The 72,089-nt window shown below is 41.7% G+C and overlaps 1 protein-coding gene across 1 annotated transcript; it reads right to left on the bottom strand.

Moving 5' to 3' along the window:
* Positions 1 to 37,910: 37,910 nt before the first annotated feature.
* On the bottom strand, positions 37,911 to 68,565 carry LOC311150751 (CREB-regulated transcription coactivator 1-like). The gene is made up of 13 exons (XM_084188275.1): positions 68,415 to 68,565; positions 63,647 to 63,763; positions 62,140 to 62,268; positions 61,786 to 61,847; positions 61,570 to 61,658; positions 51,717 to 51,802; positions 51,580 to 51,614; positions 47,556 to 47,767; positions 47,122 to 47,234; positions 46,643 to 46,837; positions 41,801 to 41,884; positions 41,304 to 41,472; positions 37,911 to 39,661 (listed from the first exon to the last, which is right to left on the bottom strand). Exons 1-13 carry the CDS (start codon positions 68,538 to 68,540, stop codon positions 39,453 to 39,455), a joined length of 1,626 nt encoding a protein of 541 aa, XP_084044401.1. The 5' UTR covers positions 68,541 to 68,565; the 3' UTR covers positions 37,911 to 39,452.
* Between the last annotated feature and the right edge of the window lie 3,524 nt (positions 68,566 to 72,089).

Below are 72,089 nucleotides of genomic sequence, written 5' to 3'. Positions count from 1 at the left end.
GAAAATCAAGTGCACTATAGGCCTACCGCTGGCCAATCGGATGGCTCAGATGACCGTGTCTGCAGTAACGTAGAAGGCATAAAAGAAAGCTACAGCAAAGTTGATACTGTGAGATTTCAAAACGTTTAAAACCATGACTAGAGAAAGAGACTGTCAACGAATACAGCAAAGAGATGCTGTTTTTATGTGTGAGTTCATGTTTAAGTTCTTACTCAGCACTGTCAACACTTTTATAAGCCATAAAATGCGAGTTCTTCCTATTTCGAATGAATGAGTAGGACAGTGTATCGATAGGCTTGTGTTGTTGTTATTATTAGCGGCTTGGGTCTTTTTGAATGTCGAGGAATATTTCACTTTCTCTGTTCATAGGAGTAACAACATATTTGTGCATGAGGCAGAAATAATGCGGTGCGACTCGAGTTTCGCCATCAGCTGGAAGACGGTGTCCCTTTTTGGTCAGTGTCAGTGGAGGAAAGGGAGAATGGAGTGATGTTGAGAGACGGACCCTCAGTCTGCTGAGACTGACCATCAGATGCAGGCACCATCAGCCCAGTAATATAAAAATAAAAAGCAAATTATTGAAATGTATGCTCACTCAGCTGTGCTTCACAAGTAATACAACAACGGATCTATTACCGGAGTGATCATATAACCTACCTCAAATTTTGAAATATATATATATTTTGAAATGGCCTGAACAACAGTGCATTAATTGTCAGGGCAATTCTAGCAAAGCCAATATGCGGTGATCATGTATTGGGTTTATAGCTTACTGCACAAACCTCATTGCTAAAGTACTGTTTTTAATTGGTTAATGTTCCATAGGCTTTTAAGTCATGTAAAAAAAAAAAAAATCTGAGTGGTAGATCTCGGCTTGCATTTTGACTCAAAGTGATCTTGACTCAGAAAAGGTTGGTGACCCTGTTAGCAGTATCAACGTTTCCCTTTACTGTGGCAATTGTGATCGAATCAATGCAATATAAGCCACTTTCAATGCAACATACCGAAACAAAATGAAATATGCAAGAGATTTTGTTGTAGGCAGAACGCATAGGAGTAATATTCTATTGCATTGATGTGCACTACTCAGCTCGTACCGGTGTGACATAAACAAATCAGAGCTGCAGTAGGCCTATATGCAAATAGACCATTGCCTTATATGCATCTGTGCCATTTACTTTGAACAGGACTGTGTTTACAGCATGAGCGGTCGTGACTAGATGCGCTTGTTTTGAGATTAAAGCAAGAGCTGCACGTAGCCACGTGTGCACATTTTGTTCATATCCTTTGCTAGTTAGTGAGTTATTAACCCAGTTATAGATCATTTGTAGTCATCAATATGGGAGTGATTGCTTCCTACAAGAGCACAAAACGTGTACATCTTTGAAAAGCAAGTCAGGTAAAGAGCTTTTTTTGTTGTCTTAAAGGGGCAATGTTGTATTTTGAGACAGGCTTGAATAAGCTAAGTAGCCAATTGGCAGAGGGTAGCATAATTTGTCTGATTACCTGTAATAAATGTATGGGACTAATAATACATTTTATAAAGGGGTTTCTTGCATCAAACAACACAACCACATTTTCAGTCACCTCCTTGTCTGAAGGACAAGTGGATAAACAGGTTAATGTCAAGACATGCATGTTTTTTTCTCAAAAGTCTCATGGAATGTACACTACTGTTCAAAAGTTTGGGGTCACTTAGAAATATCCTTGTTTTCGAAAGAAACACAATTTTGTTGTCCATTAAAATAACATCAAATTGATCAGAAATACAGTGTAGACATTGTTAATGTTGTAAATGGCTATTGTAGCTGGAAACGGCTGATTTTTAATGGAATATCTACATAGGCATACAGAGGCCCATTATCAGCAACCATCAGTCATGTGTTCCAATAGCACGTTGTGTTTGCTAATCCAATTTTATCATTTTAAAAGGCTAATTGATAATTAGAAATCCCTTTTGCAAATATGTTAGCACAGCTGAAAACTGTTGTGCTGATTAAAGAAGCAATAAAACTGGCCTTCTTGAGACTAGTTGAGTATCTGGAGCATCAGCAATTGTGGGTTTGATTACAGGTTCAAAATGGCCAGAAACAAATAACTTTCTTCTGAAACTCGTCAGTCTATTCTTGTTCTGAGAAATGAAGGCTATTCCATGCGAGAAATTGCCAAGAAACTGAGGATCTCGTGCAACACTGTGTACTACTCCCTTCACAGAACAGTGCAAACTGTCTCTAACCAGAATAGAAAAGGAGTGGGAGGCCCCGGTGCACAACTGAGCAAGAGGACAAATACATTAGAGTGTCTAGTTTGAGAAACAGACGCCTCAAAGGTCCTCAACTGGCAGCTTCATTAAATAGTACCCGCAAAACACCAGTCTCAACGTCAACAGTGAAGAGGTGACTCCGGGATGCTGACCTTCTAGGCAGAGTTGCAAAGAAAAAGACATATCTCAGACTGGCCAATAAAAATAAAAGATTAAGATGGGCAGTCTGACACAGAATTCTCACAACTTTCAAGTTTGCACTCAGCAGACCTGAAATCTGCTCTGTGCCGAAAAAAATTAGAGGGAACATTGATGGGCATTCATAAAATTCAATTTAAGGCTACACCTCAGTAAGCACGGACCAATGCCTTTTGGACATCTTTTTTTGGTGCAGTCCAGACCGGCCTTGATTTCCACATCCACGGACATTGGTTTTTGGTCCGTTCCGGACAAAATCTGAACCAATCATTTACGTCTATGTTTGGCTCAGATTTGGTGCGGTCCAGACCGGCCTTGATTTCAACATACACTGACATTGATTTTTGGTCCGGTCGGTGCCGTTTAAGATGAGGGAGGATGATTCTTTTTTTTATGAACATGGCCTTATTTCTATTACAGCATATTGGATGACTGTCATTCATATTCCATTCACCCAGCTCAATGTAACATCGGTAGGTTTAGGCTACTACATGATACTAACTAACTAATAATTATTAATTATTATTATTATTATACTAACATTTTCCCTGTACCCATCATGAGGTTGCTTCAACCTACCCTATGAATGCATTTTTAGTAATCAAGGTGACAGACAGGGACACATTTAGTACAAAGTTGCACACTTTTGCCTGCATCTAGCTGATGTAGGGTGTAATCATTAGTCCAACAGTTGCAAACGAGAGTTTCTGTTGGACATATTCAGGTATGTTTATCCTCGTTCCGCTTGCTTCCGTTTAAGAAATGTTTTTCAACAGAATCAGCGCAATGAATACACCCCTGTGACCAGGCTTTTATTTTTTATTTTTAAGCCAACCTTCATATCATGACTGCTAACCGCTATACACAGCCTACATCATTGTCACGTCATAGTCAACATAGTTACTAGAACTAACGTGTTAGTAAACCAGCTACAATCATGCAGTACAGTCAGTAGCAAGTAGTTTAGTAGTTACACCGGTGGACCCCGGTGGCAATAAATGTATGAAGCCAAAAGCTTATGTAACCGGTGTGAAATGGCTAGCTAGTTAGCGGTGCGCACTAGTAGCGTTTCAATTGGTGACGTCACTCGCTCTGAGACCTTGAAGTAGTTGTTTCCCTTGCTCTACAAGGGCCGCCACTTTTGTGGAGCGACGGGTAACGGTGCTTCGAGGGTGACTGTTGTCGATGTGTGCAGAGAGTCCCTGGTTCAAGCCCAGGTAGGGGCGAGGAGAGGGACGGAAGCAACACTGTTACATTGATGCTGTTGACCCGGATCACTGGTTGCTGCGGAAAAGGAGGAGGTCAAAAGGGGGGTGAGTGTAACCGGTGTGAAATGGTTAGCGGTGCGCACTAGTAGCGTTTCAATCGGTGACGTCACTCGCCCTGAGACCTTGAAGTAGTTGTTTCCCTTGCTCTGCAAGGGCCGCGGCTTTTGAGGAGCGACGGGTAACGGTGCTTCAAGGGTGACTGTTGTCGATGTGTGCAGAGGGTCCCTGGTTCAAGCCCAGGTAGGGGCGAGGAGAGGGACGGAAGCAACACTGTTACAATTACCTTGACTTGGAAGAGTTCCAGTGTTGGATAGCCATAGTCAGCTACTTCCCCTTACTCTCTGTTTGAGCCAGGTGTTTGAGTAGGCTAAACTAGCTAGCTGCATTAGATGCTAGCTAAGTAAGTGAAAAAAAAAATAGATATATATATCACGAAATATAGCTAGCTCTCTCTCTATCTGTTTCTCTCTCGCTTCTCCTTCATTTTGGAAGAAATTAATTTGTTCAAAACTATTTAACTATTATCTTTCTCTCTCTTTGAGTCAACTACTCACCACATGTTATGCACTACAGTGCTAGCTAGCTGTAGCTTATGCTTTCAGTACTAGATCCTTTGATTTGGTGGACAACATGTCAGTTCATGCTGCAAGAGCTCTGATAGGTTGGAGGACGTCCTCCAGAAGTTGTAATAATTACTGTGTAAGTCTATGGAAGGGGGTGAGAACCATGAGCCTCCTAGGTTTTGTATTGAAGTCAGTGTACCCAGAGGAGGACAGAAGCTAGCTGTCCTCCGGTTACACCATGGTGCTACCCTACAGAGATCTGCTGAGGCTACTGTAGACCTTCATAGAAAAATAGTGTGTTCTAATCAATTACTTGGTGACGTGAATATATTTAGTATAGTTTTATCTAAAAGGGATCACTTTTGTAATGTTTCACTATTTGAATTTTCCTCTGAGGAGCCTCCACTGTCATAGACGTCTATGTTTGGTTCAGATTTTGTCCGGTCTGGACCAGCCTTGATTTGGCCCAAACATAGACGTCTATAAATTAAGTATTTTCAACTTTAATTCAAAACCAAAAATGAGCCTGATTTCAACATCAGGAAAATACAGATTTTCAACGTCTGGAAAATACGTATTTTCAACATCCGGAAAATAAGTGCACGTTTTTTGGTCTCGCCTAGGGCGGCAGAACAGCAAGGACCAGCCCTGCCTTTGCTGTCCACTAGCTAGCTACCTTGATCCAAAATATATATATATATATATATATATAACATTCTAATCTACTGTTCCATATTTTAACTAATGTTTGTCTTATTTATGCATTTGGTTTCGTCTTGTACAGAATACTGACCTAGTAGCAGTCATATATTTCTAATGTGCCATTAATACCTGGCTATTTATTTTGCAAAGAAGCTATATAGCTGGCTACCTACTCACCTACCTAACTAGATGATATTAGCAACATACCCTTATTTTACCAGATACTGTTCTCCTTCAGCCGGTGGAGGTCTTTATTTAATCCCCTATAATTTCTATATGAACAAGGTGAAATATTTCAATTCATGGTGTCAGAATGGACTGCTGTATTAAAGCAATTCAGAACTAACTTGTTGACATGTTCTGTTCCAGAGTCAAAGCCAGATTAAAACATTGCAGAATGTATATCCATAATCATTAATAAGCATATTTATTTGACAAGAATGCACCTAGTCACCTAACAATCATGTCAAACACCTGAGCTCCAACAATTACACTGTTTTAAAGAAATCTAAATACACTGAACAAAAATATGAAACGCAACATGCAACAATTTCAAGGATTTTATTGAGTTACAGTTCATGTAAGGAAATCAATCAATTGAAATAAATCCATTAAGCCCTAATCTATGGCTTTCATGACTGGGAATACAGATATGCATCTGTTGGTCACAGATACCTTTAAAAGAAAAGTAGGTGTGTGGATCAGAAAACAAGTCAGTATCTGGTGTGACCACCATTTGCCTCATGCAGCGTGACACATCTCCTTCGCATAGAGTTGATCAGGCTGTTGATTGTGGCCTCTGGAATGTTGTCCCACTCCTCTTCAGTGTGAAGTTGCTGAATATTGGTGGGAACTGGAACATGCTGTCGTACATGTCGATCCAGAGCATCCCAAACATGCTCAATGGGTGACATGTCTGGTGATTATGCAGGCCATGGAAGAACAGGGACATTTTCAGCTTCCAGGAATTGTGTACAGATCCTTGCGACATGGGGCCGTGCATTATCATGCTGAAACATGAGGTGATGGCAGCGGATGAATGGCACGACAATGGGCCTCAGGATCTCGTCACGGTATGTCTGTGCATTGAAATTGCCATCGATAAAATGCAATTGTGTTGTCCGTAGCTTATGTCTGCATGCCCATACCATAACCCACCACCACCATGGAAGATCTGTTTACAACGTTGACATCAGCAACCCACTCGCCCACACGACTCCATACACGCTGTCTGCCATCTGCCCAGTACAGTTGAAACCAGGATTCATTCGTGAAGAGCACACTTCTCCAGCGTGCCAGTGGCTATCGAAGGTGAGCATTTGCCCACTGAAGTCGGTTACGACGCCAAACTGCAGTCAGGTCAAACCCTGGTGAGGACAACGAGCATGCATATGAGCTTCCCTGAGATGGTTTCTTACCGTTTGTGCAGAAATTCTTCCATTGTGCAAACCCACAGTTCCATCAGCTGTCCGCCTGGCTGGTCTCAGACAATCCCGCAGGTGAAGAAGCCAGATGTGGAGGTCCTGGGATGGCGTGGTTACATGTGGTCTGCGGTTGTGAGGCAGGTTGGAAGTACTGCTAAATTCTCTAAAACAACGTTGGATGTGGCTTATGGTAAATAAATAAATTATCTGGCAACAGCTCTGGTGGACATTCATTTTAGAGTGGCCTTTTATTGTCCCCAGCACAAGGTACACCTGTGTAATGATCACACTGTTTAATCAGCTTCTTGATATGCCACACCTGTCAGGTGGATGGATTATCTTGGCAAAGGAGAAATGCTCACTAACAGGGATGTGAAAAAATGTGTGCACAAAATTTGAGAGAAATAAGCTTTTTGTGCAGGATCTATTTTATTTTCTGGGATCTTTTATTTCAGCTCATGAAACATGGGACCAACACTTCACATGATGCGTTTACATTTTTGTTCAGTATAGTAAACAATGCATACATATGCCTTTTATACATAACATATAAACATTTGAACTTAAGTAAACATTAAATGATATTCATCAATGCCGCAAACGCAAACCTGGGACATGAACTATTATAACCATCCGAGAGCGCATAGGTTCTTCTGCTTTTCCATTTGAGTAATTAGACCAGCACAAATAACAATGTAAAACAGCATATTGTGATTTTGGTGGGGAGTTACAAATAGAAAAACTGGATGCGTAAGGTAGGTTTGATATCAAATACTAGGTTAACTCCAGCAGAATGAGAAACATACTTAACAGACTCAAAACAGGAAGCCATGCCAAAACGCAGCTATATCAACACCCTTACTGTCAATGTAAAAGGTCCATGTTGCTGTCAATTGTGAGCAGCACATTTACCACTGCATTCAGTCTGAACCCCTAAAATAAGCAGGAGGACAGCAATACACCAAGTCACTCGCTATACACCAAGTCACTTGGCTCTGTCATATCCTCACATGGCCTCTCCTATCATTGCTACGCAGACGACACACAACTAATCTTCTCCTTTCCGCCTTCTGATAACCAGGTGGCGAATCGCATCTCTGCATGTCTGGCAGACATATCAGTGTGGATGACGGATCACCACCTCAAGCTGAACCTCGGCAAGACGGAGCTGCTCTTCCTCCCGGGGAAGGACTGCCCGTTCCATGATCTCGCCATCACGGTTGACAACTCCTTGTGTCCTCCTCCCAGAGTGCGAAGAGCCTTGGCGTGACCCTGGACAACACCCTGTCGTTCTCCGCTAACATCAAGGCGGTGACCCGATCCTGTAGGTTCATGCTCTACAACATTTGGAGAGTACGACCCTGCCTTACACAGGAAGCGGCACAGGTCCTAATCCAGGCACTTGTCATCTCCCGTCTGGATTACTGCAACTCGCTGTTGGCTGGGCTCCCTGCCTGTGCCATTAAACCCCTACAACTCATCCAGAATGCCGCAGCCCGTCTGGTATTCAACCTTCCCAAGTTCTCTCACGTCACCCCGCTCCTCCGCACACTCCACTGGCTTCCAGTTGAAGCTCGCATCTGCTACAAGACCATGGTGCTTGCCTACGGAGCTGTGAGGGGAACGGCACCTCCGTACCTTCAGGCTCTGATCAGTCCCTACACCCAAACGAGGGCATTGCGTTCATCCACCTCTGGCCTGCTGGGCCCCCTACCTCTGCGGAAGCACAGTTCCCGCTCAGCCCAGTCAAAACTGTTCGCTGCTCTGGCACCCCAATGGTGGAACAAGCTCCCTCACGACGCCAGGACAGCGGAGTCACTCACCACCTTCCGGAGACACTTGAAACTCCACCTCTTTAAGGAATACCTGGGATAGGATAAAGTAATCCTTCTACCCCCCCTTACCCCACCCCAAAGAAAGAAAGAAAAAAACATATTGTAAAGTGGTTATCCCACTGGCTATAAGGTGAATTCACCAATTTGTAAGTCGCTCGGGATAAGAGCGTCTGCAAAAGGACGTAAATGTAAAAAAAAAATGTAAATGACAGCGTTACACAGGTGAAAAAAAGGTAGCAAAAACAGTACACCACAACACTTTTAAACATGTTACTGAGTCTAGATGTTATCAAATCAGGAGAAGAACCAGTGTAGGAAGCAGCATAGAGAAAATGGGTGAAGGTAGGGTGGGTTTATAGAGATTAAGATGGAGAGTTCCAAAGTGTCCGAAGTTGAGGGACCATGGGGCAGAATAGGCATAGTGTGGAATAAGGGGTAGCTAGAGAGATGATTGGCCATGGAATAAACATAAAATGGGGTGCTGGTGTGCTTCTGCACCTCTTTTAGGTCGTTGTCACAAATATCTGGCCCATGTCCAGTCATACTCGAGGTCTCAGCGTGTGTCCCTCAATGTCATTCCTGAGTGATCACAGCATTTCCACAAATTGAGCCATAGACAATACAACTTAAGCATGGAGGACAGCATTTTGTTGACAATGTTTACACCAGGTCTACTGTGTGTGAATGATGGAAGAATCTTTCCCCAGCTGTAGGTCCATTGTGTATAGTCACTTAGGCATGTACATCAACCAGTACTGGGACAATTGGAGACTTGAATGTCTTCGGGTCTGCATCTATAAAAAGGTAAAATACAAAATGGAGGAAGTTAACAATCTGTGGCTTAGATTGAATTCAAAGTTGACACAAATGATAAACTAAGCAATATGATGCAACAAACTACTACACATATGAAAGACTGTACCACACAGGCCAGTACAATAGCCTACACATGGAGAGGAACCTAAAGGCACATACAGTACCAACCAATGCTACTCACCTGACAGGCAAGGCAGGTGTGGACCAGTGCTGCCTTGGCTGCAGTCTTCTGGTTCGCAGCTGCTCCCTTCTTCTTAGCAGCTACCGCCATGGCATCAGTCAACAATTTCAACTTCAACTTGAGAGTGGAGCATGTGTTATATCAATACACCCCCCCCCCCTCCCCCCCATTGTAGCCATAGTACAGAATGACTTAAATGGGTAGACAGCTCCAGATCTGAATGGCTGGAGTGTGTATAAGCTTTTGTTCCAGCCCAGCCCTTACCTGATTACAAACCATAGCCTGTAAAAACTGTTGGTCGCTTAATCCAGCGAAATGAAGGACCATGTAAAAACAGCTAGCTGGAGACGTCTGAGCGGTTGGCTGTAGATGCCCTCACCCGCTAGTGACTTAATGCTGACTCTACTTTGGTCTGACCCCGCTATAGGCGGTCCGGCAAGAACCAGGCAGATGTGTCCATATCCAGAGTTTTATTCTCTAGTTCACCACCACACAATAGCGCACACACACTGTAACGGTTTTGACTTGAGGTATTTATAGGGGTGCCAGGTAGGTTGTGCCTACCAGAGAAAGCATGAGTTTCTCCTTTTAGTTCGGGAGGGAATGAGTCCCCTCTGGTCCGTCAAGTCACACCAATACAAAGGACTTAGGTAAAAGTCAAGATGGAAATATACTTTTCATAAACCCCTTAAAACCTTGGAAAGAACTTCAAACAAGTGTATTCTTTTGCTTGGTTGTATTCACAACATAAAGGATCACCCCCACCCACACACAACAGTATAACAAATCAATGCACTTATCTTCATTTAGAAATGTCCTGTACCTCGGGCATAAAAAGAGTCCAGCCCGGTAAATAAGTTCCGTGGCTCAAGTGCCCTTAGTCCCGCAACGCTTGTCCGTAGCATAAACCCAGTATATTCATACACTCAAAATAACACTTATTTTGTAACACAACTATAAAGCGTATCAAAGACTACCCAAAGAATAATACGTCCTCACAACTACATAAATCACAGTATACATCACCCCAAACAAATGAAATACCGTATACAAAAAGTTGTAGTCAGTCGGTCAGTCAGACAATCCATCAACAGCCCTCCAGCGGAGGAAAGGCCACGAAAACCAACGGAGAGTTGTAATCCACAGACGCACAGAGTGGATCCAATCCTGGGTAAGCTCGCTTTAAGGCCACAAAACACACTGTAAGGCCACAAAACAAACGTAATGGCGAAGCTTCATGAACTGAAGGTAGTACACATCCTCATTCAGGTCTCAATCACCACTTTTCTTTTGCGCAGCTGATGCTGGCTATTTAATGGGGAATTAAAGGGGAAGCGCCCTATTAGAAGGAGAAGCCTTGAGACGGTTCAGAAATATTCAGGGCCGTCACACACCCCCTCCCCTGGAAAAAGCCGACCATTGCCCGGGAAGGCAGATCTTGGTCGGGGAAACCGAGAAAGGTCTCCTCATCACTTTCCTCTACAAAAATATTCATTACTTTTTGGCGCTCACGCTCCTCAGCTGAGGGGTCACAGGCATTAAGCCGTGAGACTTCTGGGTCTGGGAATCCGAGAAAAGTCTCCTTACTTTCCTCTTCAAAGATCTCCAGGACCTTGCGGCGCTCAATCTCCTCCAATTCCTCAGCCGAGGGGTAACAGGCCTTAAGGCGTGAGACATGGACAACGCGCATATCTTCACCTGTGTCCTCTTTCACCACTCGGTAGTTCAAAGGGCCCACCTGCTCCACAATCCTATATGGTCCTTGCCATTTAGGAGCGAGCTTGGCCGAGAAGAATTGTTCAGCTTTCGAGTAAGGATGAGAGCGAAGCCACACCCGATCACGAAGCTGGAACTGCAGGTCTCGTCTGTTCTTATCATAATTTTTCTTCTGCTTGAGTCGAGCCTGGATCATGTTCCTTGAGACAAGAGCTCTCAAGTCGTGGAGATGGACTACCTGGTCATAGCAAGCCGCGTCTGGAGTAAGCTGCTGGGGCTGTAGCACCATATCCAAGGGTCCTCGGAGGAGACGACTTAGGTTCAGCTCTGCAGGTGTGACTCCAGTGGACTCTTGCACAGCAGAATTCAGGGCAAATCGAAACTCGTGAAGGTGCTTGTCCCAGTGTTTGTGCTGGGTCCCTACATAGGAAGCAACCATGGTCTTCAAGGTTCGATTTACTCTCTCAGTGAGGTTGGTCTGTGGGTGATAGGCTGTGGTCAACTTCTGTCTCAGGTTCCATCTTTGGCAAGTCTCTCCAAAGAGATCAGAGACAAATTGGGAACCTCGATCAGACAGAATGTAATCAGGCACTCCCCAGCGAGTCAGGATCTCTCTCGTAAGGATGTTAGAGACGGTCCTCGCTGTGGCCTGACGCAGGGCAAAGAGCTCAACCCACTTGGAATAGTAATCAACAAAAACAAGCATGTACACATTCTGATTGGAGCTTCTAGGAAATGGACCCATCAAATCCACTCCTAACATTTCCCAAGGTCGGGTAACCACAGTTTGCTGCAACTTGCCAGCAGGTTTTCTACCTTCCGGTTTGTACATTTGACAAACCTGACATTTTCGGATATGTGATTTCACATCCATGCTCAGATGTGGCCAGTACAGTAATGCTTGCAAACGTTTGTAGGTTTTGAACCTGCCCAAATGACCAGCTAATGGGTCTTCATGGAAATGTTGAAGCAGTTGAAGGCGTAGAGTTTCAGGTATGTACATTTGGTAGAGTGTTCTGTGAGGTAGTTGTACAACTCGGTAGACTTTGTCTTCAATGATGGTCAGCTTTGTGGTAGGGTTGACCATCTTTTCTTCATCTTCCAGGATAGTCTGGTACAAAGCCTGTACTTCGGGATCATCCTGTTGGGCTTTCCAAATGACCTCATCAGAGATGGGCAAGTCAGTTTTGGGTGAGTCTCGACTGCTAGACAGGACAGTAGCACATGTAAGATGAGGGCCACCATTACCACAAGCAGGAGCTCTGGATAAGGCATCTGGAACAGTGTTGTATTTTCCTTTCCTGTATTCTACGGCAAAGGTGAACTCTTGCAACCGTAGAGCCCATCTGATGAGCCTGGTGCTTGGTTTGTTGGTCTTGAACACCCACACAAGGGAGGAATGGTCAGTGACCACAGTGAAGTGTCTTCCCTCCAGGTAGTACCTCCACTTTTCCAAAGCCCAGACAACTGCAAGGCACTCTTGCTCGGTTGTGGAGTAGTTCCGTTCTGCTCCATTCAATGTCCGACTGGCGAACGCTAGCACTTCTTCAGTACCAAGTCCAGTCTGTTGGACTAGGACAGCACCAAGTCCAACATCACTTGCATCAGTGTAAACAACAAAAGGGAAATCAAAGTTGGGATGACCCAAAATGGGAGGGGTGACGAGGTGTCGTTTCAGGGTTTCAAAGGAGTTCTGGCACTCTGCCGTCCATCGGAATTTCGCTCCTTTTCGCTTCAACCCGTTGAGGGGTTCTGCCACCTGGGAGAAGTTCCACACAAAATCTAAGACCACCGGTCTTTTTTGGAATGAGGACAACAGGAGCAGCCCAGGGAGAGGAGGAACGTTCTATTATATCTTGTGTCAACATATCATTAATGAGTCCCTTTTGGATGATTAGCTTCGCTGGGGACAAACGATATGGCTTTTGCTTGATCGGCATTTCCTGTGTAAGGAATATTTTGTGCTTCAGGAGTCCGGTGCGTCCTAACTTTGAAGTACACACATCGGCATTATTCTGCAACTGTTCCAACAGCCTTAACTCCTCTGGCTGTTCCAGCTGAGCTCTTCTTACAGCCTGTAAAAGGAGATCCTCAGAAGGATTATCCAGGGTTAGTGGTACCGTAGCAACGGCAGAGAAGACTGCCACATTTAGACCCCAATCATGTAACTTTGTAACTTCTGATTGGAAGAAATGCTTCTTGCTCGGATTGTTTGGAAACCAGTAGCAATTGTGTGCGATATCAATCTGGACACCACTGAAGTACATGAAATCAATTCCCAACACGACAGGAAAAGCAAGGTTCTTGGTTTGCAGGATAACCGAAGGAATCATATAGGAGCGGTTACACAGGCGGAACTCCACCTCACTCCATCCAAGTGGTCGTTTAGCCTCACCGTCAGCCAGATACAGTGGACCTTCTGTCCACGGCTTCAAATTGTATTTTGGACCTTCAACCTCCTTCCACAGTTTCTCATTGAGCAGTGTGTAGGATGACCCGGTGTCCAGGATGGCTCTTCCTGTCCATGGGCCTATGGACAGGGGTAACACCAGCTGGTGTGGTATTAACTGAAAGGAAGGGGATGTCGGCGGGGGGGCGTAGGCAGTGACTCTTGAGGTTTCAGCTCTGGTCAAAGCACCCAGAGTAGGATGGTCGTTCCTGCGAAGTGTGTTAGGGGTGTTGGCCTGTTGTGATTTGTAGTTTCTGGAAGGGTTTACTGGATACGGTCTTGGACATGTAGCTGAAGAATGTCCCTTTTGGCTACATCTCCAACAGAACATGGGAGGGGTCTTGGCTGGAGACTCTGGCTGTGGTTGATGATCTGGCTTGGGTAACTGTCTGGGTGTCTGTTTCTTTCTCTGTTCATATTGCTGTTGGCATTCTCTGTCCTTCTCGAACTGCTGTCCCAGGCGAACCAGTCCATCGACAGTGGTGACTCTTTCTCTGAGTTGACTGGCTAGTAGTGGGTTGATGTTCTTCAAGATCAACTTAATGACCTCTTCCTCCTCAATGCCAGGTTTCCACCTTCTGCACAGGGAGTGGTAACCGTATGCAAAGTCACGGATATTCTCATTCTCCCTTTGCACTCGATTCCTGACTCTGTCTGCCAGCTCATCTGTGTAGTCCTCAGACAGAAATGCAGAGGAAAACTTGGCCTCAAAGTCAGCCCAGGAGGTAGTGGTGAGACGTGCCACATCCCACCAGTCTCGAGCTGTCCCATGCAACACATTCCTCAATGTGGCAAGGAGTTCTTCGTCAGCCAGGGGATTGAGGGCAAGAAAGTCATGACATCTTTCCAGATACATTAGCGGATCAGGACTGTCATCCTTTTTCCCAAAGGTGGGAAATTGCAATTTAATGGGCATCGTTCCCACATGACGTCTACTCAAATCACCATGAACAAAAGAGCTAGGAGGGATTGAGGAAGTAGAGGGTGAGGGAGTTATGGGACCATGAAAATGAACACCAGGATGCATGGTGGATTGCATCCTGCAAGGGGTGGCTGCAGCATGGCCTTGTCTTGGCTGTTCTGAGGTGCCCGCTTGGCCCTCAGTGGTCTGAACAGAAGTGGACACAAGAGAAGCTCTGTGCAAGGAGTTGTGCCTAATGGAGGCCATGTCAACAGACACATCATCCAACATTTTAACACAATTAGAGAGCGCTGTCTGCAAGTGGTCTACAGTGTTAACCAGGGGAGAAAATACAGAATTGACGTCCTTGAGGACCTCAGTGTGATGATGTTGCAGGCGCCACTGGAGAGTGGCAGTGAGTTGGCTTTGTTGGTAGTCAAACTGCCTGTCCATGGCACCAGTAATTTCCTGTCTTCCACTCTCACTGAGCTCTGTCAGAGTGTGAGTTAGAGTACTCAGTGAGTTTCTGAATTCCATGGCACTCTGTTGTTGCTCTACACTCAGACATTTGAATTTATGATGGATTAGAGTTTGGAGATGTTGTTGAGTCTTACGAATATCAAGGATGTCACCTTGAAGTTGTAAGACTACAACCTCTGGAGATAAACCAGACAATGGAGTAAGATTGGGCGTCAGAGGGAGGGCTAGCTCAGTACCTTCACACAGATCCATGTCAATAAGTGAGTTACTAGTTAGACCTGTGGCCTGTGGTCCAGACTGAGCATTTAGATTCCCAGGGCTCTGGCCCACATCAACTCCATTATTTCCATTCACATTATGATTTGTATTGTTGGCTCGGTAGTCAGAATGGCCCTGTGTATTCCCATTGACAGGTAGGCTATGGATGAGCACATTTTCTTGTAGTGAATCCATTATTTTAATTCCACTCAAAAGATTTGCTTTGGTTAGTTCTCAATGTTGAGGTCCCATCTGGGGTGCCATTTTTTATGTAACGGTTTTGACTTGAGGTATTTATAGGGGTGCCAGGTAGGTTGTGCCTACCAGAGAAAGCATGAGTTTCTCCTTTTAGTTCGGGAGGGAATGAGTCCCCTCTGGTCCGTCAAGTCACACCAATACAAAGGACTTAGGTAAAAGTCAAGATGGAAATATACTTTTCATAAACCCCTTAAAACCTTGGAAAGAACTTCAAACAAGTGTATTCTTTTGCTTGGTTGTATTCACAACATAAAGGATCACCCCCACCCACACACAACAGTATAACAAATCAATGCACTTATCTTCATTTAGAAATGTCCTGTACCTCGGGCATAAAAAGAGTCCAGCCCGGTAAATAAGTTCCGTGGCTCAAGTGCCCTTAGTCCCGCAACGCTTGTCCGTAGCATAAACCCAGTATATTCATACACTCAAAATAACACTTATTTTGTAACACAACTATAAAGCGTATCAAAGACTACCCAAAGAATAATACGTCCTCACAACTACATAAATCACAGTATACATCACCCCAAACAAATGAAATACCGTATACAAAAAGTTGTAGTCAGTCGGTCAGTCAGACAATCCATCAACAGCCCTCCAGCGGAGGAAAGGCCACGAAAACCAACGGAGAGTTGTAATCCACAGACGCACAGAGTGGATCCAATCCTGGGTAAGCTCGCTTTAAGGCCACAAAACACACTGTAAGGCCACAAAACAAACGTAATGGCGAAGCTTCATGAACTGAAGGTAGTACACATCCTCATTCAGGTCTCAATCACCACTTTTCTTTTGCGCAGCTGATGCTGGCTATTTAATGGGGAATTAAAGGGGAAGCGCCCTATTAGAAGGAGAAGCCTTGAGACGGTTCAGAAATATTCAGGGCCGTCACAACACACATAGAAGTGAACATTGTGGTTTCTAAAGGAAAGGAAAATATACAAACAGGTCAACAGTGGTAATGGAGCTATACAATTGGATCTGTACATAGCATAGCATTACATGTACATATATTCACACAATACTACTACAGATAAGATGTCAGCATCTTAACAGAGAGAGAGGCTAATTACTGCTGCCAGTCATGATTTATCTTATCTAATAGGCCATAAATCAAGTGCACATGCGGGAGTGCACCAAGCCGTCTAGAATCTTCCTTACTTTCTTGCACATAACAACATCTTACAGTAATAGTTGCATGCACATAATAATAGCTACAAATATGCAATGGTTACAGTAGCTGGCAATTCTGTATTTAGATGATAGTATGCATTAGCTAAACAGGTCAACAATGCGAACAGCTGGCGACAGAACAAATACATTACATACGTAACAAGACAACCAACACTAGCAAGGTTTCAGTAGCATGTATTAATCATCATAAACTATCCACAACAATATAAGGCCCCAATTTACATTGCTGATGCACACACAACACTTCTAAAATAAACAGTGAAAACTCGGTCTTGCGTCTTTTTTTCTGTTAACGACTAAAAACATTAGCTAGAGTGGGCGGAGTCAGAGTCCAAATGTCCATTCAAACTCACTGATTGACTGAAAGGAAGGGCCTTTTTTTACATAGCCTATCGCCGTGATTTGGTATGTTGATTATTTAACATTATTTAAGTCAAGTGGTAGAGCTGGGCTGGGACAAAACCCTTCACACAGTCCTGCTCTTCAGGATTTCCTGCAATGACTGAAACAGACCAAAGCTGGAGAATAGTGTTCCAGTTTTGAAACAGCTTACCGAATTGAGAGGTGGTACGCCTCAGGCACACCCAAAAAAGAAGGTTTGCAATTTAGCATCAATAACATGACAGTAATTCTACCTCAAAAACAAACGTGTGAATACCAATACATTTTAAACCCACCATAGCAGGTAGGACTAAATAAGGTTACATAACCTTGCCTACTAGGCTAGCTATACTAATGATCTGCTGTCCAGAGGGCAACAGCAAACATATCAATGGTTTCCCGCAGTAAAGTAACCACACTGTTGACTCAAGAGATGATGCAAATCAGTCCATCTCTGAAACCTCTCAAAAAGCCAGACTAAAATAATACAGCTAGTTGGGGTAGCTACAAGTCAAGTAGTACTTGAAGTAGGCTACCCACCCCTCACCCACAGATACAAACATTATCAAGGACGCCTAGCCCTAGCTTCACCATCTAAGTTAGCTAGCAAGCTAGACTGTTGGTTTATAAAAGCCAAAGAAAGTTAAACTCGTTTTTATGAATTTCTCATGCATTTAAAGGCTAGACAAGTAGATAATAATAAATAATAATATGCCATTTAGCAGACACTTTTATCCAAAGCGACTTACAGTCATGCGTGCATACATTTTTTTGTGTATGGGTGGTCCCGGGGATCGAACCCACTCCCTTGGCGTTACAAGCGCCGTGCTCTACCAGCTGAGCTACAGAGGACCACATAGATGGGTAATGTAGCCATCTAGCCAGGCTAATGTTACTAACTAGCTAACTATGACCTAGCTAGATAACAGGCATTTTCCATTTAAAACATGCCCAAGACAGTTCACAAAATTGTCAATTTAAACAACTTTTGCCAATTTATTAATAACTAAATGTTTATTAATTACCAGAGATTCTTACCTTAGCCTCGATTCTGCAGTCTCATCCAGATCATCATGGCCCTGGTGACTGATGTGAAGCTTGAGACAGGCATTTTTAGTTCTGTATGATAGCTAAGCTAAGGGAGTTTCAATTCAAAGTACTACTTTTTCTATGAGCCCTGATAAACTTAATACAATTAAAAAATGAATATCCGCTACGTGTTGGAGGCAGTGTGGACAAATAGGTACTTTATCACCAGTGGCGATTTTAGCATGTAAAACTTGGTGGGGCAAAAAAAAAAAGTGGGATGCATGCCAGCAAAGCCACTACACAACACAACACTAAACAATACATGAATTGCACTATAACGGTGACAAATGGTGCCCACAAACTGTTAGGGCCTACATACAGGGCCTTGCAAAAGTATTCATCCCCCTTGGCGTTTTTCCTATTTTGTTGCATTACAACCTGTAATTGATATAGATTTTTATTTGGATTTCATGCAATGGACATACACAAAATACTCAACATTTGTGAAGTGAAATGAAAAAACTAACTTCTTTCAACAAATTCAAAAAAATAAATAATGTAAAAGTGGTATGCGCACACATGTATTCACCCCCTTTGCTATGAAGCCCCTAAATAAGATCTGGTGCAACCAATTACCTTCAGAAGTCACATCATTAGTTAAATAAAGTCCACCTGTGTGCAATCTAAGTGTCACATGATCTGTCACATGATCTCAGTATACAGTGGGCAAAAAAAGTATTTAGTCAGCCACCAATTGTGCAAGTTCTCCCACTTAAAAAGATGAGAGAGGCCTGTAATTTTCATCATAGGTACACATCAACTATGACAGACAAATTGAGAAAAACATTTCCAGAAAATCACATTGTAGGATTTGTAATGAATTTATTTGCAAATTATGGTGGAAAATAAGTATTTGGTCACCTACAAACAAGCAAGATGTCTGGCTCTCACAGACCTGTAACTTCTTCTTTAAGAGGCTCCTCTGTCCTCCACTCGTTACCTGTATTAATGACACCTGTTTGAACTTGTTATCAGTATAAAAGACACCTGTCCACAACTGCTAAATGACTACAAAAAAAATAAAAAATAAAATAGAAAAAAAACATCAAACAGTCACACTTCAAACTCCACTATGGCCAAGACAAAAGAGCTGTCAAAGGACACCAGAAACACAATTGTAGACCTGCACCAGGCTGGGAAGACTGAATCTGCAATAGGTAAGCAGCTTGGTTTGAAGAAATCAACTGTGGGAGCAATTATTAGGAAATGGAAGACATACAGTGGGGAAAAAAAGTATTTAGTCAGCCACCAATTGTGCAAGTTCTCCCACTTAAAAAGATGAGAGAGGCCTGTAATTTTCATCATAGGTACACGTCAACTATGAAAGACAAAATGAGGAAAAGAAATCCAGAAAATCACATTGTAGGATGTTTTATTAATTTATTTGCAAATTATGGTGGAAAATAAGTATTTGGTCAATAACAAAAGTTTCTCAATACTTTGTTATATACCCTTTGTTGGCAATGACACAGGTCAAACGTTTTCTGTAAGTCTTCACAAGGTTTTCACACACTGTTGCTGCTATTTTCGCCCATTCCTCCATGCAGATCTCCTCTAGAGCAGTGATGTTTTGGGGCTGTCGCTGGGCAACACAGACTTTCAACTCCCTCCAAAGATTTTCTATGGGGTTGAGATCTGGAGACTGGCTAGGCCACTCCAGGACCTTGAAATGCTTCTTACGAAGCCACTCCTTCGTTGCCCGGGCGGTGTGTTTGGGATCATTGTCATGCTGAAAGACCCAGCCACGTTTCATCTTCAATGCCCTTGCTGATGGAAGGAGGTTTTCACTCAAAATCTCACGATACTTGGCCCCATTCATTCTTTCCTTTACACAGATCAGTCGTCCTGGTCCCTTTGCAGAAAAACAGCCCCAAAGCATGATGTTTCCACCCCCATGCTTCACAGTAGGTATGGTGTTCTTTGGATGCAACTCAGCATTATTTGTCCTCCAAACACGACGAGTTGAGTTTTTACCAAAAAGTTCTATTTTGGTTTCATCTGACCATATGACATTCTCCCAATCCTCTTCTGGATCATCCAAATGCACTCTAGCAAACTTCAGACGGGCCTGGACATGTACTGGCTTAAGCAGGGGGACACGTCTGGCACTGCAGGATTTGAGTCCCTGGCGGCGTAGTGTGTTACTGATGGTAGGCTTTGTTACTTTGGTCCCAGCTCTCTGCAGGTCATTCACTAGGTTCCCCCGTGTGGTTCTGGGATTTTTGCTCACCATTCTTGTGATCATTTTGACCCCACAGGGTGAGATCTTGCGTGGAGCCCCAGATCGAGGGAGATTATCAGTGGTCTTGTATGTCTTCCATTTCCTAATAATTGCTCCCACAGTTGATTTCTTCAAACCAAGCTGCTTACCTATTGCAGATTCAGTCTTCCCAGCCTGGTGCAGGTCTACAATTTTGTTTCTGGTGTCCTTTGACAGCTCTTTGGTCTTGGCCATAGTGGAGTTTGGAGTGTGACTGTTTGAGGTTGTGGACAGGTGTCTTTTATACTCATAACAAGTTCAAACAGGTGCCATTAATACAGGTAACGAGTGGAGGACAGGGGAGCCTCTTAAAGAAGAAGTTACAGGTCTGTGAGAGCCAGAAATCTTGCTTGTTTGTAGGTGACCAAATACTTATTTTCCACCATAATTTGCAAATAAATTCATTAAAAATCCTACAATGTGATTTTCTGGATTCTTTTTTCTCATTTTGTCTGTCATAATTGACGTGTACCTATGATGAGAATCACAGGCCTCTCTCATCTTTTTAAGTGGGAGAACTTGCACAATTGGTGGCTGACTAAATACTTTTTTTCCCCACTGTACAAGACCACTGATAATCTCCCTCGATCTGGGGCTCCACGCAAGATCTCACCCCGTGGGGTCAAAATGATCACAAGAACGGTGAGCAAAAATCCCAGAACCACACGGGGGAACCTAGTGAATGACCTGCAGAGAGCTGGGACCAAAGTAACAAAGCCTACCATCAGTAACACACTACGCCGCCAGGGACTCAAATCCTGCAGTGCGAGACGTGTCCCCCTGCTTAAGCCAGTACATGTCCAGGCCCGTCTGAAGTTTGCTAGAGTGCATTTGGATGATCCAGAAGAGGATTGGGAGAATGTCATATGGTCAGATGAAACCAAAATATAACTTTTTGGTAAAAACTGTTTGGGGGACAAAGAATGCTGAGTTGCATCCAAAGAACACCATACCTACTGTGAAGCATGGGGGTGGAAACATCATGCTTTGGGGCTGTTTTTCTGCAAAGGGACCAGGACGACTGATCCGTGTAAAGGAAAGAATGAATGGGGCCATGTATCGTGAGATTTTGAGTGAAAACCTCCTTCCATCAGCAAGGGCATTGAAGATGAAATGTGGCTGGGTCTTTCAGCATGACAATGATCCCAAACACACCGCCCGGGCAACGAAGGAGTGGCTTCGTAAGAAGCATTTCAAGGTCCTGGAGTGGCCTAGCCAGTCTCCAGATCTCAACCCCATAGAAAATCTTTGGAGGGAGTTGAAAGTCCGTGCTGCCCAGCGACAGCCCCAAAACATCACTGCTCTAGAGGAGATCTGCATGGAGGAATGGGCCAAAATACCAGCAACAGTGTGTGAAAACCTTGTGAAGACTTGTTTGACCTGTGTCATTGCCAACAAAGGGTATATAACAAAGTATTGAGAAACTTTTGTTATTGACCAAATACTTATTTTCCACCATAATTTGCAAATAAATTCATTAAAAATCCTACAATGTAATTCTCAGGATTTTTTTTCCTCATTTTGTCTGTCATAGTTGACGTGTACCTATGATGAAAATTACAGGCCTCTCTCATCTTTTTAAGTGGGAGAACTTGCACAATTGGTGGCTGACTAAATACTTTTTTCCCCCACTGTATCTTCCTGGCATATTACATAATTTATGCAGCAGCATACAAGATATTCTTGGATTCACCTTGTTGTGCTGTGCTCACTTGAACAGGAAGGTGGAGCGGCGGTCCTTCGTGGGCAAATTTTGTCATCAAAGTCTGGCATTCTCTGGATTTATGGTGCTTTCAAGACAACTGGGAACTCCGAAAAAAACAAGGTCGACTCATGATGATGTCATTGATCTTCATGTCGTAGCTCAAGAAAGAGGCCCGAGTTCCCGATTTACAATTCCGAGTTGGATGACCGTTCAAAACGTATTTCCCAGTCGGAGCTAGTTTTTTCCCGACTTCCCAGTTAACTTGACTTCAGTGAGTTCAAGACTTCCGAGTTAACAGTTGTTCTGTGCGCGGCACAAATCATGATTCATTGACAGCATGGCAAATGTTGAATGTTTATCATTTTACACTTGGAAAAGAGACCCTTAATCCCAGGTTTGGAACCACACAGTCACTCCACTGAATAGCAGGCTAGTGATTGCGTTGCAATGCTTGCAGTTAGCCACTGTCACTGATTCCTTCCAAACCACTCATTGTTGAATTTGCTATTTCCAACTACGTTTTATCAATAATTTCTCTTCATTATTTCTCTTCATATGACAAGGATTAAAAAAGATTTATCATAATCATGGCGCAACTAGAGATCATTACCAACACCTATGCTCCGTATTTTCTGCTGGCTGCCCCACCACCACAGAAAGCACTGAGCTAGGCTGAAACACCTGCATTTTGGAGCTGCCTCACTCAAGAAAGCAAAAAAGAGACAATGTTTGTATGTGGCTTTATTAACTCAATGATAATATATATATATTTTTTACATTGTTTGCAAACTGGTATGTGACACGTATTAATGCCAAAATAAAATGCAAAACAGGTAAGCCACCCCAAAAAACAATTATGTTTTTGTTATTTTTAAGCTAAAAATTTGGGACTCAAAATGACGGGTCGCTACTGTTTATCACATAATTTAACAATGTCCGAAAATCAAGTATTTCTGGTCTGAAATTCTTCATATTATACAGGACATCACAGGTATCATTATTCAACCAGACCCATGTAATCTCCTTCTAGGTATTGTTCCTGTGGATACACTTCAATCCTCTCCACTTAAATTGATAGATTATAATTTAGCAGCAGCAAGGAAATGTGTAACAAAATGCTGGAAAAATTAACATACTCCCTCAAGATATGTGGTTAGGTCTATGCGGGGAACTTGCTGACATGGAGAGAATTACATCAATCTTGCAACATAGACAACATAGGTACGAAGGTGTCTGGTCAGGGTTCCTGACATATCGTACTGGTCTTATTCTGTAATTTATTTTTTCTGTGGCTTTATCCAAATTGTATTCTTATTCAGACTCTTGAAATATTTTCTCTATAGAGCCAAAATGTACCCTTGACAAAAAACGAGCTCCGACTGGGAACATTTGTTTCTAAAGCTCAGACTTTCTGACCTGAAGATCACTGACCGAATGTTTCGACCTCGTTTTTTTCCTGAGTTCCCAGTTGCCTCATGGTGCGATCAAGACAACTGGGAACTCGCAAAAATACGAGGTCAAATATTGATGTCAGTGATCTTCAGGTCGGAAAGTCGGAGCTCTAGAAAGAGGCCCAAGTTCCTGTGCTGGAATTCCGAGTTGGATGATCTTTAAAAAAATACCAAGTTCCCAGTTGTCCTGAAAGCACTGAAGTCAGAAGTCTGAGTTTTGAAAGCGGCATGAAAGCGCCATATAGCCCCACCAAAGATAGAAATATTGGTTGGTAGACATTCTGCCAATTTTCTCATCAATTAAACATTTGATCTCAATACAGTTTTCTGTTCCCAAAACTAGAATCTGTTACGAACAGAGTGGACTAATGTGTAGACTTTACCCTTTGCCAAAGTTTTAAAAAATGCCGTTATTTAGAAGGAGTGCATAGCCACAGGAAGTAGGGGTGCTGCAGCACCCCCTGAAAAATCAGAATAAATAAATAATAATAACAAATACAAAAATTGTGAAAATTGATTTTCTTCACAAAAGTAGTGCACTGGGCCTTTACTAGTCCTGTATTAGCAGACCGATATAGCAGTCTGTAGTGCAGGCCCCCCCAAAAATTCTGCAAACTTGACGTGCGCACTTAGCTACATCTTCATAATGGGCTTGTTTGACATTGCAGCCGACAGTGCAGGCGACTGACTGAGCTACAAAGAACCTTGTATCATAAATAACTATTTATTATTGTTTGTTGATCAGTCAGTCATAATTTACCCATGATACATTGCGGTTTTGACACGGCCAGTACCTTAGTTAGCTATACCAAAGATGATCTATTATATTGACAAGATAGTCGAGTGACCGCTCTAACGATGGAAATACATGTCGTCAAAGACGGAAGGCAGGCTGGAGGAGGCGAGATCAGGTGGGACCATTCTAGCCAATGAGAGGGCAGATACGCGCATGAACAACAGGCACAACTAAGTCGTTTTTCTCAATCATTGTGCCTTACATGTGTATTATGACCATGCATCGTATTGTTCATATGCAATAAAAATCTAAATTTCATTAACATATTGTCCTATGGAAACTTACAGGGACTTGATTAAGTCTGTAATAAGGCCCAGGAAATTAAGAGTTATTATCAGCATTGCTTTTCTGAAATGTTGCTGAAATTTCAATTTGCTGGGCCTATAAAGGATGTGACTAGAGGGGGCCAGGTAAACCAGGAGAATAAGGTTATTTCCAGTGACACCTGGGAAACTCCCAACGCTGCAGATAAGAGACAAATAACTAAATGCAGTCTCTTTCTACAGAAAGTTGATAAGAGTGGTTATCATATGAATGTGACTGTTTCAGTAACCATTTCAATACATTTTACTGTGTGTGAACATGTTTTTTTTATCTTTACAGCTACTCTACCTGTCACGCCCTGACTTATGGGACTCTAGTATGTTGAGTCAGGGTGTGGAGGTCTATGTTGTTATTTCTATGTTCTCGTTCTATGTTGTGTGTTTCTATGTTTGGCCGGGTGTGATTCCCAATCAGAGGCAGCTGTCGCTCGTTGTCTCTGATTGGGGATCATACTTAATGTAGCCTGTTTGCATCATTAGTTGTGGGATCTTGTTCCATGTGTAGGCTTGTTTTGTGTTTAGCCTGAGGACTTCACGTTACGTTGTTCGTGTGTTTATCGTGGAAATAAACATGTATGCATTCCACGCTGCGCCTTGGTCTGACCCGTCCTTAAACGAACGTGACACTACCTCTTGTGATCAGCAGATGGAAACATTGTACAACAATAAAACAATGAGCCAACAACATTCAGTGGGTCAGCCACATTGATCTGCTTATTTAGATTTTTATTTAATCATATTTCATTTACAAATAGTAATGCAAAGATACTAAGACAGAAGCCTTCACACAAGAAAACTACATTAGGTACGATTTTGAGTAGAAGCTTAACATCCGTTATCAGTTATTTAGCACACATAGTACAGACCACTTGGATTTTTTGGTCTGATTTCTCCCTTTTATATAAAAGCACAATTTAAAGAACAAGATTTCATCCATTCATTTTAAAGGGTCCGCTCAACAAAAGTACAGGATTGCCAAGCTGTGCTGCTGAATGCTAGGATTTGCATATTTGATTAGCATAACTGTGTCCTGTTGCTGTGAGTACAGAAGGTGTAGTATCCAGACATTGCAGTCAAATGCATGTGCAACGTTCGAGTAATCGAAAGGAAAATACATTATATTACATTACAATTTAGCTGCCGTTGTATGAGGAAAGGATCACTAGAGTGGGCCATCCCCCATTAAATGCACAGAGGATTTGTAGTTGTCTTTTTGTGGGAACTATTGAATGATCAAACAATGACTGACTGTCTCCATTTCATCTGTTGGATTGATTTCCCCTTTTAAACATGTAGTGCCACTTTAACAAATTCAACATGTATATTCTTATATTGAGATCTGCATTTTATCCTACTGGAGATGCTTTGGGTGAGCAGGTTTTAGTCACACGGTTAAGGTAACCTAGTCAGAACGAAATACTTGCTTAAAGCAAAACATATCACATCAAGCCTTTTTGAGTCATTAGGGGTTATTTTGTAATTCATTACCATGGAGAAAGAGTTACCCAGTGCTTTCCCTAGGGTTATTTTCAGCAGTGGTGGCAAAGTTAGCGTGGGGGCGTTAATGGTGCAGTCTCCGACCAAATTTCTTAAAGGACCTCTACTTGGCTGCAGAGATCAGATTTAGCTGGTTTAAAGCTAATTTCCTGCGATTCTACACATTCTGTCATGTGGCAGAGAGAACATGTTACAGATTTAAAGCTAGTTTCCTGAAATTCTACACATTTTGTCATGGCTTATGTCATGTTCTTATACTATCTGAGTGACTCAAACATTATCACAAAATCAATGGGGGCCCCATGCCATGACATTTTTGGAATTTTAGATTCTCCCTGACTGTCTAGTTTTTTATTTAGGTGATTGTTAGTTCTCAAAGATTATCTTATTTAAAAATATATAGCTACATTATCTTTCCTACATACTTTATATTTGGTTTTGGTCGTTGACGTTTACACTGGAAAACGTTTTACCATCCCGAAAATGATACTTTTTTTGGAGTGGCGGCAACGATTTAGCAGCAGCGGCCCGCCACTGCTAAATGAATGTAGGGGAAACACTGAGTTACCTCAAGGTATCAAGCAGAAAATGTCAGTCTTTATGCGGTAGGTTATGCAGCAAGAAACAAACTGTTAAGATAAAGCAGATTGTATTTTCCTCATAAATATTCTCCTTTTCTAAATGTAAACAATTCATAGACAAGTGCACTGTTTTAAGTTGATGTAATTCTCAATCTAACAAAACAAAAACTTGGGAGATACAGTAGGAAATTTGAGTATTTTCAACTATTAACCTTTGACAGAAACACATTTTAGTAAAGGACAGATATCAACAAAGTGCTATAAATAAGTGCATTACTTGAACTTTAAATAAGAGTTAAAGGGATGATTTATGAACTTCGGCTTCCTTAAAATGGTTCACCCGTTACTATAACTTTGCATGTAAAAAAACAACAACATTATGATGATAACTAATCTGACAACACAAGGAATGAAGGTAAAATAGCAACTCACACACATCTAATGGCTCATAGCAACGTTTCCCAAAATGGTCCTGGGGACCCCAAGTTGTGCACATTTTGGTTTTTGCCATAGCACTACACAGCTGATTCAAATAATCAAAGGTTGATGATTAGTTGATTATTTGAATCAGCTGTGTAGTGCTAGGGCAAAAACCAAAACGTGCTCCCTTTGGGGTCCCAAGGACCAAGTTTGGGAAACGCTGGCTTATAGCCTGTGAGAGAAAGCAACGGCTGACTTTTCCATTCCATTCACTCAAAACAACTTAGCACATAGCCATCACGTACACACACGCACTCACTCTCTGTGAAAGGGTACATACAATCACATATCTAAATATTTATATTATAATGAAGTATATTCAACTTTATATATCTTGTAAAAACTGGTAAATACTTTTAAACAGTTGTTTTTTGCCCTATCTTTTGCAGCTATTTAGCCTGGATCTCTGTCAGTTTCAGAATTGGACAGCTCCATTGTCACAGTCATGACGTAAGGGAAGCTGTCAATCACTGATCCAGCCAGGCAGCCAGGCTAGTTGGCATATGTTAAAACGTTGATGGCCATGTTTGGCTATGTAATACTTATATATTACCCTGATCACATGTCTGGTGTCAAGAGGGAAGTTTATGGGTTTTAAGTATCTTGTGTGGGTGGCAAGGGTCCAGTTCATATTCCCCAAAATTCCTCCTTATTTAGATCAATTACATGAACGTACACACACAAAAAAAAGTCTGAACTTGCTCCATTCTTTGTAAACGGTTGCTTCTGTAAACGTTTGAGTATAAACCATTAGACACCTGAATATTAGTGCAAAAATGGTGGCAGTAATAATAGATCTATCAAATCAGTCAGATTTACTACATAAACACAGAAAACATTGTTTTAAAGAAAAGACAACAACTGATTGTAAAAACACAGTTAAGCAATATGGAGTTTGGATCAGTCTGAAAAACTTTAGATTAACCGATACTTCTAAGTCAGAAAGACAGAACAGAAGAACAGAGCCACAATAACATACTGCAGCACATTAACTCTCAGTGCATATAACAAACATTTTCACTTTTGACATTATATCACATAGATCACAAAAACATTTATAACGAAAAGCAATATAAACAGCTAGTCTATGCACACGGCAAAAATAGTTAACTTCAGTGGGCATCATCTCTAGCTCATCAGAACATACAAGATGAAATGTATAAGTACGTACCAACAAATTGCATCTACATGTGCATAAATGGCTAATAACAAAAATCTGTTGCTTTTGGATTGACAATTCAGTTCGTGTGTGAGGCCTTGCCACTGTTCAAATAAAAAACAAAGACAATTTACCATACAAGGAAAACATAACAAAACATTAAACCACATTTAAACAAAGTCCATTCCACCTTTCTTCCTTAGTCTACAATATAATATTTTGCATGAAAAAAATAACATAAAAAATAAAACCCACCTAAACTAGAAAAGTACATTTCCTGAAGAAAATGTGGTGTGCATGCTATATTATGTTATGCAAATGTATGCAATTTTATATAGTTAATCATAGTTTTTAAGAATTTGAATTTATATACATTTGCACACATTTGCATAAAATAAATCACCAACAGTAACTCTTAAACCATTAAAGCTAGAGATACTAAACCAACTTTCACATGGACATGTGAACGCAATCTGAATGCAATCTAAGTTGGATCAGTCTGAACATCTTAATGTTAGTTTGGCGTTGATAGCTTAAACGGTGTAAGAGCAGTGGCGAATAAAAAATACTTCCAAATCAAGACTATGGAGCTTTTATTAACATTTAAAATGGATATAGTTCAAAATGTTATCAAAATGATAAACACAAGCAATCTAGGTTGGGTCAGTCTGAACATCTCAACATTGGTTTGGTGTTGATAGCTTAAATGGTGTAGGAGGAGATAAACGCCAAAATTCCCACATTTTCCCCAGTTTTATTGCCATTGAAATGCATTGGGAGCTCATTTAAATATTGTTGTAGTACAAAAAGTATAAATAATATCCAAAACATTTTCAAAATAAATCTAAGTTGGGGCAGTCTTCATATTTGGAAATTGGTTTCGTCTTAATAGCTGAAGTTGTTTAAGTACTAGAGCGAGCGGAATAAATCCAATAATAATAATAATGAGTTTGTAAAAAAAATCTAGGAGAAAAAAAGTGTCACAAAACAGAACAAAACAAAGTAAAAACCAAGTGCTAAACATTAGAAGACAGGACCGCATCGGATTCAGAACCACTCCGGCAGTCAAAACTGTTCTCATTTTCAGATCTATAACCAATAAAGTTTTGCATGCTTGACCAGCTGACACTGAACCAACAGATAATTTAAGGAACTTCTTAATAAAAAAATAAACATGGTGTCCCTTGTATCTATGGTAAATAGTGATGCTGCATGCATTAACTGTGAACATAGCAAAATATGATGGAACAAGAGGATTCACTAACATATATGAGACAAGCATTTAGTTAAACCTTTCAAATAACACAAACTCCAAGATAGCACAAAGACACCTAATCATTTGTGTACGCTCACAATACATTATGCTTTCTGCTATTGCATTAGCTGCACATTAAAGATGGGTTATAAAAGTTTTGTATAATTTCAGCCAGTAGTTTTGAAAGTAGTGCTCACAATGCAAAACGGGTCGCCAAAAATTGTGCACAATGATTTGTTACGTCCTGCAAAAAGAAAATAAAGAAAATAAAACCAAAACCAGGATTCCCTCATATATTTCTCCACAAGTGACCCCATACTGATATAATCACACCACTAGTGGTATTTCTTTAAGGTGAATTTACACACCTGGTTCTGTAGCTAGCAAATGACACAGTTAAATAGTGTATATTATATGATAATAATGGGGTTTGTTTATATACTCTTTGCACAACAAGATGACTGTCCATGACAAATTGTAATATTAAAGTGTGATTTACCACAGCACTCCTTGATGCATCAATTGTGTTACATCCAATTGTTTCCCTATTTCATGCTTACTTCTCCCTGCATGAATTATACTTGTAGCTATGTAGATTGAAGCATGACCAGCTGTATCTGTTGTGCAGTGAGAAATCTAACTTCTATCCAAAAATACAAAGTTTATAAAAATCACCTCTTTTATATAGACAATACACATATGCTTTTTAAAAATACTTATATTTGTTTTAACAAGAAGGCAAGTTTGACCAAATACAGGGGGAAACAGTTCCAGTGCACATAACAGTCGCTCAGAGGGGAGTGAAAAAAATACCAGGGTTCAATGCTCTAAAGTTGTAAGTAAAGTGAAAAAAACCAATTGCAGGATAATGTCACGGCTACATCCAAGGGAATTACTCACAAGAAAAGCAAGCTCACATGACATTGACTACTGACAGGTAAACTGTATAGCCGACAGCTACAACAATACTGAAATTCTGACACTATACATCCAGAAAAGCTGGTGGGCAAACTGATGGACTTTTCCAATGATAATGAGTGGAAAACTATTGTGACATGTACACACACAAACATTTAATATGAGAGACACTGAACCAAACTCAAAATCGCATGCCACGTCCCTTTGATTTTGAAGTGAAACACCTAAAGTATGGTGTAAGGGTGTCATCAAAAACGATGTGGTGGAACATTAAGATTATTAGAAGTTGCTGACGTTCATATGAAGATGTCGAGATTATGATAATCCTCTATGGAGATGTGATGAAATACATTCTGGTTGCAGCAATACTGTTCTAATAGGAGGCAGCTGAATCATAAAATAATCACATTTTAGCAGTAAAATCAACCTTAGATACATCCATGGGAGTCACATATATGGGTTAATTTTCTTATATATGCAGCGTAATCCTCAAGTTTCTCTTTTGTCATGCTTTTTTACAGTTTCTGCCAAAGCCAACATGCAGAATATATAATTTGCATTCTCCTCTGTGAAGTATAAGACCCAAACTAAATTGTTCAACAAAAAGTAGCAAAAGAAACATGTCAAAATGCTTGTTTTCTTTGCTGAAAAAGCTATCAAAATGGTACTGTACAATTCAGCATGGTAATTTAGTTTAGGTACTTATGTCTATTAGATCGCTAATAACTCTCAGTCCTCAATCAATTAATTTGTTATGCATAGATACAATTTAAAAAAGAAACAAAGCATCAATTACCAGGGAGCGAAACGTAAGGTTACTTAACGTAATCCCAGTTCTATGATAAGATGAGTGAGGTCACTCAGTGTGTATGGGTACGTCTCTGTTGGTCGTAGTCAATAAGGAACTCCTATCACACCACGTCTGTCATAGACAGACAGGAGCGACAGCCAATAGACCCCGCTCCTTTATAAGGTCCCTCCCTCCTGCCTCACTTGTACAAGTATACGTTCTTCCTTACGCAGAGAGTGTGAAGGGCAACGCGCTAAGTGACCTCACTCATATTATCATAGAACCGGGGTTATGTTAAGTAACCTTACATTCTATTTCAAATAATCGTTCGGTCACTCAGTATGGGATTTAGCCAACTTCCGTAGTGCTCATATACTCTCCAAGTAGTCTAGACAGAATCAACTCTCAGATGTGCTGACTCGAAACACACATGTGCCGGTGAGATCTGTAACACAGATGCCTTCTTAAACCATGCCCATGACGCAGCCACACCTCTGGTGGAATGATCTCTGAAGCCCTCCAGAGGTAGTCAACCCTTGCTATTGTATGCCCTATAATAGCCTCCACTTATCCAAAGGATAAATGCTGGCAAGAAATGGGTCTCCCTACGTGGGGAAGTGCCCAAAAGAAAAAGAGATGGTCGCTCCTTTCAGGGCTCTCACCCTGTCCATGGAGAAGCACACAATATGTGCAGCACAAACAGTGGAAACAATGTTCCTCCATGGAGGAATAAGTGGTGGGTGAAAGGCCAACAGCTCTAAAGCATTTCACTGTAAGTATTACCTGTTGTATTCGGCGCATGTTGCAAATAAAATTTGATTTTAAAGGGAGGTGATAGAAGCACTACTAATCTTTATGCACAAAAAAAGATTTAGGTTGAAATAACCTTGGATAACCCCAGGGCAAGGTACAAGCACTAGTGGTGAAACTGACAGTGCGTGCAGCTCACTCACCTGCTTTGTGGACATAATGGCTAAGTAAAGTGGTATTAAACTAGAGAAACTCATTTCCACGCTTTCCAGCGGCTTGAAGGCGGCTGTGAAAATTTGTCTCAAGCACCCTAGAGGTTCCAGGGTGGGACTATCTGCTTGGTCACTGAGACCGACAGGGCCCAAAACGGGGCCATAGGGCTGGAGATTTTATTTTTATTTTATTTTACCTTTATTTAACTAGGCAAGTCAGTTAAGAACAAACTCTTATTTACAATGACGGCCTACACCGGCCAAACCGGAGATGTTTGGATGTCGCAATCCCTCCTTAGAGCAAACTGCTAGAGGGAGGCTTCCCTTGTCATATTGCTCCAGCACCCATGTATACCATCTGGTGACAGCCAGGCCTACCAACAGTGGCGAGGCTAGACGTCTGAATCAGTCTTGCGTTTAAGAGTGCAAAACAGAGGAACAGAGCAGGGCGATCTGCCACGAGGCATAACCTTAGGAAACACATGCATGTTGTGTTCCAATGGTGCCTTAGTCACCATCCCATATCTAGCACCAATGTCGCGAACAGCAGGACATGGAGGCCAGCCCGGGTCACTGGTGTGGGATGTGCATGGTGCCCAATGGTGCTATGGCTTTCGCTAGCAGCAATGGTGAAGAGTGCCTGCTGTGTCTAACAGTCTGGGAACCAGTCTGCTAGACGAAGGGAGCGAACGTGCCCTAGCGGTTGCGAGTCATTAATGCAGTCAAATCCCTCTATAGTAGGATAGAATAGAAATGACGTTGCAGGACAGTTAACCAAGTGGATGAAGAACTTTATATTTACATAATTTAGCAGACGCTCTTATCCAGAGCGACTTACAAATTGGTGCATTCACCTTATGATAGCCAGTGGGACAACCACCTTTTTTTTTTCTTTTTTTTTATGGGGGGTGGGGGAAGAAGGATTACTTTATACTATTCCAAGTATTCCTTATAGAGGTAGGGTTTCAAGTGTCTCTGGAAGGTGGTGACCAACCCAAGGGGTTTGTACCTGCCTACTATAACCCCTCCCCTCTCTCTCCATCGCTCGCGCTAGCTCTCTATGAAAGATGCAAGTGTTTGTGTTCTCGGAAGTAAAGCAGGTAAATCAGTCTCCTCCGTTCCAAAAATACTGAATCTTAGAAGTCGATTTCTAGCGGAATCTAATCTAGACACTCAGAAATGGAGTCAACACCGGGAGTCGACCCTCAAGGAGTCGTGGAATCAGTTATTTTAGAGGCGACTCTCCACCACTACGTCGTCATCGTCAACAGTTGGAAAAATGGCAGAGAAAGGCAAGCGACAGCAACCAAGTCCTGTATGGCAATACTTTGAGAAGTTAAATGAGAAGGAAATGCAAACTTTGGGAGGCGGAATTGAGGTACAGCAATGGTAGAACCTTGAGACCCAAACCATTGCTGGCAGCATCGCAGCTGCATTGTGAATACACATGGAATATATGCATTTTTCTTATAGTTTTAACGGAAAATAACATTTAAACTGCACAATTTTTTTCTCACATTTGTCACATCCCTAATCTGGTCAGCCCTTGCCCCTCTGCTACGCCCTCCTTATTGCTTGTTTTCCTGCAGCAATAGAGCCGAATTGCCGAAAGCCACCGAAAACCGAAGACACACGAACACGTAATAGAATATCGGGCTGATGCCTGTCGTTCCCAAGCAACCCTGTACATCACCCGGGAGAGACTGTGCATGCGCAACAATTTTCCCCAGCCAGTAGGGGTGCGTGCTATAGGTGCCGAGACCCTCGTTGGCCTGAGGCAACGATGCCCTCTAGCAGTGTAAACGAGGTGTCACCTCTTTCATTATAATAAATGAGCTCTGTGCCCTCGGCGATGTGCCTGGATGCAACAGAGAAAAGTTATAAAGAGGTGTGGTGCACGAACGGGGATGGAGCTTGATGGCAACTGGGGTACTTCCGTCCTGCTTGGAGAGCGAACACATCGTCTTCTGACCCCGGCTGGAACAACATAGCCAGGGGGAGAGCTATGAATGGGGCGGCACTCGGGGGGTGAGGTGCAGATCCCAAGCCTAACACTGTTAACGAGGCCAAAGATAAGCCGCTGTGTAGTAGATGGGTAGGGGAGAGAGTAGGGCAGGGAAGTCTGCACTGAACTGGAGAGAGGGTAGGGCAGGGAGCACCTAGACTGTCTACACGGGTGCGAACGAACTAGGTTCACTGGCCCTGTTGGCCACCAGGGTGGCTTAGGAGGGCGGAATTTTCCTGTGACAGCATTGAAGGACAGTTTACCTCCAGGCTTGCTCTGGTTCTGGGGCTTCGTCTGGGTATGGACAGTCGGCTTCGTAGCCAGGGGCCTGAGATCCTTATGGCTTATCCGTTGTCCCCTTCCAAACATCCCCACGTGGCTTTTTGATGCAGGACCCAGCGGGCTGCCAAATGGGCCGAGTCAGCGGGGGTTACAGGAGTCGAGGGCTTAGCCCACTTTCCTACGGATATCGAATTTTTGACACGTCGAGTAATGAGTGGGCCCCCTCCCTCCTCCCTATGCGTGGGAACAAAACAATGGGTTGCTGCATAGAGGATAGGGCTCTAGAAAAGCAGAGGTACCTCTCCTCCGTTATGCAGGAATTGGTCTTCTGCCTGAGAGGGGGCAGGGCCGGACATATGTGAGCTGTGCCCTGTTTTTCTCCGCTGCTGGCCTCTAGGCCAGTCCCCTCTGGCGGCGTTAAAGAGAGTCACTCTTTAAGGATCATAATAACCTTAACCAACACCCTAGAATCACTACAATTTGCATACCACCCCAACAGATCCTCGAACGACGCAATTGCCATTGCACACTGCACACTGCCCTATCCCACCTGAACAAGAGGAATACCCAGGTAAGAATGCTGGTAATTTACTACAGCTCAGCCTTCATCACCGTAGTGCCCTCCAAGCTCATCACTAAGCTCAAAGTCCTGGGTCTGAAACCCTCCCCTGTGCAACTGGGTCCTAGTCTTCCCGACGGGCCGACCCTGGGTGGTGAAGGTAGGCAACAACACCTCCGCCACGCTGATCTCCAACACGGGGGTCCCACAGGGGTGCGTGCTCACCCATGACTGCATGGCCACGCATGTCTCCAACTCAATCATCAAGTTTGCTGACAACACAACAGTGGTAGGCCTGATTAACAACAATGACGAGACAGCCTACAGGGAGGAGGTGAGAGCCCTGGCAGAGTGGTGCCAGGAAAATAACCTATCCTTCAATGTCAACAAAATGAAGGAGCTGATCATGGACTACAGGAGACAGCTGAGACAGCAAGCCCCCATCCACATCGATGGGGCCGCAGTGGAGAGGGTCAAAAGCTTCAAGTTCCTTGGTGTGCGCATCCCTAAGGACCTAAAATGGTCCCTTCACACCGACAGTATGGTGAAGAAGACGCAACAGCAACCTCTCCAACCTCAGGAGGCTGAAGACATTTGGTTTGGCCCCTGAGACCCTCACAAACTTCGACAGATGCACCACCGAGAGCATTCTGTCGGGCTGTATCACCCCATGGTACAACTACACCGCCCGCAGCAGCAGGACTCTCCAGAGGGTGGTGCGGTCATCCCAACGCGTCATCAGGGGCACACTGCCTGCCCTCCAGGACATCTACATCACACATTGTCACAGAGACAGAGGTAATTTTACTTTCCGGTAAAAAGCTAAACTCTCTCGACAAGAAGCTGGATTCCTACGCTCTGCGAATCCTCACAGTTTAGCAGGAAAACAGTAGTCCAAGTCGATGCTGAGGAGAGTATATTAGCAGTATTACGACATCGTAAGGAAGAATGAAAAGTGAGGCAGGAGGAAGCGACAGCACCGTATAATAAAGCGGGGTTCCCCCTTATTGGCTGTCGCTGCTTTCTATGACAGACGTTGTGTGATAGGAGTTCCTTGTTGACTACACCCAACAGAGATGTACCCATACTGTACCCAGACCAAGTGATTATTTGAAATACAGTGCCTTGCAAAAGTATTCATCCCCCTTCGCGTTTTTCCTATTTTGTTGCATTACAACCTGTAATTTAAATTGATTTTTTATTTGGATTTCATGTAATGGACATACAAAAAATAGTCCAAATTGGTGAAGTAAAAAATAAAAATAAAAATGTTGAAAATTTTTCTAAAAAATTTAGAACAGAAAAGTGGTGTGTGAAAATGTATTCACCCTCTTTGCTATGAAGCCCCTAAATAAGATCTGGTGCAACCAATTACCTTCAGAAGTCACATAATTAGTTAAATAAAGTCCACCTGTGTGCAATCTAAGTGTCACATGATCTCAGTATATATTTACATTTGACATTTTAGTCATTTAGCAGGCGCTCTTATCCAGAGCGACTTACAGGAGCAATTAGGGTTAAGTGCCTTGCACAAGACGACCTGGTTGGTGATCGGGAGTTGTTGGCTGTTGTCCGAGCCCTGACCGTGTGGAGGCACTGGCTCGAGGGGGCGAAACACCCTTTCCTCGTCTGGACGGACCACTGTAACCTGGTGTACATCCAGGCAGCAAGGAGGCTGAACCCTCGCCAGGCCAGGTGGGCCCTATTCTTCACCCGGTTTGATTTTACACTATCTTACATCCCGGGTACAAAGAACGTGATGGCAGACGCACTGTCATGGCTGTACGACACAGAGGAGAGGCCCATAGACAACACCCCCATACTCCCGGCCTCATGCATTGTGGCGCCGGTAGTATGGGTGATGGACGCGGACATAGAGTGGGCGTTACACACAGAGCCATCTCCACTTCAGTGTCCAGTTGGGCTCAGTACGTGCCTGCTCTTGTCCGTGACCGTCTGATCTATTGGGCACACACGTCCCCCTCCTCTGGTCACCCAGGTATCGGTCGTACAGTGCGCTGCCTGACCGGAAAGTACTGGTGGCCTACCTTGGCTAAGGACGTGAGGGTGTATGTCTCCTCCTGCTCGGTGTGCGCCCAGAGTAAGGCACCTCCCAGCAGGTAAGTTACAGCCCTTACCAGTTCCACAACGGCCATGGTCCCACTTGAGTATTGATTTCCTTACTGATCTTCCCCTCTCTCAAGGTAACACTACCATCCTGGTCCCCACGGTGCTGCAGACTGCGGAGGCCCTGTTTACACACGTCTTCCGGCACTACGGGGTGCCAGAGAACATAGTGTTTGTTGCGGGATTTTCACCGTTGCCATCCGGCTCGCCCTGCTCAGCGTCCTCCTTGCCGTCCCCGAGGCCGGTTTCGGCGCACTGCTGGAGCTGCACGTCAAGGTGGGGGGGTAATGTCACAACTTCCTCCGAAGCTGCCTCCTCTCCTGGTTCGGGTATGCTTCGGCGTTCCTGCGTAACTGTGGTTGCGGAATAAAGTCTGTTATTCTGTGATTTACCCTCCTGCGCCTGACTCCTTCAACATCACCTCATCACAGCATACTGCTAAAGCAACACTCGAGTGGTTTAAGAACATTTAAGAAACATTTAAATGTCTTGGAATGGCCTAGTCAAAGCCCAGACCTCAATCCAATTGAGAATCTGTGGTATGACTTAAAGATTGCTGTACACCAGCGGAACCCATCCAACTTGAAGGAGCTGGAGCAGTTTTGCCTTGAAGAATGGGCAAAAATCCCAGTGGCTAGATGTGCCAAGCTTATAGAGACATACCCCAAGAGACTTGCAGCTGTAATTGCTGCAAAAGGTGGCTCTACAAAGTATTGACTTTGGTGGGGGTGAATAGTTATGCACGCTCCATTTTCTGTTTTTTTGTCTTAATTCTTGTTTGTTTCACAATAAAAAATATTTTGCATCTTCAAAGTGGTAGGTATGTTGTGTAAATCAAATGATACTAAAATTCATTTTAATTCCAGGTTGTAAGGCAACAAAATAGGAAAAATGCAAAAGGGGGTGAATACTTTAGCAAGCCACTGTAGAACATCAAATTCACAAGTAGCAACTACAAGGGCATCAGACATATGATACCTCGGCTCTTTCTGTCCATTTCAATTTGGCTGACAAGGGAAATACAGTACCACCTCAAATATGAAAAGCTAAATGGTAACAAGTGAAAAGCAGAGGATAACAACATAAATTGTGATAATCCTCCCCTAGTTGTGTTCAACTTGGTCCTCTTCTCACACTAGTGCCAATTTTATTCAGGTCATCGGAAAAGAAACGGGGATGCTTGATAGTTTGCACTTCACTGCTTAGGAGTCTAAACAAGTTGCACAATAACCTACATTTTTTTATGGAGAGTTGAGATAATAGCTTTCCATATCATGTAATCTTATGAGGCAGAATGTTATCACTCACAGTAATTAGTTCAGATTTCATTTTTTATCTTGTTTGCATCTCAAAACCAGCTACCATTGGTGGCATATTATAGCTGAAATGTATTTTCATGCATAAATTGCCAAAGTGACCCTAGGCTGTGACATCCTTTAAGAAAAATCTACAAACAGGATTCTGAGTGATTTTTCAAGTTTGTTCAACTGGAATTTAGGCTTTACTTCAGCTGCCCTGGAAAATCACAAGCTAAAGGGGAGGGTTAAAACTCCTAGTTGTTCAACTAAGGAAACCGCTTAGATGTTGACCAGCACTAAAACATGTACAAACCTGAAATGCTGACAAAATTGATGGATTGAAATTAAAATGACAAGTTCGGAAGGGAACCAAAAGTAAAATACTGGTCAACTTCAGGGCAAAAAACTGAGCACCAATAAATACAACTAGTGTGAGTTAATGACAGCGCGGTTAAGGGCATTGATGGAAATGTGACTAGCCATGAGAGGGCGGTTCTGAAAAAGCAGATGGGTGATTATATGAGCTAAAACATGCTAATCTAGTATGGCAGGTGAGAGAAATATGATTTTAATCAGTTAATGTCTTCAAATAGGAGGCGAGACCAATGTAGTAGCCCCTACTGTTTTTCTTCTTTACAAAAAACAAATCATCCAACAGAAAGGCCGGCAGGAGGCATGTAAAAAAAAAAAGAAAGAAGAAAAAAAAGTTAAGGGATGAATGGTAAGCACAAACTAGTCACAGCATGACCATAAGCTCAATATCCACCAGATATGACAATATTGCCATCCATCTTTCCCATTCTGAAGAGAGAAAGCAAACTGTATCGACCATTTCTTGACAAACTCATTTACCTACTATCTCATTAACCCATAGCTCTTAGAAAGGGGCAGCTGGTGAAGGGAGGTGGGAGTGTGGGATGAACACACTTCACAGCTGGGGCCTCGCCTCGGGCTCCCACACCCCAAAAATAGCCCTCTCCCCACAGACACAAGCCCTCACCCCCTCAGGCTGGACTTTGGCAGCAGCTCTACAGCCGGTCCATCCGAAAGGCGTCTTCAGTGGCGGGGTCAGTGAGGACCATGTCAGGGTCATTGAGCATGTGCAGCCCGTCCAGGGTCAGCGGGTCGATCTTCAGCTCATCTAGGGGAAACTGAGAGTCTGCGTCGAAGCTGATGTCAGCCGACAGAGAGCTGCAAGACAACCCCTTGGACAGTCTGGGTGGAGACTCTCCCGTGGCTTAAACACACATGGTTAGAGAGATGAGGAGAGGTCAGAGTCTTCCAGCTGTGTTTACTCCACATAAAAAACAGGATCTCATTAAATATTTCAAGGAACTGTCAATAACTACAATTGAGTGCTAAGCAAAATAACATTTAAATAAATACCGAAAACCTCTACTTTTAATTAATTTAGCTGAAGTTAGGAATGGAGGTACAGTCATGACTGAAATTATTGGCACCCTTGATAAAGATGAGCAAGAAATAATACAAATACTGACCTATATTGAATGCTCAGAATAAATACTATTTTATACTAATACAACTGCTCAGCTACAAATATTTTGTTTAACAAGTAACACATTTTTCTCTAAAAGATCGGGGTGCCAATAATTTTCACCCCTGTTTTCAATACTCCGGCACCCTCCCTTTTAGAGGATAACGGCACTGAGGCTTTTTCAAAAGTGTTTTATGAGATTGGAGAACACATTGGGAGGGATCTTAGACCATTCCTCCATACATAATCTTTCCAGATTCTTGATATTCTTTGTCTGCGCTTATGGACTGCCCTCTTCAATTCAAACCACAGGTTTTCAATGGGGTTCAAGTCCAGAGACTGAGATGGCCATTGCAAAATCTTGATTTTGTGGTCAATTAACCATTTCTTTGTGGATTTTGATGTGTGCTTGGGGTTATTGTCTTGCTTTTGTGTGGATTACTGTGGCTTTTTAGCAGCAATATTCAAACTGCAAATTACTTTGCTATTCTTACTACATGTAATAGAAACCATATGTCCAAATTATTATTTGTGAAGGCAGTTTAGACCTGAAACAGACACTACATTCTCAGACTGTTAGAAAACGTTCTCGACGAACAGAAAACAAATGGAATGCGTTAGCTAACGATTGCAAAAGTTCACAAACAATTTCACTTGCTGAACGCACCTCAGATCAGGGATTTTTCTGCCATTGAAATCCTCAGAGAGTATAAAAAAATGGAAATACATTTTCGGGATGGAAAAACACTTTCAGTGTAAACTTAAACAACTAAAACCAGATATAAAGTATGTAGAAAAGATAATGAAACTATATATTTTCTAAATAATATAATCTTTGAGAACTAACCATCACCAAAATAAAAGCTAGATGGAAAGGGAAAATAGAAAATTCCAAAACATTTAGCAGTATAGATTTTGTTATTATGTTTGAGCAAAACAACACAGCATTAGCCATGGCAAAATGCGTAGAATTGCAGGACATTAGCTTTAAAACTGCAAAAATCTGTCGATGTGCCCTTGAGCAAGGCACTTAACCCTAATTGCTCCTGTAAGTCGCTCTGGATAAGAGCGTCTGCTTAATGACAATTGTATTTTTCCTTTTTGTATATTTGTCCCCACAAGAACAAATGGGTTGGGCTGGCCGACTAAGATAGAGCTCACCCTGGCCCTGGTAAGTACTTGTTCTTCCTAGGTAAATATACTAACAAGAGCAGTCCACTTAAACATTCACACAGGTTATGGAACAGCTAGGCGTGCCTTGGACCCGTAGACATAACAATAGTTAGAGCCTTGTATGGAGAGAGTGTTTACACTGACGGAACTCTATTCTACTGCCTAGCCTTACTGAGGCTTGAGTGAGCCACCTGGTGTGTCAGAATAGTACCTGTGAGAATGATGTTGGGGATGTTGCCATGGCTACTGTAGCCCAGCTGCTGGGAGTCTTGTAGGTTGCCGTGGCTACCCGTCAAACCCATCATGGCTGCTTGGGAGTAGTTGAGGGTTGAGCCCTGGCCGTACAGACTATTGTTGTCGATCATGTTGAACTGCTCCAGCTGTTCGAGGAACAGAGAAAGCACATCAGCATACCATGAGGTTAGCCAACACTCAACAACAAGGGATCATTTCTGTACACAAATGATAAATATAAAGATAAAGTACAATGGAAAACAAACTAGAGGCATATTACTCTATAGTGTTTTGTTTCCCAAATATTGTCAGAATGGATCAATGGATAGCCCATTATATCAAAAGTGTCTTATCCAATATATGTTCCACTATTGTGTTGTGATGCAAACATTTTGGAAAATATTGCCATATAAAAAAGTATCTAATATTAGCTTGCATAATTAGTCCTGAGGTGGACTGTTAAACTTAACTTACCTGTTGGGAGAGAGCACTGGTCTGTCTGGATGTGAGTTGCTGGTCATAGAAGTCAGCAAATACACTGCCCAATATGGAGTTGTGCTAGAACACAAGCAGATCCCCTCTTTTTGTTAAAAACAACACCAGGATATTAATGCACAAGTATAAAACACGGGAGAAGAAGAGCAGACACAGAGAGCGTTTGAATCACACCACAACTCTGTAAATGAATGATTTCACAATTCATAAGACATTCATATCAAATGATTGGGTTTGGCTTTCCATTGAGCTCCAGGCAACACAGAAAACACTGCACACATCTGAAATCCTGCAAACAAACCATAACATATTGTAGCCCACAGTCTAGATTAAGCATGATACAGTACAAGCCCATCAATTAATTAGCTGTGCATTCAACCTCAATCTCATCCATCATAGTAACCGCTTCAGATCTATGCCCATCTCATCTTTAAAGATGACTCGATAGATCAATTGCATTTACCTCTTGTTTCTCTGATGTTCATGTTAAGTGCCCAACCAGCCAATATGTCAACATGCACTGAATACTAGGACCTACTCGAAAGCACATAAATGTTATCAACCCACAACCAATAATGTTGTAGGGAGTCTTTCAAAGGGTTGCGGTTAACATGCAAGCCTTGTACTGAGAATTCTGATATACTTTAAATAAATACAATGATATGAAATAAAATGAAATCATATGGAAATCCCTTTTCTGAGTAAAGCTAGAATTTACAAAACATTCAATCATCCAGAAATGCTCTTAAAGTTTTAAGTGCATATCCTTATTAAACCCGAAAAAAGTATCCTCTTTCATTGTCCGCCTTAATGTATAAATAATAGGAGCATATTCACAGGCAGTCTCTAAGGCAGCCTTTGCCATGCCCCTTTAAGTTCAGAACCACATTATCTGTGCCCTGCCAAAAGAACAGCGGGGAAGAACATGATAATAGCACATGGACTGTCAGCTGCACTGCATATAACCCACAACACTGTAGGTTAGCCATCTAGATGAGAGAAAGAATCGATGGTAAAGCCAACAGAAGCACAAACGAATGAACAAACACAACAAATATGTAGCTAGTAGCTACTGAATGAAATCTTTTCTGATTCCCCTAACAAGAGATTACTTAGTCGTTCAATGTTGTAAGTTCAATGTAAGTTTAGGCCTATATTATACATTTACATTGAACTTACAACGTACATCTAGCCTACAGGTCCTTGTAGAGGGACCCTGCTCCTTCTTGATTTTTCACAATAAACAAGTGATTTAAAACTCTAGCAAGTATAAAAGGTGGCTCAGGTGGCTAAGTGTTAATACTAACTACATTTTCCTTACTCACCTAACTAGCTAAAGTGTATCAATTAAGCGACTATGCTACGAGGCCACTTAGGATGCAGACACAGAGAAGCAGCAGGGGGGACGGGGTCAGTGACACTGCGAGAAACGACGATGGGGGTGGCAGGGGGCTTGGTGACACAAGAGCAGCCAGTAGGGGCAGCCAAGGGGCCCAGCTGGCGACGAAAGCAGAACTACGATGGAGGAACAGTGTATACAGTCAGCGGGTTTTGGTGTACACGCCCTTACTTGAGGCGAGCCTCCAGGTGAGAAGCCTTGATTGGAGACTGGAGAGGTTGGAGACTGATTGGCTGAAGACCCAGCCCTACTGCGGTACTGTTGGGGGAAAGAGCCCTAATACAGGATATTTTTGTTAGACTGACTGACTGACTGACTGACTGAGCCCCTTCTGAGAAGGTATGCTGTGTGTGTCCCAGCCTGGCCATGAGGACACATACACACAGAGGATGGGGCTCATGTCTTTGCTAAATCTGTGCTAAAGATGCCCTGGATTAGTTGACTTGTACCATCATCATGGCCTTGATTTAGCCTAACTGCATAAAGAGACCAGAATTAGGCTAACAATCAAATGTTTAATGGAATCCCTCAGAGACTCTCTGGCTTCAATGATCATCAAAAGTAATTGTTATGTAAGGGTTTGTTCCTCCTTTAGGGTGTGTACTGTGCAAATAGCTGACTCACTAGCTAGCCATTTGGGGTCATTCTTCAACAAGATAACCGAGTAATCAACTGGCATTTACAGTAGTAGCTCTCTCCTCTCTGTTTGTCTTCCGCTCAAGACAAGAGCACTGAAATCCACTTCCACAAGATCCAGCACATCACCAGTACAATGGTCAAATTCCATACGCTAGCAGAGTGGAACTAACCTTCCACAGAGTTGCATTGTTTTCCAGAGAACGCATAGAGCCCGGAGTTCATTATCCCTTTTATACCGTGGCTATAATTTAACACATTTGCACGGTAGAATTCAATGGCTAGTTCATTCTTACATGTTCAATGTTTGAGCTGCTTTCGAAAGCAAAAGTCAAATTGAAAACATTATTGGCATTGTTGAATTCGATTTTCATAATAGCAAGCTAGGACTGATGGTTTGGTTAGCTAAACTAGCAAGTCTGTTTGTTTGGTTACCACGACAATCGTTCATTATTTTCCATAGAGCGCATAGCCCCTCATTGATTATTCTTTACTAATTGTACATATAGGGCCTAATATAGATTTTTCTGTAGCCTACATGTAGGCACACATAATAAAGCGGTAGTATTAAAGCGGTAGTATTAATCTCACCATTTGAATCTCACCATCACTGTTTTTATAATGAGAAAGTGACACAAAACCAGGTTCATTTTTTTTATGGAAGGATTTGTATGGAAAGCCAAGTTGAAGCCAACCGATGTTGTCGTCCTCATAATAACCGCACGTGGTTTTACCGCAACAGAGTAGCAAGAGCCTTCAATTGAAGCGGCGGGAAACAAAGGAATGTGGCCACATCTCTCACAAAAACGGATCAAAAATGAAATCACAGATAATTATAAAGGAGCAGGAGAACTTATAATTTGGCTACAATAATTACAAGGACTTCTCAAGCACCAAATTGTGGAAATGTCTGATTTTCAAGGTAGGCCTACTCCGGTACTTGAATTTCTGAGCTCCAAATTCAAGTTCAAGTAGGATTCTTCAAGCCCCTTGTATTGTTTAAAATTGCAGGTGTAACATGGAAAACAAAATGTATTTGTTATGTTATTTCATTACCAGATCATGTAAAGACGCCCACTAGGCTATGTAATTTGTTGTCATTATATCCAGAATAATTCATAGGAATAGCTTTGAGTGTTGTGGTCCTCTGTAGCTCAGCTGGTAGAGCACGGCGCTTGTAACGCCAAGGTAGTGGGTTCGATCCCCGGGACCACCCATACACAAAAATATATGCACGCATGACTGTAAGTCGCTTTGGATAAAAGTGTCTGCTAAATGGCATATTATTATATTATTATTGTGCAATAGTCTATCCTACACAATTGCACACAGTAGACACTGTGTCCAATTCGAGGCACAAAAACATATGAAAACATGAACACATTACCCTGATGCTTTCTCTGTGAAATCTAACAAGACCCTGCTGTAAATCAAGCAGAAAACAACAGATAATCAACATAAATTCGCTAGGGATATTAAATCCAGCGTGGATCCAGGCACAACTGTCTTCATGAATGGGACACCAAAATATTCTGGACATTCCTCGCGAACACCTTTTTTCCAGCACTCAGGCTGTTGTTGCATCACAACAGCTGCTCGCCACTTGACTGTCATTCAGAAAATTCCTTCCTGGATCAGATTATTATGTGGGAATAAGTATCAAGGTAAGGTGACTCTCTCGATTAGAAACATTCGATTTTGCAATCGCATTTATTATTTTGGATTTGTGTGCCCATGAAAACAGTTTTCACCCCGTAACATAAGAAGACACGAAATGTTACGTAGTTACACTGCATTTCTGAGATCTCTATGCAAAAAAACTGTCCAACGGCTAGATCCAGTATTCAAGTTCAATGTCTAATTTAACTGTAATGCTTAATATATATATAACAACAACTTAAACTGCCATAAATGCAAGGACAGAAAAGTAATGTTTTGGACAAATCCGTCAAGACACCAACCATGATAAAGGGTTAAACATAGGTTTTAAATAAACTCGTGAATTGTATTGAATATAGCTATGATTCCCCACTTATATCTTAATGTAATGACATTAAAAAAATTGGCAGATTATAATCAATGATTTATCAACAGCTGTAACAAGTTGTCCAGTGTTGGAAATCCTCACTGATACCCTAGCTTATAGAAAGACCTATGTATGGGTTGCTCAATAAATGATGCAGTGAATTAAGAAATAAGTGATGCTATATAGCTGAAGCAGATGCCTCTACTACGGCCATAAAATCAAAGTAAAAGGGTCAGCAATAGCTTCAGACGCATCAAGTTTACATAAAAACAGAATAACTTGTCATGATAGAAAACTGCACTCTGCTAAGAGGTAGTATACAGTATATGAACACACTTGCAACAGAAACTGATGCATTTGTATTGTAATACTATTCAATGAACCGTCTGCCTACACATGGACACTAAAATCTCTATGTTCAACACTCACGGTTGGGGCGATGCAAAAGCAATGTTTAAATAGAGAGATTGAGCAATAACAAACAATGTTGAGCAAAATTATGTTTGACACTTAAATTCCAGAGCATTTCTCTACCGAATGCTCCTGCAGCAGAAAAAAACAACCTACGTGTCCTGCTTTAAGAAGTAGGCTAGTTCCTTTGACCTCAAGATCAAACCAAAGATAGTCGAACAGGAAAAACAAAATGGTGTTCCATAGTGTAGGAACACTCTAGGTCGGTTTGAACACTAAATTTTCCTACGGACATACTATAAGATAGGGAAAAGTTTGAAGAGGGAACGGTTTGAGAAGGTAAGCTTACCGAGTTCATATCCATGGAGTTCTGTGTCTGGATGGAGGAGGTGTTCAGAGGGGATGGGAGCTGGATCTGCCTAGTCAGTCCCTGAGTGGTCTGTTGCTGTTGCTGTTGTTGCTGCTGCTGTTGAGAGGAGGACTGGCTGAAGAACGCATACTGGGACAACTGCGCCTCCAGTGTCATGGCATCTATGGTCTCCGCCTGAGACAGATGGACATAAGGGTTTGAAATTAGTCAGTGGGAAAAAGGGAGAATTATGTCTACAAACTGTGATAGAAAATAGAGTGATAGAAAAATCTACTACAATCCTCGATTCTCGTACCTTTTAGTCATTTGGCAGGTGCTTTTATCCAGAGCAACTTTAAGTGCATTCAAATAGGGAAGGATACAACTACAGAATACAATAATTGTCAATACACTAGGAAGGTTCTTTAGAAATATGTAACAATCACAGTGCTAGAAGGGTAGAGTACGGTACGTGCTACCTGGGCGAGGGTGAGTGGTGGTGACAGGGTGGGGGAGAGCTGTAGGGAGTGGTGCTGGTGGGAGTCCTGGTTGACAATGTTGTCCTGCCTGCCTTGCTGGGAGGTGGTCTGTCCTGGTGGGACACAAAACAGCAAACATCCCCTTGAGAATTCCCACAGTTTCATAGATAGATACATTTTGGCAAACTGTCTGCCATGTTGGCACCATACGTTGTCATCATCTCCTAACATCTCCCCACTTTTGGTGCCTCTTGTTGCCACATGAAAATTCAGAATTTCAAACTGGGTTTGCAAAACAGCACCCAGTTTGAAATTCTGAATTTTCATGTGGCAACAAGAGGCACCAAAAGTGGGGAGATGTGAGGAGATGATGACAACGTATGGTGCCAACATGGCAGACAGTTATTGTTCTGGAAGGTGGACTGAGAGGTCACCTTGGCTGGTGGAGCTGAAACTGTGTGAGTGGCTGGTGGACAGGTTTCCCGTGCTGTTGGAGGCGCTGAGGGTGGAGTCTTCGGGGTCCAGGGGTGTGGGCAGCGGAGGGGGGAACTGGATGTTGGTCAGATCAGGCAGGGAGCCACCGCCCGTGTTGTTGGCTGATGGCATTGGCGACGCGGTCAGATCCTGATCCGGAGACGGAAATATGCTGAAAACAGAAAAAGAGATGATTGGCATCCCCACAATGACAGTTGAGGTAGTATCAATGATGTATATAAACACTGGATTGCTGATGCTATGTATTGGCCAATGAGAGGCTTTGACGCCACCGGTCGGCCATATTGGTACTCCTCAGAAGAAGCAGTCCCTCCATAGGAATGAATGGAATTCTACAGTATTTCAATTGAAAGGACAAAATTAAATGTATTTACACTGCCTTCAGAGTGTATTCATACCCCTTGACTTATTCCACATTTTGTTGTGTTACAGACTGAATTCAAATTGGTTTAAATTGATTTTCTCTCACCCATCTACACACACGCTTATCCAGAGCGACTTACAAATTGGAACCCCATAACGACAAAGTGAAAACATGCTTTTTTTTTATGTTGCTAATTTATTGAAAATACTATACAGAAATATCGCATTTACATAAATATTCACACCCCTGAGTCAATACTTTGTAGAAGCACCATTGGCAGCGATTACACCTGTGAGTCTTTCTGGGTGAGTCTCTATGAGCTTTCCACACTGCCCATTTTTATTTTCAAAATTCTTCAAGCTCTGTCAAATTGGTTGTTGATCATTGCTAGACAACCATTTTCAGGTCTTGCCATAGATTTTCAAGTAGATTTAAGTCTAAACTGTAACTCTGACATTCACTGTCTTCTTGGTAAGCAAATCCAGTGTAGATTTGGCCTTGTGTTTTAGGTTATTGTCCTGCTGAAAGGTGAATTCATCTCCCAGTGCCTGGTGGAAAGCAGACTGAACAAAGTTTTCCTCTAGGATTTTGCCTGGGCTTAGCTCTATTCCGTTTATTTTTTATCCTGAAAAACTCCCCAGTCCTGAACGATTACAAGCATACCCATAACATGATGCAGACACCACTATGCTTGGAAATATAGAGAGTGGTATTCAGTAATGTGCTGTATTGTATTTGCCCCAAACATAAGGCTTTGTATTCAGGACAAAAAGATAATAGCTTTGCCAATTTTGTTTGCAGTATTACTTTAGTGACTTGATGCAAACAGGATGCATGTTTTGGAATATCTTTATTCTGTACAGGCTTCCTTCTTTTCCCTTTGTCAATTAGGTTAGTATTGTGAACTACAATGTTGTATATCCATCATCAGTTTTCTCCTGTCACAGCCATTAAACTCTGTAACCGTTTTAAAGTCACCATTGGCCTCATGGTGAAATCCTTGTGTGGTTTCCTTCCTCTCCGGCAACTGAGTTAGGAAGGACGCCTGTATCTTTGTAGTGACTGGGTGTATTGATACATCATCCAAAGTGTAACTAATAACTTCACCATGCTCAAAGGGATATTCAGTGTCTGCTTCTTTTTTTTTTCTTCCCATCTACCAATAGGTGCCCTTCTTTGCAAGGCATTGGAAAACCTCCCTGGTCTTTGTGGATGAATCTGTGTTTGAAATTCACTGCTTGACTGAGAGACCTTAAAGATATTTCTATATGTGTGGGGTACAGAAATTAGGTAATCATTCAAAAATCATGTTAACCACTATTATTGCACACAGAGTGAGTCCATGCAACTTTTTACTCCTGAACGTATTTAGGCTTGCCATAACAAAGGGGTTGAATACTTATTGACTGAAGACATTTCAGCATTTCATTTTTTATTAATTTGTAAAATGTAGAAAAACATAATTCCACTTTGACATTATTGTGTGTAGGCCAGTGACCAAAACATATCTATATTTAATCAATTTTAAATTCAGGCTGTAACACAACAAAATGTGAAAAAAGTCATGGGGTGTGAATACTTTCTGAAGGCACTGTAAGTATTATTTTGTTGTAGTGGGGACAAGTAACATTAGTACTCTATAAAAATTATAATTTAAGGAAAATGTTTTTAATTTAAAAGTATTAATGTGTCTGTAATAGAATAAACGTGGCAAAAAAGACTGTAGACATGAATAATAAATGCATTTCCATAGCTTCCTAAATATTTTTTTAAACGCTGGTGGAGTACTAAAATGGAGGCATGTTGGCTTCAAAACAGCGCCCCCTGTCAGTCATCTAGTGTATATATAAAGCATTGGGTAGTATATGCACAGCCAGCCGATTTCACAGGCTGCTGCAGAGTATGTCAAATAACATAGAAAAATAAATCAGAATACCGCCATCCCTGACTGTGGGTTTGCTTTGGAAATGTACATGGTCCTTCGATCCGGATAGAAAGTTGAGCATCATGTAGTGCTGAGCGATTAGTGCTTTTTGAGTTCGGTTTCACTAGATTATTCAAAAATAATCACGGTTTTCGATATCTATATATTTTTAAAAACATTAAATGCAGTATGCGTTATGTGTGTTGAATGCTGTAACACAGAATAAAACAATTAATACAAGTTTTTAAAAATACTATTAAATGGTAGTGACTGCCCATTACTTATTAACCATATTTTATTCACATTACTTTATTTTAATAAAACATTTGTTTCGTTTTATTTTAGTAGTTCTTCAAAGTAAATACGGCATACTTTTATGACTGCTGAATACCAACTATCAATCACTTAGATCGTGTATTTTCTGGTAGAGATACCTTGTGAAGCAACTGCTTTTTATCCTTCTCGATCATGCATTCGGTCTTCTCTCAGTCTCTGTGTCTGCTCCACACTGTTCTTATTACAGCCCAGTGCTCCACACAGACCAGACAAGTAGGCGGGCGTGCAATGGATTATGGTCATTGTAGTTAATTACCACGTTTTCTGCGCTAAACTACATAGAATATTGTCCTGTTGGAAACTACAACTCCCTACTACATCGCACAGTTCAGGCTTGACCTGATTAATCTCTACAGAAAGTATGCATTCATCTCACAGAAAAAAAACGAACAAAATGGAATTCAAATAATTGAACCAATGTCGGTCAATTAGTTATTTAAAAAGTGAAAAATAACCAACATTTCTGTTATTCGCTCAGCACTAGCATAAATCGCTCAGCACAAGCAGCACCATGCTTCCCAGAGATACTACTCTTTATGTTTTCAATTGCACACAAGCCCAAAGGAAGGGTAATTGCCTCCAATTGTTTTCCCTCAAATAAGATATATATATTCTCACCAATTTCGTGGTATCCAATTGGTAGTTACAGTCTTGTCCCATCGCTGCAACTCCCGTACGGACTCGGGAGAGGCGAAGGTCGAGAGCCGTGCGTCCTCCGAAACACAACCCAGCCGAGCCGCACTGCTTCTTGACACAATGCCCGCTTAACCCGGAAGCCAGCCACACCAATGTGTCAGAGGCAACACCGTACACCTGGCGACCGTGTCAGCGTGCACTGCGCCCGGTCCGCCACAGGAGTCACTAGTGCGCGATGGGACAAGAATACCCCTGCCTGCCAAAGCCTCCCCTAACCTGGACGACGCTGGGCCAATTGTGCGCCACCCCATGGGTCTCCCGGTCTCGGCCGGCTGCGACAGAGCCTGGACTCGAACCAGGATCTCTAGTGGCACAGCTAGCACTGCGATGCAGTGCCTTAGACCACTGCGCCACTCAGGAGGCCCAGGAATCAGATTTCTGCTGCGATCCCTGCAAAGGACCCTGTTCACATTCTCAAAATAACAATAACATAGAATCATACACAGCCAGAACTGGCTGGATCCACAACATTTCTCAAAGATCTGAAAGTATTCCAAAATATCAGATGTCTACAGTTGAAAAAACATCAACACATCACTAAACCACCATAATCTGTCAACTGTCGTATTCAGCCATTCACAAAGCTCTACTGAAGTCAGGATTTTTTAATGTTACAGTCTGTGGGATGCTTTGAAGTACTCACTTGATTCCTGGGACCTTGGAGCTTGATAAAGCATTCTAAGGGAAAAATAAAAATTACAACTCAGAATACAATACAACTCAGTTAGGGCTGTATAACAATGTAGTGGAGATATATCACCAGATCTGGGTGCATTTCACCTTTTTGCCATCCCAGTTCTGTTTTTGTTCGTCTTTGTCCATATCTGATTCTGTGTCTTCTGGCCCTGGTACATGAAGCAGAAGCACTGGGGAGAATGAGGAAAATAAAGTAAAACAGCGAGCAAGAGAGGGAGTTGGATTTATCTAATTGTCAAATATCTAGAATAAATATATATACAGTGCTGCTTGAAAGTATGTGAACCCTAGAGGGCTGGTCATTATTTTGCTATAAAATATTAAAATAAACATAAAATCCTTATCTAAACCCCAATTCGTAATAAAGACATTCCAAGTAAATGACAGAAACAAAAATAATGATATATTATCATTGTTTGTTTAATTAAAGTGTTTTATTTAACAGAAACTCAGATTTCATGTGTGCAAAAATATGTGAACCCCTTCAGTCAATGGCTTGTGGCACCTCCATTAGCAGCGATAACTTGGACTAAACGTCTCTTATAGCCAGTAATCAGTCTCTGGCATCTGTTTTTGAGGGATTTTTGCCCACTCCTCCTTACAGAACTCAGCCAATTGAGTGAGGTTTGAGGGGTGTCTGGCATGAACTGCCCTCTTCAGGTCCTGCCACAGCATCTCGATTGGATTAGGTCAGGACTTTGACTTGGCCAATCCAATACACAAATCTTCTATCTCCTGAGCCATTCTTTGGTAGATTTGCTTGAATACTTTGGGTCGTTGTCTTGTTGGAAGACCCATTTTCGGCCCAGCTTTAGCTCCTTGACTGATGGCCTGACGTTCTGTTCAAGAATCTCCTGGTATACCTCAGAATTCATGGTTCCCTTAATGATGTGGAGTCGTCCAGGTCCAGAGGAGGAAAAGCAGCCCCAGATCTTGACATTCCCACCACCATGCTTGACTGTTTGGATAAGGTTATTTTGGTGGTAGGAAGTGTTGGGTTTTTGCCAAACATAGCAGTGTTGATTGTGACCAAAAAGGTCAATTTTGGACTCATCGGTCCAGAGAATGGACTTCCAGAAACATTCAGGTTTGTCCAGGTGGTCTCTGGCAAAGTTAAGACGGGCAGTTTGGTTCTTTTTTGACAGCAGAGGCTTCTTCCTAGCAACCCTCCCATGAATGGCATTTCGATTCAGTGTTCTTCTTATTGTTGAAGTATGCACAGTTACCTGAGATGCAGCAAGGGAGGTCTGCAAATCTCTAGGTTATGTTTGGGTTGGCTTTTACCTGATTTATTATTGTTCTTGTGGCTCTTGTAGATATTTTGGAAGGGCGTCCACTTCTAAGCCGAGTTGCTGTCATGTTAAATGCTCTCTATTTGTAAACTATTTGCCTCACAGTGGACTGATGGAGCTCAAATCGTTTTGAGATTATTTTATAGCCTTCCCCAGACTTATGTGCTCTGAGATCTCCTTTCCTCTCGGCATGGTGTGCTTTGCATTCACCTGGATGGGTAACACCAAACTGACCAGGTTTCTTATCTCCATTTATCAGAGTCCTGCCCCAACACTTTCCTAACAATCTCTCCTTTGATTGGTTCATTTGGTAGCTAATTATTTACCCACCTGATTCTACTTACCTACTTGATTTAACCAATGCAACTTGGGGTTCACTTATTTTTGCACCTGCAGTAATTCCTTTTTAATTTAGTTTTTCTACTAAACGCATGATTTCCTCTACACCAACATATGGTATTGGGGTTCACATACTTTCAAGCAGCACTGTATATATTGAATTACCCACGCCAGCGTAGCCTGAAAATATTTCTGGTATCTCAGATTGTTCTGTCAATTCTCACATAGTAACTTCATTGTGAGAAAGGATGTTTGACATGCTTTTAACATTTGTATCACAATCAATTTTTTAGAAAATCATGATGAAAGTGGCCATTTTAGGCCCTTTTTAGACCTATAAATGCCTCCTGTAAGACCCTATGATCTGTGAACCGTACATGAAACAGACAACATCTTTGTGTCATACTCCTTATAGTGTTCTCTAAAATATGGAGTATGTCTAGATTCTGAAATACAACATTTCACATTCATTTATTCAACATAAAAAATATGAATATTCATATCTCAAAAGTACCCTTTTTGATTTTGCTTATTTTAACCCTTTGACGCATACGATCACATATTTGTGATCATTGTTGAGTGATCCCTGCAGCGTACGATCACAAATATGTGATTGGAACAGTAGCAACCGAACATATGATGCAACAAACGTGTCTAAACAGCATTGTTGTCTGAAAAGCATCTAAACAATGTTTTGTACTGATGGGAAATAAAGGTCTTCACAACTTTATTCCTCAATTTCACCTTTTATTGTAAAAGATAAATGCGAACGTCATCATCCAAACATCACACGGAACACATCCACAGCCAAACCCATTCCATAAACCAGTCTAAATAACAGGTTGCGCTGACCAAAAAACTAAACATAAGTTAGCGACCTAACAGCTAGACTTGTTTACAATGTACCACAAGGGAGAAATGTAATATTGTTTAGAAAAGAGATGCGTGTCAGCGAAGCTAACAGCAGCTAAATTCTTTATGATGGCAGCCATGTTTGTTTATGTTTGACAAGCAAAAACTCCCTAATTCCTGAATGCATTCACTATAAGATGCAAATAAACAAAGTCAAAGTCAAAGATGGCTGCGCCCATTGCCTGAAAAATATGAGCTTAGTTTGGCCACTTTTCAGCATATTACAAATCTTCGATGTACGTGTTACAGTGTATACAAGAACCGGAGCACATGACTTGACAATTAGTTTACTGTTTTTGACAAATCACAAAGCAAATAAAATGTTATCACCTCACAGGTCATCACCCCAAATACAAGCCTACTGCCTAGCCTAACTATAGTGTAAAAGCTAAACAGAGATTAAACCATTTTAGTGGGGTTTGTGGGGGGTTCCTCTCATTTGTGGGGGTTTTTCAAGTCTATGGGGGGTAGAAATGGGGGGGAAGTATCGTGGGGGGATATGATGCAGGAAATATTACTATGATGGGGGATTTATCAATAAATGGGGGGCAAACACAGGAGAAAACACAGGAGAAGTTTATACGCTAAATAAAAATAAAACCCCTGGAAATGGGGGTCTGAGCTGGCAACCCTGAGGTACCATAGTTACAATCTGATGGCGCGTTCAAAACAACTGGGAACTCAGAAATCACCGACTTCCAACTTCAGTGCGTTCAAGACAACTGGGAACTCGGAAAAAAAACAAGCTCAGACTGAGAAAAATCGTTTTGAACAGTCATCCAACTCGGAATTAAAACTCGGGAAATCGGCCACTTTATAGAGCTCCGACCTTCTGACCTGAAGATCACTAAGGTCATGATTTGACCTCAGATTTTTCAGAGTTCCCAGTTGTCTTGAAAGCACCATAAGTCAGTCGAGTGAACTATCCCTTGTTATAACATCTTTGGTCTGACAGACGCTTACGTGACAACCAGAATTCATTGGATGATGTCAACAAACATGGAGCCACACATAGCTGGCAAATAGCTTAGCATTAGCTCATCATAATCAGTACAACCTTCAAAAAAGTATTTTACACACGTGTCCATTTCAATCTATGCAAGAATTGGAATGCATGATTTGTCACCAGTACTTGAAAACTTGAATAAAATAGTAAATACATTATGATCCATACATACATACGGCAGGTAGCTTAGTGGTTAAGAGCGTTGTGCCAGTAACCGAAAGGTCGCTGGTTCTAATCCCTGAGCCGACTAGGTGAAAAATCTGTCGATGTGCCCTTGAGCATGGCACTTAACCCTAATTGCTCCTGTAAGTCGCTCTGGATAAGAGCGTCTGCTAAATGACTAAAAATGTAAATGTATGCTACAGTAGAAACGACAACACGATATCCAGAAAATAAGGCACTTACTTTGATAGGAACGCACACATGTCCAAAGTCCAATTTGTAAGGAAAACAACAATGAAGGCAATGCAGGCACCAGCCAGAAAATGTGCCAGGGGAAAAGTTAGTGCAATGCCTGTTCTGACTAAAGATGCGCAATGTGTTCATACTTATTCTGCGGAAACACTGGGAAAGTGATTGGGCTCTCGTTGAAGAGAGAAGTTTGTTTGGCTCAGTAAAGCCTCAAACATAAATTGTCCACAACAGTGAAATGGGCTACTTCTTATGTGAATTAATGAGGAGGCGGAACACACCGTCACGACTCCCTCCAAAGCTGCCTCATCTCCTTGTTCGGGCAGGCTTCGGCCTTCTAGCCACTGCTGCTCCTCTTTTCATCATTCCATTTGTTTTGTCTTGTTTTTCACACACACCTGGTACATATCCCCTCATCAGTCTCTGTATAATTATTCCCTCTGCTCCCCCATGTCTTTGTGTGTTATTGTTCCATGTGGAGGTGTCGCTAGCTCGTGTTGAGCATTATGTTATGTCGCCGGGATATTCACCCGTGTGTTTTGTTTTCCCAGTACGCATTTAAGTCGCACTGTATTTGGTTTACGCATTGCTGCAGACTGGTGTATTGGCCTAATAAACCATATTCTTTGATTCACACCTCCTGCGCCTGGCTCCGTCCTACTCACCTTGTTACACACCTCAATTCAAACTGTTGTTAGAAAATACAACTTGTTAGAAAATCTTTTGAAATTGACAAGTTGAAACATAGCCTATAGATAATTAGCAGGCAGAGTGCCTTGGTTTGAGGGAAGCGTGGGTTAACTGTCCTGTTGCATAACAATCACATTTTGGAACAATGAGTGCATTCTGACATCACGCGGTGACCGTTAGAGATATTTGGAACTCACACGTCGCCAGGCACCACACCCTCATAGAGTAATTTATTTCCCTTAATCATATCACAATCAACTTTAACCAGTTGAATGTAGACACAAATATAATACTTTTTTGTATATACATTTTTCTGAAATAATGTATTAAAATATGCAAATGATGCGATCTCATTAAATATGCCCATATTTGCATTTCGCGCAAATCCATTCTTCTGGACACTGTATGAAGTCAGTCATACTAAAGACATGTGCGTAAAATGCATTTTTTGGCACGTTTTAAATGAAAATACTATCTAGAATAAAATAAATTGACAACATATTAACAATTCCCTCTGGGCAAGGCTGGAGAATATATCTAAGAATAACCACACAACATTTGGTGAATGCAGATGATTCTGAAGCTGATAAAAATGTGCACTGAATTTAGACTACCAAACGCCAAACACCTATTTAGACCCAATCACCATCTCTTCAAAGTAAGTTACTAAATATAGTCCAGTTTGTAACATTCTCTATGAAATGGGCTTTTAAATGTGTAATTTAATGTGGTAGGCAGTGAGCTTTGCAAATTATTGATATATGTTCATTTGAAAGTGGTTAATTAACATTCATGAACATTTAGATGACAGTAGTATGTTAAACTAAAGAAAAGTTGACATTATGTTTACTTTTTGAAAATCCAAAAATAATGGACCAAAATACCAACAAGTCTCCAAATTGATAGGTAGATGCAAAAATGTTATTTCAGCATGTGGTGCCTGGCCTTAAGACATTGTTTGTAACAATATACTATTTAGACAGTGGCCTCTGGTACTTTGTAATTTCAGAAAATGTCCATAATATATTTGCAGTAATAGTGGAATGATAGTGTTTCACAATGTTACTTACTGGCCAGTGTTGTGATTGCCTGTGATATTCACCTATTGATTTCTCCCACCGGAGCGGCATCTGTTGTAAAAATGTGAAAGCTGTTCTGACTTTGTGGCTGTGTTATCTAGTGGAAATCACTGTCCTTTCCTGGTTTCTAAAATTCTACACTGTTCGCTCAATTTCAGTTTATGTGAGAAAACAAGCACTGAATATTGTAGGGAATCATACCATCTAAATTGCTGTGAAATTTCTTTTCAATAACAAAAACTATTGTTTTTAAATCGCGATTTTGGTCCACCAGCTTCAAACTGCTGTAATTACTATATTTTTGTTTATTGAAAAGATATCTCACAGCGATGTAGATGGTACAATGATTTCCTACACTATTCAGTGCTTGTTTTCTCACATAAACTGAAATTGAGCGAATTTTAGCAACCAGGAAATGACAGAGCGATTTCAACAAGATAACACAGCCACAAAGTCAGAACAGCTTTCAAATTTTTACAACAGATGCCGCTCTGGCGGGAGAAATCAATAGGTGAATATCACAGGCAATCACAACACTGGCCGGTAAGTAATATTGTGAAACACTATCATTCCACTATTACTGCAGATATATTATGGACATTTTCTGAAATTACAATGCAAAACAATATATATATATCCTATGTGTAGCACAGGGGTCTCCAACCTTTTCTAGCATGAGAGCTACTTTAAAAAAAGAAACATGTTGCAAGCTTTTATTTTTGCTTTCAAATAGGCAAATGTGTCTCTTCTCCTCTCCCCTGCAACTCTTCCCCGGGTCCTTAGTGTACAAGAGAAAGTAGTGCACCGTTTCCTGTCAATATACAGTGGGGAAAAAAAGTATTTAGTCAGCCACCAATTGTGCAAGTTCTCCCACTTAAAAAGATGAGAGAGGCCTGTAATTTTCATCATAGGTACACGTCAACTATGACAGACAAAATGAGAAAAAAATTCCAGAAAATCACATTGTAGGATTTTTAATGAATTTATTGGCATATGATGGTGGAAAATAAGTATTTGGTCAATAACAAAAGTTTCTCAATACTTTTGTTATATACCCTTTGTTGGCAATGACACAGGTCAAACGTTTTCTGTAAGTCTTCACAAGGTTTTCACACACTGTTGCTGGTATTTTGGCCCATTCCTCCATGCAGATCTCCTCTAGAGCAGTGATGTTTTGGGGCTGTCGCTGGGCAACACAGACTTTCAACTCCCTCCAAAGATTTTCTATGGGGTTGAGATCTGGAGACTGGCTAGGCCACTCCAGGACCTTGAAATGCTTCTTACGAAGCCACTCCTTCGTTGCCCGGGCGGTGTGTTTGGGATCATTGTCATGCTGAAAGACCCAGCCACATTTCATCTTCAATGCCCTTGCTGATGGAAGGAGGGTTTCACTCAAAATCTCACGATACATGGCCCCATTCATTCTTTCCTTTACACGGATCAGTCGTCCTGGTCCCTTTGCAGAAAAACAGCCCCAAAGCATGATGTTTCCAACCCCATGCTTCACAGTAGGTATGGTGTTCTTTGGATGCAACTCAGCATTCTTTGTCCTCCAAACATGACGAGTTGAGTTTTTACCAAAAAGTTTATTTTGGTTTCATCTGACCATATGACATTCTCCCAATACTCTTCTGGATCATCCAAATGCACTTCAGACGGTCCTGGACATGTACTGGCTTAAGCAGGGGGACACGTCTCGCACTGCAGGATTTGAGTCCCTGGCAGCGTAGTGTGTTACTGATGGTAGGCTTTGTTACTTTGGTCCCAGCTCTCTGCAGGTCATTCACTAGGTCCCCCCGTGTGGTTCTGGGATTTTTGCTCACCGTTCTTGTGATCATTTTGACCCCACGGGGTGAGATCTTGCGTGGAGCCCCAGATCGAGGGAGATTATCAGTGGTCTTGTATGTCTTCCATTTCCTAATAATTGCTCCCACAGTTGATTTCTTCAAACCAAGCTGCTTACCTATTGCAGATTCAGTCTTCCCAGCCTGGTGCAGGTCTACAATTTTGTTTTTGGTGTCCTTTGACAGCTCTTTGGTCTTGGCCATTGTGGAGGTTGGAGTGTGACTGTTTGAGGTTGTGGACAGGTGTCTTTTATACTGATAACAAGTTCAAACAGGTGCCATTAATACAGGTAACGAGTGGAGGACAGAGGAGCCTCTTAAAGAAGAAATTACAGGTCTGTGAGAGCCAGAAATCTTGCTTGTTTGTAGGTGACCAAATACTTATTTTCCACCATAATTTGCAAATAAATTCATTAAAAATCCTACAATGGGATTTTCTGGATTTTATTTTCTCAATTTGTCTGTCATAGTTGACGTGTACCTATGATGAAAATTACAGGCCTCTCTCATCTTTTTAAGTGGGAGAACTTGCACAATTGGTGGCTGACTAAATACTTTTTTTCCCCACTGTACCTGGTAAAATAATTAATAAACAATTCTAAAATCTGTGAATGTTTTTCCAAAATTATGTTTTATATTTTCCCAAATTATGTTTTTTCAGTTTTATTTGTCCTGATTTTAGATTTTTGTTTTGTTTTTCACTCTCAAAATTACAATTGTTAATTCGAGAAACAACGAAATTGGATGTTCTGAGTCGATGTCAATGCTTTGGTCTGGGAGAAAACCTTTTTTTTGTGTGTGTGTAATTCCCCTTTAATTGCCCATCTAGTGTGCCTTCTAATGTGCCGGTCTAGTGATGGTTCTGTACTGCTGCTGCTCAATTCATGGCAAAGTTTGCAAATAACAAGTAATAGATGCAAATTATATACTTACTCCCCTGTAGCTCAGTTGGTAGAGCATGGCGCTTGCAACGCCAGGGTTGTGGGTTCGTTTCCCACGGGGGGCCAGTATGAAAAATGTATGCACTCACTAACTGTAAGTCGCTCTGGATAAGAGCGTCTGCTAAATGACTAAAATGTCAAATGTAATGATATACTTCTGCCAAGTAAGCCTACTTTGCAGTTAACATTTAATTGAGAAGGTTTTGGGGGAAGTACTTCTATCAACTCACAAGATGGTTATCGCATCAACTGGCTACACACTGAGTGATAGACAAACGCCCGCACCACACAGACAGAAAGGGGCAATATTGCTGGAAATTAATTGGCAGATAATGTGTTAGATTTGGCTTTTTAAGCCAATAGCGGCTAACCAGGGATGGGATAATTTCAATGTTGCGTTAGTTAGATAGTAGCTGGAAGCTTGCGGTGTCTGATACTTGTGAGATTTGTTTATAACAGTTTGCGGTGGAACACGTTGTTGGAGACCCCTGGTGTAGCACCTTTAACCAATCACAGCCCTCCTTTAGGATTGCACATTCAGCAAATCACCAGCAAATTCCCTTTGAATCCATTTCCCCATTCACTATGTTAGGAGAGAGCCCACTCTGGAAATGTGATGAATTTATAGAGTATATTGTTCCAAACATCAAAAAGGCTACTTTTAATATATTAATATTTTTTATGTTGAATAAATTAATGTGAAAAATTGTATTTCATAATCAAGACATACTCCATATTTTCGAGCACACTACAAGGAGTATAATGACACCAAGATGTTGTCTGTATCATGTACGGTTCACAGATCATTGGGTCTTACAGGAGGCATGTATAGGTCTAAAAATTGCCACTTTCATCATAATTTTCTAAAGAATTGTTTGTGATACAAATGTAAAAAGCATGTCAAACATCTTTCCTCCCAATGAAGTTTCTATGTGAGAATTGCCAGAACAATCTGAGATACTCCAAATATTTTGGGCCTACGCTGGCATGGAATCGCCCGAAAACACTTCAGACAGCCATTAGTATAATATAACATTGAGAACCACTTGGATATTCCTATTCGTCCCTTGAGTAATGTCTAAAGCCTTTTATCATGTACACTAGAGACTATTCAATAGTTAAATAAAGAGTAGCCGGCAAAGCCATTACAAAATATTTAATTGTCAATACATTGTATACCACCTCCCTCATCACAATTAATGGCTAATTGGCTAATTAATCAGGGCTGGACTCAAAAATGGTTATTAAGCCTACCAACTGGAAACAGAGCATTGTACCCTACAATGGCTATTAATTCCTCTCATGGGGTCATTGTAGGGCCAATACATTTTGTTATCTGTTTCTGTCCAAAATAATTAATGTCTAATGATGAACTAATGGAAAGTTTATAAAACTTGTAGTATCAAGTTCAAATCCAACACACCTCGTTTAGGCTGCATGTCCTGTGAGCCTCCTGCGAAAATGTCCTGTGGGTTCAAAGTGCTCTGATGCAACGCAGAGTCTGAGTTAGTCCTATAGCACAGGGAAAGAGACATACACCACTTAGGGGTGACCAAATGTATCAGTTGTGGAAAGTCAAGGGGACGTTCCACAATGAAATCCCAACAGTATCACATGTCACATAGTTAGGTTATCTTACCTCCTCCAACTGGTGTCGGGTGGGGGTGACAGATACACCGAGCCATATGGACAGCTATCAATGTGATACCCCTGGTTAAGGGCAACACAAATCTGTAGCATTTCACAACTCAAGTCAATGGATGTAAAACACCATTATGCCATATAGTACAGCATATGCTTTTGAAGTAAAATGGTTAAAGATGTTGCATCGTGGTGCTTGCGTTAATGAATCAAAGGCAAATTAATTGGTAATTACTGTAAAATTACTACGTAATTACCATATTACCATGTTATTCATAATCAAATATCCGTTGCACAGCAGACTGTAAGTGTTATCAACTATAAAGTAGCGTAAACCGACAGTAAAAGATATTTGGCGTCCATGTTTGTCGAGGGGCCTTCCGTGTGGGGACGTGATGCGGTTTCTGTCCCGGTAAACTCTGTCAACCAATCCATGATGCCGTGTTGTTCTGCTCGTGCCACCTGAACCTTGAAAAGGAGTCTGCAGAGACCAACAAAGAAAACCAGTTACAAGCTTCATAGATAAATGATAGCAAAATACATGTCAACAAAAGAGTAAACACATCTACCATTTAGGGTAAGACCACACATACAGCGCCTTCAGAAAGTCTTCACAACCCTTGACTTGATTTTTTAAAATTGAGATTTTTTTTGTCACTGGCCTACACACAATACCCCATAATGTCAAAGTGGACTTGTGTTTAGAAATGTTTACAAATTAATAAAAAAATTAAAAGCGGAAATGTCTTCAGTCAATAAGTATTCAAGCACTTTGTTATGGCAAGCCTAAATAAGTTCAGGAGTAAAATGTGCTTAACAAGTCACATAATAAATTCCATGGACAATAATAGTGTTTAATATGATTTTTGAATGACTACCTCATCTCTGTACACCACACATACAAATATATGTAAGGTCCCTCAGTCAAGCAGTGAATTTCAAACACAGATTCAACCACAAAGACCAGGGAGGTTTCCCAATGCCTCGCAAAGAAGGGCACCTATTGATAGATGAGTAAAATATTTAAAAAAAAGCAGACATTGAATATCCCTTTGAGCATGGTGAAGTTATTAATTACACTTTGGATGGTGTATCAATACACCCAGTCACTACAAAGATACAGGCGTCCTTCCCTACTCAGTTGCCGGAGAGGAAGGAAACCATGAGGGATTTCACCATGAGGCCAATGGTGACTTTAAAACAGTTACAGAGTTTAATGGCTGTGATAGGAGAAAACTGAGGATGGATCAACAACTATGTAGTTACTCCACAATACTAACCTAATTGACCAATTGAAAAGAAGGAAGTCTTGTTTGCAAGAAGACACTAAAGTAATACTGAAATAAGTGTGGCAAAGCAATGATCTTTTTGTCTTGAATACTAAGTTATGTTTGGGGCAAATCCAATACAACACATTACTGAGTACCACTCTCCATATTGTCAAATCTGCTTGAAAATCTATAGCAAGACCTGAAAATGGTTGTCTAGCAATGGTCAACAACCAATTTGACAGAGCTTGAAGAATTTTGAAAAGAATAATGGGCAAATGTTGCACAATCCAGGTGTGGAAAGCTCTTAGAAACTTACCCAGAAATACTCACAGCTGTAATCGCTGCCAAAGGTGCTTCTCCAAAGTATTGACTCAGGGGTGTGAATACTTATGTAAATTACAATTAGCTAACATTTCTAAAAACACATTTTCACTTTGTCATCATGGGGTATTGTGTGTAGATGGGTGAGATGTTTTTTTTTTTATATCCATTTTGAATTCAGGCTGTAACACAACAAAATGTGGACGGGTATGAATACTTTCTGAAGGCACTGTATGCCAAACTGAGTCCTACAACACACACACTTACCTGAAAAGGCATGTCAATGGTGCCATTTCCAATCTGATTGACATTTGGCAATGATCCGCCATAGTACTGCCCACGGTTTTGTCCCAGCTGTAAATACTGGGTCTTCTGTAACTGTAACTGTATAAGGAGAATGAGGAAACAAAACAAGAAGCAAACATGGCGTCAGATAATGTTAGGTATGAAATATTCAAAAAATAATTCTATAAACAAAATGAGTGACACAGAGAGCACAAAAATTCTGACTGACCAAAAAACAACACTTTCCTTGTTTAACATTGATTTTATAGATTACAAATCACTCCATCCAGCTCAGTTAGTACCAAGGGGATAAGACTTGTCTGGCCTAAGCGAGCGCCTATTGATGCGTGAAAATGACATTTACACACCTTTAACCTCAAATGTACCTAATAAGCTTCATAGAGAAAATCGATTTTCCAGTAATTACAGATCACCCGTGACTAAAATATGTTTTCATTATTTACAATCTTGCCACACCGCCTCATCTTGACATTGAATGGCGCCACATACAGTGAGGGAAAAAAGTATTTGATCCCCTGCTGAATTTGTACATTTGCCCACTGACAAAGACATGATCAGTCTATAATTTTAATGGTAGGTTTATTCGAACAGTGAGAGACAGAATAACAACAACAAAAATCCAGAAAAATGCATGTCAAAAATGTTATAAATTGATTTGCATTTTAATGAGGGAAATAAGTATTTGACCCCTCTGCAAAACATGACTTAGTACTTGGTGGCAAAACCCTTGTTGGCAATCACAGAGGTCAGACGTTTCTTGTAGTTGGCCACCAGGTTTGCACACATCTCAGGAGGGATTTTGTCCCGCTCCTCTTTGCAGATCTTCTCCAAGTCATTAAGGTTTCGAGCCTGACGTTTGGCAACTCGAACCTTCAGCTCCCTCCACAGATTTTCTATAGGATTAAGGTCTGGAGACTGGCTAGGCCACTCCAGGACCTTAATGTGCTTCTTCTTGAGCCACTCCTTTGTTGCCTTGGCCGTGTTATTTGGGTCATTGTCATGCTGGAATACCCATCCACGACCCATTTTCAAAGCCCTGGCTGAGGGAAGGAGGTTCTCACCCAAGATTTGATGGTACATGGCCCTGTCCATCGTCCCTTTGATGCGGTGAAGTTGTCCTGTCCCCTTAGCAGAAAAACACCCCCAAAGCATAATGTTTCCACCTCCATGTTTGACGGTGGGGATGGTGTTCTTGGGGTCATAGGCAGCATTCCTCCTCCTCCAAACACAGCGAGTTGAGTTGATGCCAAAGAGCTCGATTTTGGTCTCATCTGACCACAACACTTTCACCCAGTTCTCCTCTGAATCATTCAGATGTTCATTGGCAAACTTCAGACGGGCCTGTATATGTGCTTTCTTGAGCAGGGGGACCTTGCGGGCGCTGCAGGATTTCAGTCCTTCACGGCGTAGTGTGTTACCAATTGTTTTCTTGGTGACTATGGTCCCAGCTGCCTTGAGATCATTGACAAGATCCTCCTGTGTAGTTCTGGGCTGATTCCTCACCGTTCTCATGATCATTGCAACTCCACGAGGTGAGATCTTGCATGGAGCCCCAGGCCGAGGGAGATTGACAGTTATTTTGTGTTTCTTCCATTTGCAAATAATCGCAACAACTGTTGTCAACTTCCCACCATGCTGCTTGGCGATGGTCTTGTAGCCCATTCCAGCCTTGTGTAGGTCTACAATCTTGTCCCTGACATCCTTGGAGAGCTCTTTGGTCTTGGCCATGGTGGAGAGTTTGGAATCTGATTGATTGATAGCTTTTGTGGACAGGTGTCTTTTATACAGGTAACAAGCTGAGATTAGGAGCACTCCCTTTAAGAGTGTGCTCCTAATCTCAGTTTGTTACCTATATAAAAGACACCTGGGAGCCAGAAATCTTTCTGATTGAGAGGGGTCAAATACTTATTTCCCTCATTAAAATGCAAATCAATTTATAACATTTTTGACATGCGTTTTTCTGGATTTCTTTGTTGTTATTCTGTCTCTCACTGTTCAAATAAACCTACCATTAAAATTATAGACAGATCATTTCTTTGTCAGTGGGCAAACGTACAAAATCAGCAGGGGATCAAATACTTTTTTCCCTCACTGTATAGGCCTAGCTGGGATAACCATTACCTATATTAATGTCTTTCCATCCCTACAAAAACTCAAGGTCACACCCTTATAGATTCAACAGTTCACCTGCTATGAGTATGCAAATAGTTGATCCATGATTGGCTGTGATTTCAGGTGGTGACAGCCAACTACATACATTTCAGGAAGTTATATTATGTACTAGAGATACTGAGTAATATCACGAGACAATTATTTTGTTATTTTGTTTAGAAAATCTGGTATTACTCATGTAAAGAAATCAAAGTTGTTTAATCCTATATGCAGATAGTACCCAAGCTGTTCATGTCTGTCACACACCCACTATTGACTAAAGCAGGGAAATCATTTAATAACAATCTCTAAAGCCTATCTCTCCAGAGTATTTCAAAAATACAGTAATCTCCCAATAGTGAGTCAAGTTTGAATACATCTTGTTATTTTGTTGACAGAAGATTACATGCATTTTGGGATCAGTGTTTCAGAAATCCAACCACATATGAATCTAGTCAAAAGGGTGAATGTGACTACTTCAGTGAACTTGTAGGCCCACTGCACTGTCAAAAGTTATTATCAAATACTGAGTATTAGACTTAACGTTCCTATTATTGTATGCATATGTTACAAAGTAAGTATTATGTTTTTACCCTCATACTATACTAGGGCTGGGAATTGCCTGGGACCTCATGATTCGATATTATCACAATACTTAGGTGTCGATACGATATGTATTGCGATTCTCACGATTCTATATGTATTGCGATTCGATACTGTGATTTTATTGCAATTCGATGTTCCAAACATATATTGCTCACCATATGTCTGCTGCAGAGGGTCAAGAGAGAGCCATGAGAAAATGAGTTATCAGTCATAGAAATAAAAGTGTTGAAAACCAATTGGCTGCCTATTTAAAAAGAAAATGGAAAACAAGCTATGAAAGAAAAATACTGGAGTTTTGGTGCAGGTATACAGGCAACTAGCACAAAAATAATATTGCGATTTTGTCAAAATGATACGATATATTGTCCAAAATAATATCCTGATATGTAACTGTATCGATTTTGTAACCCATCATTATACTATAGGGCCAAAAGCAATATGTTAAAGAGATTCTTGTATACTTTTTAGCTAGTAGATCTGAATGTAGTGCTCATGAGCCAAAAGTGGTCCCCAAAAATTGCAGATATGTGCACCACGTCATTGCTCTCTCTCTCTGCTGTGTGTGCATCTTGCTAGCAGTCACTCAAATGGTGAGGGGCTAAAGCTCATTGGCTAGAACTGGAATTGCTAGGGGGCTGCCCCACGTGAGGTAAAATATAGGGGAAAAGGCGCATAATTTCCAGAAAAACAATTGCTTTCAAACTAGGGATTTCATGGCTAATTGAGGTAACAGTAATTCTGCTCATAGATTATGCATGTCTGAACTACACATTGACACATCCAGCCCAAAGTTCCGGAGCATGTCTTTATATAGTGAAACCTATACTCTTCCCAAATGTGTTAGTTGAAATTGCACCCAGGTATGCCTTCCAAAGGTTCCGACCTAACAATAAATCACCTACTCCAGGAAAAATAATAGATGTTACCTCAACACTGACTGAATCAATAGAAAATGTATTAATTATAGAAAATGTGTTACTTTCTACTGCGAATTAAAAACATAAACTGTAGCTCAGTTGGTAGAGCATGGCGCTTGCAACGCCAGGGTTGTGGGTTCGTTTCCCACGGGGTGCCAGTATGAAAATATATGCACTCACTAACTGTAAGTCGCTCTGGATAAGAGCGTCTGCTAAATGACTAAAATGTAAAAATGATAACTGTCCAATGTATGGTACCATCCAAATAAGGATGCAGTCATTTAACCAGTCAGTGAGCTATGCCAATGTTGCTACAGTATCTCAGAACCCGCCCATTTGAAACTATTTCAAATGCGCGGGTTCTGCTGGCAACGTTTCTCAAATGCACCAATGTTATTTCGTATACATTTTGTAGAAAAATGTACTGCCAAAACCACTGACATGACATTGATGAAGAGCGCAATATTCTGCTGGCATTAGAGGCCTGCGGCATGCGGTTTAACATCAACATAATCTGTGCGGGGTTGTCCTCATCGTTGATATGCCACTGTCAATCATATTACTGTACTTGTCTGCCCAGTCTCACAGCACGAATGCTTTTTCCACCTGATTATTAGGCTATATGTCTTTGGTGATCTCTAAACTGAAAATACTGCATTCCAAAATGTTTCAATACATAGAAATTGCTGTTCATCTGAAGCTTCTTCCTCCCTTTGAGCGCGATCAGAAAAACCAACGAACGTTCTATTTTGATGTGGCTGTCAAACACGCATGCACGCCCCATATTAGTTGGCTATTGCTTTGCACTGGAGATATATTGTGCAACTTTTGAAGACGGGGGTCTGGAGTCGGGATACCGCTCCATTTGAGAATAATTACACGAATACGATAATAAGGCGGCTGGTTGCCATTCATGTCAATAATATTTGCTGGCACATATGGGGCTGTTTGTTATTGTTTACCTCCCTGGCCAAGCTAAGTGCCCGCCGCGCATATTCCTGCATTTGACAGCTCACGAGCAATAACAGCAAATGGGTAAAAACAGAGACGCTTACCCTCGCTGCTCGAGTAATACTCAAATCTTTCATCACTTCCTCGAATGCTGCGGTCTCCTCTGCCTGCTTCTGATTATGTAAAGCGATTTTCTCGCTAAATTTCCGCGGATTGTTTGATGTCGCCATGTTTCGCTCTTCTGCTCCGCTTTCCCTCAATGACGTTGCATGCACACGTCCTTGGGCGTGGGCGTAGTTTACGCGCACATCTGGAACGTCTGCATTCCCAACCTTTTTCACCAGGGATGGGTAAAATACAAAAAGTTATATTAAATTATAAATTTCCCCCTCATTGTTGCTTGTCTGAACATGTTATCCACTGTCCAGTTGTCAGTATGCGGATAATAACAAAAATAAGATAACTTTCATTAATTATCCTCTAAAGAACTTGTTTGTCAGGTTCTTCTTCTTTTGACTGCCTTTTGTATCCACTTAGCCTACTGTAGCCTTCATGGCATAACAATACTCCATCCTGTTCCCCTTATTTTCCTCTGATGAAAGTTATAGTCTATAAAAGTGGTTGTGTGTCTGTTCCTTTCCAGTTCTTGTAGGCCTAGTGTCTTTAGTAACTAACCACTGGCCAGATGTCCCCACTCAAAGGAGGGTGCTTACTGGTAATATAATTCTCACTGGGAATTAAATGCATAAACCACTGTAAATCACAACATTCACTACTAATATGCTTAAAGTACCAATACTGTCAAAAAAAATAATCTCAAGGTTATTTTTTCGACAGACACTAAGGCCAAAGACGAGGTTTTTAGCTACCGGAGCAGTCCAACCACAATGAAACAATATGCTGTTTCACCCACCATTCAGAGTAGTGGAAATAAATTGGCTGTAAAGTAACCAAGGAAACCATTGAAGATTGTATTCCAGGGCAATGGGTGTGTGGGATTATGCTGTTATTGCCGACTAAACCCTGGAAAAAACCTTGAAGTTGAGCCTCAATGAAAAGGCTAGGTAAAATGGAGAGAATGTCATGTCTTAGTAGATTCCTGTATTCTGCTCCTCAGATATTATGCTCATCTGGTTACATAAACACATAAACAGCAAGCATTTCCAAAGCATGAGACAGCATGCTTCCCTGTACATACAGTGCTTTCAGAAAGTATTCAGACACCTTTACTTTTTCCACATTGTGTTATGTTACAGCCTTATTCTAAAATTGATTAAATAAAAAAATATCCTCAGCAATCTACACACAATACCCCATAATGACAAAGCAAAAACAGGTTTTTAGTCATTTTTGGAAATGTATTTAAAAAATGTATTTAAAAAGTTACTTATTTACCTAAGTATTTGCTATGAGACTTGAAATTGAGCTCATGTGCATCCTGTTTCCATTGATCATCCTTGAGATGTTTCTACAACTTGATTGGAGTCCACCTGTGGTTTGGAAAGGCACAGACCGGTCTATATAAGGTCCGACAGTTGACAGTGCATGTAAGAGCAAAAACCAAGCCATGAGGTCGAAGGAATTCAAATCAAATCAAATTGTGTTTGTCACATGTGCCGAATACAACAGGTGTAGACCTTACAGTGAAATGCTTAAATACAAGCCCTTAACCAACAATGCAGTTTTAAGAAATAATACCTAAAAAAAATAAGAAATAAAAGTAACAAATAATTAAAGAGCAGCAGTACAATAACAATAGTGAGGCTATATACAGGGGGTACCTGTACCGAGTCAATGTGCGGGGGCACCGGTTAGTCGAGGTAATTGAGGTAATATGTACATGTAGGTAGAGTTATTAAAGTGACTATGCATAGATAATAAACAGAGAGAGCAGCAGCGTAAAAGAGGGGGGGGGGGCAATGCAAATAGTCTGGGTAGCCATTTCATTGGATGTTCAGGAGTCTTATGGCTTGGAGGTTGAAGCTGTTTAGAAGCCTCTTGGACCTAGACTTGGCGCTCCGGTACCGTTTGCCGTGCGGTAGCAGAGAGAACAGTCTATGACTAGGGTGGCTGGAGTCTTTGACAATTTTTAGGGCCTTCCTCTGACACTGCCTGGTATAGAGGCTCTGGATGGCAGGAAGCTTGGCCCCAGTGATGTACTGGGCCGTACGCACTACCCTCTGTAGTGCCTTGCGGTCAGAGGCCGAGCAGTTGCCATACCAGGCAGTGATGCAACCAGTCAGGATGCTCTCGATGGTGCAGCTGTAGAACCTTTTGAGGATCTGAGGACCCATGCCAAATCTTTTCAGTCTCCTTAGGGGGAATAGGTTTTGTCGTGCCCTCTTCACGACTGTCTTGGTGTACTTGGACCATGTTAGTTTGTTGGTGATGTGGACACCAAGGAACTTGAAGATCTTAACCTGCTTCACTACAGCCCCGTCGATGAGAATGGGGGGCGTGCTCGGTCCTCTTCTTTTTCCTATAGTCCACAATCATCTCCTTTGTCTTGATCACGTTGTGATGTCACGAGAGGCTGTGTCCTGGAGGGACGTTACATCCCCCTGAGATGGCTGCAAACCCAGACAGCTATGGCTCCATCTGCTGGTATGGTCGGGAACTCCACCCCTCTATGGCCAATCTTCCCACGCAGCTGAAACAAATCAGGAGCTGATGAGCTGAAGGTGGTTTGAAGGGAAGAGACACACTGAGGGTGGGTGTGTGGGTGGTGAAGAAACACAGTCTCCAACCTGGGCTCTCTGGAGGACAAGAGTGCTGCACGTCCACTTCCATGAGGAATATAAGGATTTGGAGATACTTACCTTTGGGAAATACTCACCTTTGGATATATTCGCCTGTGGAAATACGTGAGAGACATTTGGAAGGACTTTTTGCTGGGTTGGCCACTAGCTGCAACGTGGACTACAGTAAGGCTGGGGAAAAGTTATCTGAGCGAGTGAGAATTATGATTTTGGATGTGGAAGAGACATCCCTGAACTGTTAACCCTTAAAGAGCCACAAGAGAACAGAATTTTGTTATATTTTCGTTAATTTCCCAAGACCTTTAATAAAATCCTTGTTTTGTTTGAACCTTGTCTCCTTGCACTACTTGAGCAATCCCGCTGAAAGCTGTGTAGCCTCTCGTGACGTCACAGATGGTGGAGAATACGGGCAAGCTCAAGCGTTAATAGTGCATGTCAGAGGAGGATACCGAAGGTTTGATCACCCAGTTTTCCAAGTTGGCCGTAGGCTCCCCGCCGACTGAAATGGAGGACATATTGAAAGCCCTTGTTGCTGGCCAGCAAGCCCAGATGCAAGCAAACGTGGCTCTCTTGGAGGAGCAAAAGAAAGCCAACCTTCTGAAGGCAGAGGAATTGCAGTTGCAGAGACAGATGGTTGTCCAAAATACCCGCCCAATAAAGGCAAGTGACTTTATATCTAAGATGGGAGCTACCGATGACATTGAGGCATACCTGCATGCATTTGAGGCCACGGCCACTAGGGAAGCCTGGCCCAAGCAACAGTGGGTTGGTCTGTTAGCCCCCTTCCTAACCGGGGAATCGCTGAATGCTGTCCGGGACCTGGGCCCTGACCAGGTTACTGACTATGATGCCCTGAAGTCTGAGATCCTCAGCAGATATGGACTCACAAAGTTTGGTATGGCCCAGCGCTTTCACAGCTGGACCTTCCAACCAGACCAACCTCCTCGGGCACAGATGCATGAACTTGTCCGAATCGCAAGGAAATGGCTGGATCCGCAGAGGAATACAGCAGCGGCGGTG

The sequence above is a fragment of the Coregonus lavaretus genome (assembly GCF_964263955.1).
Source record: "Coregonus lavaretus genome assembly, chromosome: 23".
NCBI classification, from domain to species: domain Eukaryota; kingdom Metazoa; phylum Chordata; class Actinopteri; order Salmoniformes; family Salmonidae; genus Coregonus; species Coregonus lavaretus.
This window is presented reverse-complemented; position numbering and strand designations above follow the sequence as displayed.

What these genes read in the sequence shown, in the direction of transcription:
- LOC311150751 (XM_084188275.1), bottom strand. Translation starts at nt 68,540, where the DNA reads ATGGCGACATCAAACAATCCGCGGAAATTTAGCGAGAAAATCGCTTTA. An exon ending in CCATTGACATGCCTTTTCAG is followed by an intron (nt 62,269 to 63,646) that starts GTAAGTGTGTGT and finishes TGGTCTCTGCAG; the next exon opens with ACTCCTTTTCAAGGTTCAGG. An exon ending in ACTCCATGGATATGAACTCG is followed by an intron (nt 41,885 to 46,642) that starts GTAAGCTTACCT and finishes CTTGTGTTCTAG; the next exon opens with CACAACTCCATATTGGGCAG.